Source organism: Musa acuminata, chromosome BXJ2-2 (genome assembly GCF_036884655.1).
Source record: "Musa acuminata AAA Group cultivar baxijiao chromosome BXJ2-2, Cavendish_Baxijiao_AAA, whole genome shotgun sequence".
Lineage (NCBI taxonomy): Eukaryota > Viridiplantae > Streptophyta > Magnoliopsida > Zingiberales > Musaceae > Musa > Musa acuminata.
Genome location: NC_088339.1, coordinates 14,616,970 through 14,689,058, shown reverse-complemented (window position 1 = coordinate 14,689,058; position 72,089 = coordinate 14,616,970). Strand labels below are relative to the sequence as shown.

Below are 72,089 nucleotides of genomic sequence, written 5' to 3'. Positions count from 1 at the left end.
ATAATTTCTAGCATTTGCAATAAAGAAAAGATTTTTCTTCATACCTGAAATATAGTACACGCTCTTCAATATAATGGGATCATTATTTTTTTTTTCTGAGATTATGATAGTGCCTTCCTTTTTCACTTAGTAAATAATATTATCTTTCATGATAATTATATCATTACTTTCATATTGACGAAGATCGGTGAATTTGTTACCATCACTAATGAGATTATGATAACATTATGAATCAATAATTTAATCATTTTCAAAATTGACAGATGTCATAGCTTTAGTAGCATTAAAACAATCTTCTTTATTTATAATATTTTCACCTTTAATCTTCACATGATAATTTTTCTTGATATGGCCTAACTTGCCACACTTATAACACTTGATCTTCTTTCGAATTGCACCATTATTCGAAGAAGGCTCTTGCTTGTTGTTAGCATCATCTTTCTTCTTTTTATCATTATCATTATCTTTTTTCTTATTTATAAAAAAGGCATCTTCATCTCCTCTTAAAATAGAAACTCTAGCCATTTGATGAGCTAGGGATTCTTGAGAAGTAAGAAGATTGTTCAACCCTACTAAGAATGGTTGTTGAAACCATCCCTGAATAGACGTAACATGAGAAATATATTATTTTCGAAGATCACGAATAATATAATATTTCATTCGTGCATAAGAAATAGGCTTATTTGGATCTAAGAGTGATATATCTAAATATAAATTTTTAATCATAAAAATACTAGAAATTAAAGGATCACCTTATATAGTACTTGCTAAATCATTCTCCAAATATCGAAGCCGAGCCATATTCTTTTTGTTGAGCAATGCATAAAGAGTGATTTAAATCTTTGAAGTTAATTTATAACGAATAATGTATTCAAAGAGATCATGAGAAATAGACATCTTTAATGCAAATTCAACATTTACATTTAAAGCCTTAATCTCTTCATGACGTCTCAATCCGTAGCATTTAGTGTTATTGTACATTGCTACTAACTACATTCCGTAGATTTTCTCCTATGAGATAAGACTCTAAACAAGTTATTTAGATCTTATAGTTAGACTGATTGAGAAGTTTAATATTAAATCCACAAACTCGACTATAATTTTTCATAATTAAAAAAGGTTATTTTCTTCTCCAAAGATATTTTGAAACACAGATTACTACTCTTATGGCTTTGATATCATGTGAAGAAAAGGAGGATCACATGCAAGTACAACCCTTTCTCAAATAGTAGTAACAAAGTACTAGTAGCTCAAGATCAAATCAAATAGAAGAAGAACAAACTAAGGTAAAAAAAAATATTTATTGAACTTCTAAAAAAGAAAAATACTTGTATGAATGACTCTTAAACTTGATTTGAATACTTGAGGCTCGAATTTATCTACACATATAGATATTATTTATTTATAGATGTGAAATATAAGAGCTTCTAATCTCAACAACTCTATCTAATCTTATTTAAAACATAAGACATCAATTTGAAATATTTCAAAATATATTTTAAACTAAGAATTCTTTATCTATAAAATTCTATCCAATCTTATTTAAAAGATAAAATATTAATTTATAATATTCTAAAATATACATTAACTTCTTAACAATTTCAGGACCCTTCGAAGATAATGGAAGACAATAGTTGTTAAATCCTCACCAACGGTGATCAGTGTTACTGAGAGTAGATTGTCCACTTCATTTCCCAATGAAATGCCAATCGAAATCGGAAGTGATGCGAACCTACTTGGATGTGACAACTAAGTGAAAGAAGAGTCAATGAGCAAATTTTGTGGAGGAAGGACCCAAAACTTCAGAAGTTTACGAGACGATGCTCGTTAAAGCTCCAACAAACATCCACCCAATTCAAGCAGCATAAGGCATTTGAGAGACTAGCGCAATAAGGATGGTCTTTTCCTTCATCTGGAGGATCCATAGGAAATAATAGGGATCAACACAACTCAGCCAACCCCTCACTAGAGTCAGAGTCATTGTCGAGTTGAAGCAGCATGGCGGATCAAAGGTTCGACGACTCAAAAACAGCAACGAAGAGCAGTTGGGAGCCAAGAGGCGTATTGTAGCTGGAGCAGAAGATTGATGACTCAGCAAAGGCGAGGAGTTGCAGTGTTGACAAAGGCTTCGACGAGGACGTCGAAGGAATAAGTGGGGGAGAATATCACGGACAAACTTCTAAACAGGATGTTTGATGTAATGCTTATGTATGTCCATGTCTTTTGGTATGTTTATGCTCTCCACAGCATGTAGAGGGACAACCGAAGGCTTAATAGTCCTATTTTAGTTAGGTTGGTGGCCGCTTTAGGCTTATAAATAAAGGTTGTGTCATGTGGACACGTGCGAGAGATTTTCGATCTGTAATGGATAATTTTACCTTTTGTTGTGCAACTGCTCAGAGCTTGTAAAGTCTGTTTGTAATTTGCATTGTCTATGAAGTATTTTCGGAGATATTTGCTTGTGGATCCCGAGTGAAGCATTTTCTCTATCCCGTTCTCTCTTTTGTGGGTCCTAAGGGACCATGGGAGGCTTCGGGGAGGCTGACCTTTGCGGATGGACACGCAAGGGTGCCGTACGACTTAGGCAAAACCAGCTAAGTCCATGACATGTGGTTAAATCCAGTGGTCCAAGTATGGACCACTAGAGAGCTGCAAAGAAAGTGATGAGATATCTACAAGGAACCAGAGATTACATGCTTATGTATAGATATACAAACAATCTAGATGTGATTGGTTACTCAGATTCAGACTTCGCCGATTGTCTTGATTCTTGTAAATCAACATCAGGATATATTTTTATGATGACCGATGGAGCTATTTCTTGGAGAAGCACTAAGCAGATCTTGACTGCTACTTCTACCATGGAAATTGAGTTTGTCTTTTGTTTTAAGGCTACTTCACATGGTGTATGGCTTAAGAGTTTCATTTTTTAGCTTAGAATCATAGATTCTATTTCTAGGCCATTAAGATTTTTTTATGATAATTCAGCTGATGTCTTTATGGCTAAAAATAATAAAAGTCGAAGTCGAAGTAAACATATTGACATTAAGTATTTAGCCATAAGAGAATGTGTAAAAGAAAAGAAAGTGGTCATTGAGCATATTAGCATTGAATTGATGATTGCTGATCCTTTGACTGAAGGCATGCCACCTCTGAAATTCAAGGATCATGTAGAGAAATGGGACTTGGTTCCACTTTGTAATGATATTGAAACTCTTATATATTGTGATATTTTCTCATTCATGTGCACATTATTTTGAGAAAATATATTATTATTGGACCAAGAATAAACATAAGGTTTATTCATTAAGTAATATTACCACATTAAGATTAAGAAACTAAATATATCGTGATACATGGATGATAATACTCGCTCTTAGAGGAGTTATCGCTATGATTCATGTATTTATTTCTTAAGAAAGTTGTTCGATTAATTCAAATTATTAAGCTAAACGTATGGACCAAATGGGAGAATGTAACCGTTATTATTAAATATCTTATTTAATAATAATGTAATCGTTCTCATTAAGATTCATAATTCATCATGAATTTCTTCATTTATTATGGTTTAAATGATTTTAGTTTTTTATTCATTATACATAAAATCGTTATTATTAAATTTAATATTTAATATCATTAAAATTCTTTATTATGGTCCAAACGTTATAAATTTAAATTAATTCTTGAACGTTATGAGTTGGTGATAATAAATATTCTTGATGGGAGAATATCTATATATATATGAAGATTTTGGTCCCTAGGCTCAATCATCTCTTCGAAACAAAAAGGCTTTCCTACACCATCTAAAGCGAGAGCTCTGAGCCGAGAAGTGCCAAGGTTCAAGAATAAACCTCTGTAGAAATTCTTGACAACAATGACTAGAGGTACGCTATTTTATTTCCACATCAGTTTTTTTGTGTTTCTATTATAATGATTTAGAAACACAAGTTGGCTTCATTGATTTCTTACATGATCATCTCTAAAGGCTGACACTTATGACAATTGGACGTTAATAATGCCTTTATACAAGGGACTCTAACTGAAGATGTATTTCTGTAGCAACTCCCTGGCTTCGTTCATCATTAGTATCTGAGACATATCAAACTACAAAAAGTCATTTATGGACTCTGTCAAGCTCCAAGAGCTTAGTATACTAAACTTGGATCGTTTCTGATATCAATTGGCTTCATCAACTTCAAGTCTGATATCTCATTATTCCTATGACAACAAAATAGAAACACAATTTATCTTCTAGTATATGTGGATGATATTATTATCATAAGCAATGATCCCTTAGAGATTCAGGCATTTCTAAAGCAATTGGCTGATCGATTCTCCCTCAAAGATTTAGGACTCTTGAGTTACTTTTTGAGAGTGGAAGGAACATTTATACCCTCAGGTCTCCTCCTATCAGAAAGAAAGTATATTCAAGACTTATTATCAAAGACAAATATGTAGGATGCAAAAGAGGTTGCAATTCCCCTCTCTACTAGTGAATCACTTAAATTATGTAATGGCAGCCCTAATACGGACTCAACTTAATACCGACAACTACTTGGCTCCTTATAGTACTTAGCTCTCACCCCTATAGATATCTCATTTGTAGTCAATAAATTATCTCAATATATGCACCAGCCTTCTACTATATATTGGCCTACGGTTAAATGAATTTTATGGTATCTTAAAGGGACCCTCAATCATGGCCTCTTTCTCCGCAAACATACCTCACTTCATCTCCGTGCCTTTGCTAATGCTGATTAAGCGAAAAACTTTGATGATAGAATATCTATGTCAGAGTATATAGTCTTTTTTGGATCTAATCCAATCAGTTGGAGTTCTAAGAAGTAAAAGACAATCGCACGGTGAAGTTGAATATCGTGCCATCGCTACCACTACTGTTGAACTCAATTGGGTTATAAATTTCCTCGAGGAACTCAACTTCAGCTCTACCCTTACTCCTACAATATATTATGACAATGTTGGAGCTATCTACTTATGTGTCAATCTAGTGTTCTACTCATATATGAAACACATTGCCATCGACTATCACTTCGTGCGAGATTAAGTTGTCAAACATCAACTACGTGTCTCTCATGTACATACGGCTAATCAACTAGACTTACTCATGAAGCCTCTCACTTGTAAACTATTTTTGTTGCATCAATCCAAGATCGACATCCTTGATAAGAGCTCAATCTTGCGGGGGCATGATAACAGAGAGATTTCCCCAACTGCATAGCATATGAGATTTCTTCGATTGCCCGAGGAAATCTCGCTACCCAGTTAAAGAAAATTCTCTCTTTTAACATGTATAAATGTATAAATAGATACCGTATCAAATTAATTGACGTGTACTTTTTTTACCTTTACGACCTCATTCTATTGATCTTTTTCTATGATTCTTAGAGCTCAAAATTGTTGTAAAGGCCAAAAGTTCTTCTCCATCTGTTCTTCCAAGATCTGAGTTGTAAAGAGAGGAGAGAAATTTCTGTAAGGGTTGTCTCCTAAGCTCGTCAAAAGGAGTGAAACTGTAAAAGGGTGGTTGGCCTTCGCCTATTGAAGGAAGGCCTCTAGTTGACGTCGGTGACCTCGTCGGTGGAGGAAGCCAAAAGTAGAGTAGGTCAAGATTGACCGAACCACTCTAAATCTCGGTTTGCATTTACTTTGAGCATTTTATCTTTACTGCAAACCTCCTAAATAGCTACTGCCTTCTGTGCTTTTACGAACGAGTTTCTAAGTTCAGAGCTTTCCGAATCTGCGTTTAGACGTAAATCGGTTTTTTCGTACGATCATTACATTTCAGTTTACGTTTACGTTTTGATTTCAATCATAACTGCAAACTGCCTTCTGCGCATTTATAAAACATATCTCAAAGTTCAGTATCTTCAAAATTGGCATTTAGACGTAAACTGGTTTTATCGTACGAACGTCGCATTTCAGTTTGCGCTTGCATTCTGATTTTCATCATAAACTGCAAATTGCCTTCGTAGATTTACTTTAACGTCATCTCGCTTAATCTTAAGTTAAAGTAATCTTAGAATCAGCTTTTACATCGAAATCATTTTTATCAAACGAACGCAGCTTTCGATTTTAATAGTGAAAGATATCCGCTGCACTAATTCAACCCCCCCCCCTCTTAGTGCTCTCGATCCTAACAAAATATACATGTTATTTATTTTTATTACATCTTAATTTTTAGAAATATGTCCCAGTCAAATCCCTTACGTGACATACTTGGTGTCAACTGTCTCATTGGTCCAAATTACACTGATTGGCTCCATAACCTAAGAATCGTACTCATGGTGGAGAAATCATGTATGTCCTTAATATAAAGATGTCTATGCTCGAGGGAGGGGTAAGTGAGGATGAGATTGCTCGCTACTTGAAGTACATATATGACTCCACTCTTACTCAATATTACATGTTGGGCTCTATGACTCCTGAGTTATAGAGACAGCTTGAAAACATGGATGTCAAATCCATTCTCATGCATCTTCGAAAATTGTTTAAGGAACATGGTAGGACTCAGCGATATAAGATATCCAAGAGTATCTTCCGTGTTAGGATGACTAAGGGGACATCGGTTCAGAACCATGTCCTTAAGATGATTGAGTGGATCGAGAAACTCATAGGTCTAGGAATGGTTCTAGAGGATGACTTGTGTGTAGACCTTGTACTTCTGTCCCTACCAGATTTCTTTTCTTAGTTCATAATGAATTTTAATATGAACAAAATTGAGGTGACTCTCCCTAAGCTCCTCAATATATTAAGGGAGGTAGAGAACACTATTAAGAAAGAGAAGCCAGTTCTCTATGCTGGTGAGACTAGAAAGAAAAGGAAGGCAAAAAAATCCCTTAAAAATGACAAGGGCAGATCGGGTAAAGCAAAGTTTGCTAAGAAAGATCCAACAAAGGACAAAGGCCAGTGCTTCCATTATAGTAAAAATGAGCATTGGAAGAGGAATTACAAAAAGTATCTTGTAGAGAGAGCCAAACAGAAGCTTGAAGAAGCTTCAAGTACATTCATGATCAGTCTCTAGTTGTCAGATTTTTGTGATAGTGCATGGTATTGGATACATTTATGCAATTTATTGCTAATTCTGGCAAAGCTTAGGAGATTGGCATAAGGATCTTTGCATAATGGTTTGTTTATGCTAGACATTACTCTATATATAATGAATATAAGTGTGTCCAAGAGGAAACGAGATGAGGTGAACAGTGCATACCTGTGGCATTGTAGACTATGTCATATCCATTAGGGAAGGATTCAAAAGTTACTAAAGGATGAATATCTAGATCCATTCGACTATGAGTCATATGTAACTTGTGAGTCTTGCCTTCGTGAAAAAATGACCAACTCTCCATTTAGTGGAATTGGAGAGAGAGTCACTGAGTTGCTGAAACTTATACAAAGTGATGTATGTGGTCCCATGTCAACATATGTCATAAGTGGTTATTCTTACTTCATTATTTTTATTGATGATTTCTCAAGGTATGGACATGTGTACTTGATGAAGTATAAGTCTAAGGCCTTTGAGAAATTCAGGGAATATAAGAATGTAGTAGAGAATCATATTAGGAAGAGTATCAAGACTCTTCGATCAGATAGAAGAGGTGAGTACTTGAGTATTGAGTTCACCAAGTTCCTTAAGGACCATGGAATTCTGTCATAGTGGACACCTCCTTATACACCCCAGCTCAATGGTATATCCAAAAGGAGGAATCACACATTGTTAGACATGGTGTGGTCCATGATAAGTTTCGCCAACCTCCCTACCTCATTTTGGGGATACACCATAGAGACCATAGCTTACCTTCTAAACATAATTTCAACTAAGTCAGTGGTATCTACTCCATATGAGATATGGAAAGGGAAGAAGCTCAATCTTAAGGTTAAGATTTGGGGTTTCCCTACCCACGTTAAAAGACAAAGCCCCGACAAATTAGAATCGAGGACGGAATGATGCATATTCGTGGGATGCCCCAAGGAAACTAATGGGTATTATTTATATTATCCCGATGATCAAAAGGTCTTTGTAGCCAAGAGAGCGTTCCTTGAGAAGGAACATATTCTTGGCAAAGATAGTGGGAGCATGATAGAGTTGAGCGAGATTGGAGAACCTAGCTTAAGCATCATTCCACAGCCCGAGTCTGTTCAGGTACCTAATACACAAGTTTCGACTTTACATAGTTTTGGCAGAGTATCTCATCCTCCTAAGAGATATGTGAGACATATTAGAGGAGAGGATGTTGAGGATATTGATCCTCAGACCTAAGAGGAGTCTATTATGAGTATAGACTTCGGGAAGTAATAAGAAGTCATGAATTTAGAGATGGATTCCATGTACTCCAACAAGGTTTGGAACCTAGTTGATGCACCCGAAGGTATTGTTGTTGAATCTCGGATTTTGATGTTGAAATCAATTGATGGCTTAATTGATCTAATCCATATTATTAAAGTTAAGTGTACAGGATTAAGTACGATAGCCTGAAAATATAAAGCAAGGATACCGGAGTAAAGTTCGATGGACGTTTGAGAGTCCGAAGATTCGTCGGAGATGCTGTCGAAACCAACCAAGAAGAAATCGGAGACGTGTTGGAACTTTCGGAAGTCCGCTGAAGAGATCGTCAGAGGTTCGCGGAGATCATCGAGAAGGCTCGGCTACTCGTTGAATTCGTCACAAGATCAGGGGCCTGCTGGGAGTCCGCCAGAAGAAATATGAGGGCGTATCGGAAGTCCGCTTGAAGATCGTCGGAAAGCTCGTCGGAATAAAACTCGACATTTGTCGGTTAAAAACTTGCTTAGGATTATATTTTTAGTATGTAATTAGGGTTAGGATTAAGGGATAATCCTATATCCTGGTTAGGGGCCAATTGGGCTCAACATCGGACTGGTTAGGGGCCAACCAGTGAGCTAGAACAGTCCAGGCGGTGGCACCGCCAGACTGGGCGGTGGCACCACCCAGAACCCGAGGATCGGGCGGTGGTACTGTCGGACTGGGCAGTAGCACCGCTAGTACATTGTTAGTGTTAAACACTGACAGGCGGTGGCACCGCCAGCCTCGGAAACCCAAGAGAATTCAAAATTTGGAGCCCAAATTTGAATCCTCTTGGGGCCTATAAATACCCCTCAATTCTCAGCTGAGATTACAACCTTTTTGAAAGCAATAGATTGAGATAAAGGTCTTAGAAAAGTCTTTAGCAAGTGTTGTCTTAAGTTGCTTGAGTGTTCACCTCCGTCTTTCTCTTTAAAAATTGTAAGAGTGTGAACCACTTGTAAAAGGTTGTAAGAGGGGTATTTGTCCTTCCCCTTCAAAGAGATTTGTTAGTGGAAGTTGGGAGCCTCATTGAAGAAGGCTTTGCAAGTGGATGTAGGTCATTTAACCGAACCACTTTAAATTGGCATGTTCATTGAATGTGTGAGTATTTACTTTTCTGCAATCGTTATCTACATAGCAGCAAATTTCCTGTTTTTACTTTACTCAAGTTACAATCAAAGCGAAATCTCCTTGCATTTTACGGAATCATTTTCGAACTTACAAGTTTTAATCTACTACACTAATTCACCCCCCCTCTTAGTGCTGCTCCGATCCTAACAATTGGTATCAGAGCAAGGCTCACTCTCATATTTGGTTTAATACCCAAGAGAGATGGCTTACTCCGGCATGCATGAGGGTCATTCTATCACACGTCCACCTATGTTTAATGGGTCAGATTACACGTATTGGAAGACTCGTATGAGGATCTTCCTCATTTCCATAGATTTTGATCTTTGGACTATTGTCGAAAACAGATTTCAAAAATCTTCTCTTCCGATGAGCGAATGGAATGAATCGGAGAAGAAGGTTTTTGCTTTAAACGCAAGGGCTATGAATGCCTTATTTTGTGCACTAGACAAAAATGAGTTTAATCATGTTTCAATTTGTGATTCGGCTTTTGATATTTGGAGAACTCTTGAGGTCACTCATGAAGGCACTAGCCGAGTGAAAGAGTCCAAAATCAACATCCTTGTGCACTCTTATAAACTTTTTCGAATGAAACCAAGTAAGTCCATCGGAGACATATACACCCGTTTCACGGATGTCATCAATGGACTCAAAGCTCTTGGTAAAGATTTTTCTAACTTTGAACTAGTAAATAAAATCTTAAGATCCCTTCCTAAAAGTTGGGATCCAAAAGTTACGACCATTCAAGAGGCCAAGGATCTTAAAACATTCCCTCTTGAAGAACTTATTGGGTCTCTAATGACCTACGAAATGACGTGTCAAGATCATGACGAGCTTGAGAACCCCCTTCTAAAGAACAGGAAGAATATAACACTCACATCACAAGAAGATCACTTGAAAGGAACATCAAGTGATGAGGACAGTGAAAATGATATTGCACTTTTGACTCAAAAATTTAAAATTTTTTTAAGAAAGCTCTAAAAGCAACTTGGGACAATTCAAGTGATTCCGAAAGTGAAGAAGCTAGCAACAAAGAGGAGGCAAACTTCGCGCTAATGGCTTTAGGAGAAGAGGTATGTGATTTAATTAATGAAGATTTATCTTTTGAATAACTCTCTATCGCTTTTCATGAATTATTTGATGAATGTAGAACTATTAGTAAGAAGTTAAATATCTTAAAGAAAGAGCATGTCTTACTACAAAATAAGTTTGATAGTCTTCAAAATCCTCCATGCTCTAAATGTGAGTATTTAGAAGCAATAAAAAATAAAAATTTGCTACTTAAAGAAACCTTAAACAAGTTTAAGGTCGGTAGCAAAGGATTAGACATGATCCTTGCAAACAAGGGTCACGTCGTAAATAGAAGTGGAATTGGATTTGTAAAAGGATCACATTAAAATCCTACCACTTTCATAAAAGGACCTACATTGCATGTTTCATCTTATATGAAATGTAACTTTTGTTGCAAATCCGGACATATTGCCTACAAATGTCCGTTTAGGAAAATTAGTCCACATAAATTAATATGGGTTCCTAAAGGAACTATAAATAATTCAATAATGAATAACAAAATTAGTGGATCAATTTTTGAGGCACCCAAAATCAAATGGGTACCTAAAAATCATCCTATTTTGTAGACAAACCCATAAGCTAGGAGCAAGAGATGGTATCTCGATAGTGGATGCTTAAGACATATGACTGGAGATCCATCTCATTTCTCTATGCTCACTAGCAAAGAAGAAGGGTACGTCACCTTCGGAGACAACAACAAAGGCAAAATCATTGGCAAGGGAACAATAGGTAACAAATTAAGTTTTTCTATTGATGATGTATTACTAGTTGATGGATTGAAACATAATCTCTTGAGTATTAGTCAATTATGCGATAAAGGTTATATCGTTAGATTTGAATCAAATATGTGTATTAATGAAAACCAAATAATAACATAACTATGATTGTATTAAAACAAAATAATGTCTACACCATCAATCTTGATGAACTAAGTAATGAAATGTGCTTCTCTGCTCTAAATGATGATGCTCGGCTTTGACATAGGAGATTAAGCCATGCAAGCATGAAACTAATATCTAAAATCTCATCTAGAGAATTAGTACGAGGGATTCCAAATATGAAGTTTATTAAGGACAAAGTATGCGATGCATGTCAACTAGGTAAACAAAACTAGTTTCAAACCAAAAAATCAAATTAGCACCACTAGACCATTACAATTGATCCATTTGGACTTATTTGGACCAATTGACACGACAAGTCTAGGAGGAAGCAAATATGCTTTTGTAATTATGGATGACTATACTAGGTACACTTGGACCTATTTCTTAGTTCACAAAAGTGATTATTTCAAGTGTTTCTCTAAATTTTGTAAACTCACTCAAAACGAAAAAGGATTCATGATTTCATCAATTCAGAGTGATCACGGTGGCGAATTTCAAAACCGTGATTTCCAAAATCTTTGTGAAGTTAATGGATATAATCACAACATCTCCACTTCAAGAAATCCTCAACAAAATGGAGTAGTTTGAAAGAAAAAATAGAAACCTACAAGAAATGGCAAGAACCATGTTAAATGAACATAGTCTACCTAAGTATTTTTAGGCCGAAGCTGTGAATACGGCGTGCTACATCATGAATAGGGTTCTAATAAGACCGTCTTTATCAAAAACTCCCTATGAATTATGGAATGACAAAAAATCAAATGTTTTTTATTTTAAAGTTTTCGGTTGCAAATGCTTTATTTTGAATGAAAAGGATGTCTTAGGAAAATTTGATGCTAAATCTGATGAATGCATCTTTCTTGGTTACTCTTTCGTTTCTAAGGTTTTTCGTGTTTTTAACAAGAGAACCTTAGTTATAGAAGAGTCTATTAATGTGGTTTTTAATGAAAATTTTGATTTAAAGAAAAATAATTTTGATGATGATCTTGGTTTTGATAATTCGAATTTAAATGAACCCTCTCCTCAAAATAGCAACTTGGATACATCTTCTTCCGAAATTTTCTTACCGAAGGAATGAAAGTATATAGATGCTCATCCAAAGGAGCTAATTATAGGAGATACATCAAAAGAGATTCAAACTCGTTCTTCTTTCAAGAATCTTTGTGCTAACGCCGCCTTCTTTTCTCAAATCGAACCTAAATGCATTGACGAGGCCTTAAAAGATGATTTTTGGGTCATTGCAATGCAAGAGGAATTGAACCAATTTGAGAGGAATGAGGTATGGAAGCTTGTTCCTAGACCTAATGACCATTTAGTCATTGGTACTAAATGAGTCTTTAGAAACAAGCAAGACGAATGCGGTATCGTGGTTAGAATCAAGGCTAGATTAGTGGCCAAAGGTTTCAACCAAAAAGAAGGTATCGACTACGAAAAAACCTTTGCTCCTGTGGCAAGATTAGAAGCCATTAGGATGCTCCTTGCCTATGCTAGTAGTAATAATTTTGAACTATTTCAAATGGATGTCAAAAGTGCCTTCTTGAATGGTTTTATTTCCGAAGAAGTGTATGTCGAACAACCTCCCGGATTTGAAAACTCTCTTCTTCCTAATCATGTATTCAAATTGACTAAGGCTCTCTATGGCTTGAAACAAGCTCCTAGAGCTTGGTATGAAAAGCTTAGTTCCTTTCTTATTTTAAATAATTTTACCAAAGACAAGGTTGATACTACATTGTTTATCAAACACTTTGAAAACAATTTTCTTATTGTGTAAATTTATGTTGACGATATTATTTTTTGTTCTTCGGATGAATCACTATGTGAATCATTTGCCAAATGTACGAGTCATGAATTTGAAATGAGTTTAATGGGTGAATTAACCTTTTTTTAGGATTACAAATCAAACAACTTAGTGATGGTATATTTCTTAACCAATCTAAATATACATTAGAATTGTTAAAACGATTTAACATGAATAATTCAAAAGTGATAAACACCCCTATGAGTACTTCAACTAAGTTAGATATGGATGAAAATAATGAAAATTTCGATAAAAAAATATTTAGGGGAATGATAGGTAGTCTACTTTACCTCATCGCGACTAGACCGGATATTATGTTTAGTGTAGGACTTTGCGCTAGATTTTAATCTAATCCTAAATTACATCATCTTAAGATTGTTAAAAGAATATTTAGATATCTTAAAGGAACTCCAAATTTAGGATTGTGGTATCCAAAATCTGATAAATTCGATTTAATAGCTTATGCAAATGTCGATTTTGGCGAATGCAGGATAGATAGAAAAAGTAATTCCGGAACATGCCAATTTTTAGGACATGCACTTGTTTCTTGGACTTCCAAGAAACAAAATTCAGTTGCACTATCTACGGTGGAAGCCGAATACATTGCTGCAAGTGCATGCTGTGCATAAGTTGTTTGGATAAAAAATACATTAGAAGACTATGGAATTCACTTGAAAAACATTCCCATAAAATGTGATAATACAAGTGCCATATGTCTTACCAAAAATCCAATTCAGCACTCTAGAACTAAACATATCGATATTAGGCATCATTTCATACGCGATCATGTCCTTAACAATAATGTCGTTCTAGAATTTATTGACACAAAGCATCAATTAGCAGACATTTTTACAAAAGCCTTAAATGAAGATCAATTTGAATTCATTAGAAGGGAACTAGGCATGTTAAATTGTCCCTGAAAATAAACTTGTTTGAATGTATTTTTTCGAAAAATGTCTCATCCTTGTTCTGTTCTTTTGTGGATTTGATTTCATCCTTCTCTTTTGATTCCCAATGATGGTACAACCTAATATCTTAACCTATCTTAAGTCAAACATCTTTGAAAAACAAAAGGGGAGAAGAAAGATTTTTTTTTCTTCTCTTCCGCGGCATGCCAGTGGTGGCACCGCTAGAACCGGCGATAGCACCGCCTGAGCGCTCGGGGGCCAGGCAGTGGCGTCGTCGTTTTGGCGGTGGCACCGCCCGAGAGTCCCTTTATAAGCCGAAGGGTTAGGGCCGACGGTGACACCGCCCCCAACCCGTGAGAAATTGGCTCAAGCTCTCCCACAACCTCTCTAAACCCTCATTCCAACCTTTAGAAGCCTTGGAGAGGGATTCTTGTTGGTCCAAGCTCTCCATCTTCCAAGAAATTCTCCATAAGATAAAATCTTCCCTCTCTTCTCATTATTTTGTCTACTCTTTACAGTTTCATCTATCATCTTGTCTAGATAATGGCTCCTAAGAGATCAAAAGGGAAAATGGTTGAAGGAGATTCATATGACCAAGATCTTTTTATATCCAAAGAAGTAGCTCTTAAGTTTTCACATTTCGAAACAAGATGTATCCATAAGGGTAAACACGTTGATCTCAATGAATTAGGAAACCTAGAACCCATTAGGTGGTTTGCACATCTAGATGCCCTACCTCTCCTACAAATAAATGAATCAATTTATCCTAGGTTAGTTAGGCTATTTTATGCAAACTTATATGTGGATAACGATAACCTAAGTACTTACCTACTAGGAACACAAATTAGAATTTTTGATAGTACTATTTGTGAATTAATTGGAATCACTGAAAAAGATAGGGGCTGTTATTTTAGAGGTAAATGGGATGTCAATATAATCGGAGTAACTTACTCCGAAGCCGTCGAAACTATTTTTGCAAATCCGGACCTCGGCATATTACCTAAGAGTTGCTAGCACTTACTGCCCTTTAACTCTAAAATTCTTCATCATATCATAACAAGCATACTATTCCCTAAGCAATTTCATCTTGATGAAATGAGTCAAATAGAGATAAGCACCATGTATTGGATTATGACTAGTCAACATAACTATTTTGGATACTCAATCCGGCAACACATGCAGGATATTATAGCTAAAGACACTATGTTACCATATGGAGGGTTAATCACTCGATTCCTACTTGCCCATGACATTTGTATCCCACCCGATGAAGAAACAATTCAAAGTGATCGATATAACATCATCAATAGAAATCTACTGAAAAGACTTAGGTACACATTTAGCAATGGTATATGGGTTAGGCAACCTAGAAGGACTGATCCAATTCCCCCACCAGTAGAACACCCTGAAACACCAATTCTTAGGGGAAATGAATCTCCTCCTCCTAGTCCCTTTGGCGCAGCACCTTCAGTTCCTGTTTCATCCTCCGAAGAACTCATTACGGCAGAATTGTATCTGATTAAATCACAGCAAGACCAACTCAAATCGCAGCAAGAACAAATTCAAATTCAACAAATTAAAATTTTGAAGGAACTACGACAAATGAATCAAAAAATAGATGTCATGTATCAACACTATGGATTACCTCCTAAGGATTAATCGATGTACCTTCTTATTATGTTCTGATTACTCTTAATGTCAAGTTAGAAGTTTGTCATCTTCTTTTGAACGAAAACTGAACCTTCTTTTGTGATGTATTTTTAAATTCTGGATAAATGCTGATTTGTTCTGGATGAATGCTGAATTTCTTTTAAGATAAATTCTGGATAAATATTTTTAGTAAGATTAATTTTGAATGATGAATTTTGTATGATTAATCTTAATGTTGGATTCTTTTTATTTTATGATCATAGTTTGTGTGCTTCAAGTCTCATCTCCTTTTTGTTGATGGCAAAGGGGGAGAAGTGATGACTTGTACCATTTGGATAGCATGACTTAAAGAAAATGTCTTATGCGCATCGATAGCATGACTTATATGAATTGCAAAAGCTTGTGTAATACAAATGTCTTATATGCCTTGCAAAATCTTTGAGTATATCGCAAGTTCTTAGATTGGTTGATCATATGAAATCATGCCTCACATTTATATCATGAAATTCATGTTGAAAATTTTTATCTCTCGTCATAGTGAAAATTGTCCCTTATCATTTGACTTGAAAATGATTTTCATAGCTGGAAATTATGAGAAATACGAAGTTTTGTATTTGCTCATGCTTAATGAGAATAACGATAAGTTCAACAGTTAGAACTTATCAGTTTGTGCTTGAATTCAAGGATGGGATTCAAGTGTTTTTATCTTCTCATAATATGGCATATAGATAGGGGGAGTTATATTTAACTCCGTCATCAATTGATTGTCATGATCAAAAAGGGGGAGAATGTTGAATCTCGGATTTTGATGTTAAAATCAAATGATGGTTTAATTGATCTAATCCATATTATTGAAGTTAAGTGTGCAGGATTAACTACGATAGCCTGAAAACATAAAGCAAGGATACCGGAGTCAAGTTCGATGGACGTTTGAGAGTCCGAAGATTCATCGGAGATGCTGCCAGAACTAACCAAGAAGAAATCGGAGATGTGTCGAAACTTTCGGAAGTCCGCCGAAGAGATCGTCAGAGGTTCGCGGAGATCACCGAGAAGGCTCAGCTACTCGTTGAATTCGTCACAAGATCGGGAGCCTGTTGGGAGTCCGCCAGAAGAAATCAGAGGGCGTATCGGAAGTCCGCCTGAAGATCATTGGAAAGATCGTCGGAAAGCTCGCCGGAACAAGACTCGACATTTGTCGGTTAAAAACTTGCTTAGGATTATGTTTTTAGTATGTAATTAGGGTTAGGATTAAGGGATAATCCTATATCCTGGTTAGGGGCCAATTGGGCCCAACATTGGACTGGTTTGGGCCAAGTTTGGAGCCTAACCAGTGAGTTGGAACAGTCCAGGCGGTGGCACCGCTAGACTAGGCGGTGGCACCGCCCAGAACCCGAGGATCGGGCGGTGGTACCACCGGACTGGGCGGTGGCACCGCTAGTACAATGTCAGTGTCAGACACTAACAGGCGGTGGTACCGCCATCGACAGGTGATAGTACCGCCATCGACAGGTGATAGTACCGTCAGCCTCGGAAACCCAAGAGAATTCAAAATTTAGAGCCCAAATTTAAATCCTCTTGGGGCCTATAAATACCCCTCAATTCTCAGTTGAGATTACAACCTTTTTGAAAGCAATAGATCGAGATAAAGGTCTTAGAAAAGTCTTTAGCAAGTGTTTGTCTTAAGTTGCTTGAGTGTTCACCTCCGTCTTTCTCTTAAAAAATTGTAAGAGTGTGAACCACATGTAAAAGGTTGTAAGAGGGGTATTTGTCCTTCTCCTTCAAAGAGATTTGCTTGTGGAAGTTGGGAGCCTCATTGAAGAATGCTTCGCAAGTGGATGTAGGTCATTTGACCAAACCACTTAAATTGGCGTGTTCATTGAATGTGTGAGTATTTACTTTTCTGCAATCGTTATCTACACAACAGCAAGTTTCCAGTTTTTACTTTACTCAAGTTACAATCAAAGCGAAATCTCCTTGCATTTTACGTAATCATTTTCGAACTTACAAGTTTTAATCCGCTGCACTAATTCACCCCCCCCTCTTAGTGCTGCTCGATCCTAACAATTGTACCCATTGGTTGCAAGTGAATATTCAAGAAGAAGATCGGAGTAGATGGAAAAGTAGAGACCTATAAAGCAAGGCTAGTGGCTAAGGGGTATCGTCAAAGGTAATGTGTTGACTATGACGAAACGTTATCACTTATAGCTATGCTAAAATCCATCTGAATTCTATTAGTTATTGCAGGACACTATGATTATGAGATCCGACAGATGTACGTGAAAACTACGTTCCTCCATGGCAACTTCAAGGAGGAGGTGTATATGATACAACTTGAGAGATTCGTGTCCAAGAATTGTCTAAATAAAGTGTGTAGGTTGCTTAGGTCCACTTATGGACTGAAGCAAGCTTTCCGAAGTTGGAACATGAAATTTGATGAGGCGATCAGATCTTATGACTTTGTTAAACACGAAGATGAGCCTTGTGTATACATGAAGGTAAGTGAGAGCACTCTCATCTTCTTGGTGTTATATGTGGATGACATCCTGATTATTGGGAATGATGTTGGAATGCTATCCACGGTAAAGGCTTGGTTATCTAGACACTTCTCCATGAAGGACTTAGGGGAAGCATCCTATATCTTGGGGATTCATATATATAGAGATAGATCCAAGAGGATGCTTGGCTTGTCCTAGTCCATATCCTAGATACAATTGTCAAAAGGTTTGACATAGAAAATTTCAAGAGAGGTCTCATACCGATGAGACATTGGATATCGCTTTCTAGAAGTATGTCCCCAAAAACTCTTGAAGAAAGGACGAACAAGGATAGGATACCCTATGCCTCAGCGATAGGATCTATCATGTATGCCATACTATATACCAGGCTTGATATAACGCATGCTTTGAGTGTCATGAGTAGGTATCAAGCAGATCCAGGCTTGGAGCACTAGAAAGCAGTAAAATGTATCCTTAAGTACTTGAGAAAGACTAAGGATCTTTTATTGGTATATGGAGGTAATAACCTTAAGGTTGAGGGCTATACGGACTTGAGATTTCAGTCTGATGTCGATGATAGCAAGTCTAATTCAAGGTATGTGTTCGCCTTGAATAGAGGAGTAGTGTGCTGGAAGAGTTCCAAGCAAGATACTACTGTTGACTTGACCTTAAAGGCAGAGTACATTGTTGTAGTAGAGAAAGAAAAATAGGGAGTCTGGATGAAAAAGTTCATTATAGATTTTGGGAGACATGCCGGATAACGAGGAGCCGATTCCCTTATATTGCGACAACTATAGGGTGATTGCTCAAATGAGGGAACTTGAGTCTCATCAGAAGTATTCTGAAGAGGTTCCAACTTATTAGAGAGATTATGGCCCGAGGAGATGTAGCGGTGGAAAGAGTTCCATCTGAAGATAATATTATAGATGCATTGACAAAACTGTTATCTCATATTGTGTCACAAGGGTCTGATGGGGATCAGACACATAGGTGATTGACTTTAGGTCAAGTGAGATATTGCTAGTCATAGGTGCCCTACAAGCCAATCATATGAGTGATGACATATGTGACATGACACACATTCTTTTTTCTTATTATATTTTGATATTTTATTACTTTATATTACTTATTGCGCATGCGCGCGCGCGCGCACACACACACACACACATATATATATATATATATATATATATATATATATATATATATATATATATATATATATATATATATATATATATATATATATATATATATATATATATATTGTGATGTCCATAGATATGTGCAATAAGAATTGGATCATGATGAGATCACGATAATAAGATCGATTCACCTTTAAACACAAATCATAAATAATCCTGGTCATAGGTTACTCAAAAGGGACATCAAGATAATCGGATAGACTGGTGTGCTGTATATTCATCCATATGATGGAGACAGTTGGTCTCATATTTGCTCATGTGGGGACACTAAGGATACAGTGTAGGTGCTCATTGGAGAATGAGTTAACTGATTGATACGCTCACGGAATACTAGATGGTTGATGATGTCTTATTGTCAGATAGTGATTTTGTAGTCCTAGTAGTGTATCTGGTCCTTAGACTTGAGACATCAAGGATGTCCTATATGAGTACTCCACTCTTTGATACTGGACTTACAGGTTTAGAAGTTCAAAATCTAGTATAAACGGTTATTGGGAGTGACAACCAACCTTACGAGGGCTATTGAGTGTCGATAGAGGATCATCCACTCTCGGTATCATGAGAAGAATATCCAATGTGTTTTTGCTCAAACAAATCCTTGGCCAAAGTCATTCGGATTGAGAGAAAAAGTGTTCTCCGGGAGAATCCGATTAGAGCGAGACTCGAGGAGAAATCATATGAGCTTGACAGCACCATGCCCAATATATGGTCTCTAGGATATTAGATGAACGAGGGACCATAGGTACACAATAATTGAGGACATATAGGTTCAAATGATTGGATTCCCTTGTATCATCTAGGTACTGCGGCATAGTGGCCTAGTACGTCCATAGTCGATGAGTCGAGTGAATTATTATAGAGATAATAATTCACTAAGTTAGAAGGAGTTCTGACATGTATGACTCACGGCCAGCTCGATATTGAGCCTAGAGGGTCACACATTGAAATTTCATAATGAGTTCAAGTTCATTGTCACTTGAGCTTATGCTCAAGTGGTCTTCAATTGTTCTGTGTCCCAAATCTTTCCTGTTCTTTGAAAGGTTATTCTTGAGTTCTTTATATGCATTGTACATCATTTCATAGGTTATCAAAGACCCTATAAGTTCTTCAATTGATAAATGGTTCAAGTTTTTTGATTCTTAAATAACCATTATTTTTTAATCCCAACTCTTATTAAGAGAACGTAAAATTTTGTTTACAAGTTCAAAATTGGAAAAACTTCTACCAAGTGCTTTTAAACCATTGGCGACATCCGTAAAATGGGTGTACATATAACGATCATAAATTTTACAAAAAGTCGAGGTTGGATTGATTTTTTGTGCACCATCTCAAAAATTAAAAAAATTGATCATTCTAAACATATTTGTCTAAGGGATTATTGGGAAATCTAGGGGTGACATCACATGCGCAGGGGAAGAACATAAAACAAAAACCATAAATTTCCCAATATGTGTTCGTCATCGTGCGTAGATTGGTGTGCAAAACCCGTGACACAAAAAATCATGTGTGAGACAATTGTGTTACCTAGGGAGATCGTATATCCCTGAATCCATATAGATCTGTTAGAGAGGATGAATGAGGTCAAGCGTCCTCCTCTCTAGCGATGATCCACATAACAGGGCTGCGACGATGCTCCTCAAATCTCCACGCCTTCTATTTGAGGAGGAGAAGGGGAGAGGAGAATAGGAGGTGGCTACCAAGAAGCCCTAGCCTTTGGGTCTTTAGTCCTATTTATAGAGGCCCCTAGTTAACCCTAATGGATCCTACCTTATTGGGTACTAGATCTTCATCCAATTACCCAAGCCTCTTATATTAGAGAGTCTCTACCCAATAATATCTTATTAGCTCTTATTGGATCTCATTCATGGGATCCAATAATTTATAGGCTTATTGGATATCCAATAAGATAGGAACTCCAACGGATATCTTATATCCGAACATCTACTCGTCGTAACACTTACCATATTTCACTTAGCTTCATTCGAAAAAGTTCAAAATCATGCATTAAAAAATTAATTTTCGAATCTTTAACTTTGCTAGTGTCTTCATGTGTGATTTTGAGAGTATGCCAAATTTTGAAAGTCGTTTTGCACATAGAAATTCGATTAAACTCGTTTTTGTCTAAGGCGCAAAATAAGGCATTCAAAGTCTTTACATTTAAAGAAAATATCGTCTTCTCCAAATCATTCCAATGGTTCATTGGAAGAGAAGACCTTCGAAAATCATTTTCAATAATATTCCATAAGTTCAAATCCAAAGAAAGCAAGAAAACTCTCATTCGAGTTTTCCAATATGTGTAGTCCATCCCATTGAAAAAGAGAGGTCGAATGAGAGAGTGACCCTCTTGAAAGCCAAAAAGAGCCATTTCTCTTGGGTGTTAAACCAAATGAGAAATCACGAGGCTCTGATACCAACTATTAGGAAAAGAGTTGGCACTAAGAGGGGGGGGGGGTTGAATTAGTGCAGTGGTAAAAATTATGTCAGTTCAAAACTTCATTGCGATTAAATCCATTTCCGATGAAAAATCATTTCATAAAGGTATTAACTTTGAAAGCGAACGAAAGAGCATAGTGGATGTAAAGTAAGTAAAGTGGTTTGCAGTAAAGTAAATTATACAAGAGAAATGCAAACTATATTTTAATAGTGATTCGGTCGTCGTTGTTGGGCTGACAGCCTATATTCAGCCCAACGTGGGCTTTATCAGCCCACATCTCACCCCCTCTTAACCTAACCCTAATTAACATTAGGGGGTGTGGTGGCTGCGTTTTGTGAGGGAGGTGGCTACCTTTTTTGGGCAGAAACGGGTAGCAACGTGGTGATCTTCGCAACAGCAAAGAGGAGAAGAAAAAGATAGAAAAATAAGAGAAAGAAATGGAAGAAAACAAGGACAATGCAAAGAGACTGTTCTTAATCATCTAGCAGTGTTCTCATCTCAAGTTAGATCAAATCTACAGTAGAATCTTGCTGTGATTACTTGGGGAGGTTTTAGATATCATGGACAGTGACATGATCCTTATATCTCAGTTGTTCTCTTGTGATTGTTGCTAGGGTTTAGGGCAAGAGATTGAGATTTGTATATTCATTATTCTCAGAGTGGATTATTCCTAGTTTGCCCCGTGGCTTTTACCCTTCACATTGGAGGGGTTTTCCACATATATCTTGGTGTTCTATTTGATTGTGATTTTATTTAATTCCACTGCATATCATGACCTACTAGTATTTGTTCATATACAAAGGTTATTTCGCTTTATATCCCCATCAACTAATATCAGAGCAAGGGTTTTGGTGTTTTAATTTTTGTATTTGAATATGGAGGCTAGTAATGTTTCTCGCATGATTTGTTTAAATGGAAACAATTGGATGATATGGAAATCAAGAATGGAAGATCTCTTGTATTACAAAGATTTGTATGGACCTTTGTAGGGGGATAATGCAAAACACATAACTATGACAGATGATGAGCGGAAGAGGTTAGATCTAAAAACAATTGGGTTTATTCGATAAGGGCTTGATGATATTGTCTTTCACCATGTTTCTACTGAAATTTCTATATATTCTCTTTGGAAAAAGTTGGAAAGTCTCTATGAAAGAAAAACAGTTGGCAATAAAGCTTTTTTGATCAGAAAACTTGTAAATCTAAAATTTAGAGAGGGTGCTTCTATTGCTGAGCATTTGAATGAAATGCAGAGTATTACTAACCAGTTATCCTCTATGAAAATGTCTCTTGATGATGAGTTGCAGGCATTGTTACTTCTTAGTTCATTATTAGAAAGTTGGGAGACACTAGTGGTTTCCCTCAGTAATTCTTTGCTAGATGGTGTTGTCACTATGAGTCAAGTAACAAGTAGTTTGTTGAATGAAGAGTTGAGAAAAAAGAGTTCAGCAACATCTTAGAATGATTCACATGCACTTATCTCAGAGAACAGAGGAATGTCAAAGCCTAGAAGTAGTTCACACATGGGTAGAAGCAAGTCAAGATCAAGAAAATATATTGTTTGCTATAACTATCGTGAGAAAGGGCATTACAAGAACCAATATAAGCAAGCAAGAAAAAGGGAAAAGAAGTGGAGCCTATAGAGTCAAAAGATAATATCACAACTATAGTGCAGGGTGATGATTATTTGATTTTATCTCCTTCTGATGATATTTTTTCTTGTGTGTGTTAGGATCTTAAATGGGTGATTGACACAGGTGCTTCTTATCATGCTATACCATGGAGGGAGTTTTTTGCTACATATAGGTCTGAAAATTTTAGTGTCATCAAGATGGGCAACTATGGCATAGTAGACATCATAGGCATGGGTGATATCCATTTAAAGATCAACCTTGGTTGCAAGTTGGTGCTTAAGGATGTGAGGCATGTGATTGATTTGAGGCTGAATTTAATTTCAGTTGGAAGGCTAGATGATGAAGACTATGATAGCAAATTTCATAGAGGACAATGGAAGCTCAGTAAGGGTTCTCTTGTTATAGCTAATGGAAAAAAATGTCATACTTTATACAAGTTGCAGGCTAAAGCTTATGGTGAGCAGTTAAATACTATCGAAAAAGACTTCAGCATAGAGTTGTGACATAGGCGACTAGGACATATGAGCGAGAAGGGGCTGCAAGCTCTTTCCAAGAAAGAGGTATTGTCATACCTCAGAGGTATACATCTAAACCCTTGTATTGATTATTTGGCTGGTAAACAACATAGAGTTTCATTTGCTAGTTCTGCTTTATCTAGAAAAATACAAGCCTTAGACCGTGTTTATACAAATGTATGTGGTCCTTTGAGGACAAAAACTCATAGTGGATCTGTTGATGCTCTTGGTATAAGTGGTGCACTTTATTTTGTCACTTTTATGGATGATTTTTCCAGGAAAGTTTGGGCCTATGCTTTGAAGACCAAAGATCAGATTATTAATGTCTTCAAAGATTTTCATGCCAGGGTTGAAAGAGAGACAAAAAGGCAACTGAAATGCAAAAGATCAGATAATGGTGGTGAGTATACATGATTATTTAATGAATATTATAGGTCACATGGGATCCAACATGAGATGACAGTTCCTAATACATCTCAGCATAATGCAATTGCAGAGAGGATGAACCGCACCATCATAGAAAAGATCAGATGTATGCTTTCACAGGCCAAGCTACCCAAAAGGTTTTGGGATGAGGCTTTGAGGACTGTAGTTGATGTGATCAACTTGTCACCATGCACAACCCTAGATGGTGATGTTGCAGAGTATGTATGGTTAGGGAAAGATGTTTCCTACAGGCATTTGAGAGTATTTGGTTGTCGTGCATTTGCACATATTTCAGACAATGAGAGATCCAAGCTGGATGGTAAGACTAAAGAATGTATTTTTCTTGGTGACTCACATGATCATTTTGGTTATAGGCTTTGGGATCCAGAAAAGCAGAAGGTGTTTAGAAGTAGAGACGTAGTCTTCTTTGAGGATCAAACTTTTGAAGATTTGAAGAAGAAGGCACCAGCCAATACTTTTGCAGAAGGATTAGCAGATTGTGACCCAATTACTCCTCCAATATATCAAGGTGATGGGGGAGATGTGCAAGAAGATAGTGTAGAGCCTGATGTTGATCTATCTGCAGGACATGTTGAGCAAGAAGAAGTTGGAGAGCAACTTCCAGCAGAATCTCAGTTGAGAAGATCTTCTAGACAACGTCAACCTTCCAGAAGATACTCTACAGATAAGTATGTAATGCTTACTGATGCAGGTGAACTAGAGAGTTACCAGGAAGCAATTAAAAGTGAGCAGAAAGAGAAGTGCTTGTCAATTCTTAGGTCATGTACTTGTCTCTTAGTCTTCTAAGAAATAAAACTCGGTTGCACTATCTACAACCAAAGCTGAATACATAGTTGCTAGTGCATGTTGTGCACAAGTTATATGAATGAAAAACACATTAGAAGATTATAGAATTTATCTTAAGAATATTCTCATAAAATGTTATAACACAAGTGCTATATGTTTAACGAAAAATCCTATTTAACACTGTAGAACTAAACATATTGACATTATGCATCATTTCATACGAGTTCATATCAATAATCATGATATACTCCTAGAGTTTATTGATACAAAATATCAATTAGTTGACATCTTTACAAAACCTTTAAGTGAAGAACAAATTGATTTTATTAGAAGGGAGTTAGGAATGCTAAATTGTCCGAATGCATGAGTTTGTTGTATTTTTTTTCTGGACTATCCTTCTCTTAATGTATTTCATAAATGAGGTTGTCATGAATCTATTTCATTTTTATCTTCCTTAGTATCAAGTTTACTTCGTACCCTTCCTCTATCACTTAATGATTTTTGATACACTTAATCATTTAATGGATTTCATTGACAAATACATCTTTCATGGGTTTATCTCTTGTGAATTTTTAATGAGAAATGAATTTAACTTATGAATTTCTTTTTCATATGGCGTTCCTCTCCTTATTCTTCTCATGAAAGATGAATTTTATAAATTTCAATGGATATCTTAATCTTTGAAAGATAAATTTTAGTACGTGATAATCACTCGCAAGAATGGGGATTTGATTTCGTATGATCCTTTTCATGAATCCCTTCTCTTTGATTAAAGCATGTTTTAACAAAAACTTATTTAGTGTTTTTGAGTTCACAAATTTGGTTCTCAATGGATTTCCTCCTTACTTTCCTTCCTCTTCTTTGTGCAAAGTTTTTTATCACAAAAGGGAAGAAGTTGATAAAATCTATCACTTTAATGTTGATAAATTTTGATGTTGAGAATTTGTGAATGTTACCATGCAATGATGCAATATCGATTGGATAAATTAGTTTGATACTTGAATTTTTTTTACCACACTTGCTCTCCTTTTTGTTGATGACAAAGAGGGAGAAATATAGCAAATTGATGACAACTTGACATATTAAACAATGTGTAAAATGTATTGTATTGTAGATACTTGATAAATGTCTTTCATTATGTTAAGATATCATAAGCTTAACTTGCTATTTACAATTGATATCTTTCCATGGATTAATGTATTGTTATCTTTTATCAAGAATTATCATCTTGTTAAAATTCATATTCTAATTTTGTAAATAATGATGGTTATTATTGGATTTGAAAATGGAGGTTATGCCTTGACATCATTTTGACAAATACGTGGTATCATATTTAGAATTAGTAAATCTTAATAAGTTTCATGATGTGCATATTGATAAGTATAAATGAATTTAACTTATCAGTTTGATACTTGAATTCAAAGGCCTTGAATTCAAGAATGTCTTTTCTCAAGTATAGCATATAGATAGGGGGAGTTAAGGTAAACTCTGCCATCAATTGATTATCATCATCAAAAAGGGGGAGATTATTGAATCTCGGAGTTTTTGATGAAATCAATTATAAATTATTTGATATAATCTATATGTTGAGAAAAATATGCAGGATTAACTACGACAGTAGTAAGAAATAAAGCATGTGTTATGCTGGAGTCAAGATCGAGACTTCATTGGGAGTTCAAGAGTTTGTCGGATGTCCGGACATTCGTCAGAAGTTCTGCCGGAACCAACCGAGAAGTCCAAGAGCTTGCCAAAGAAGCTCGTCAAAACTTGCCAAGAAGTTCATTGTAAAGTTTGGGAGCTTGCCGAGAGTTCATCGGAACATTGTCGAGAGTACGTCAGAAGAGCGCCGAAAGAGCAATTGACGTACCAGAACAAGAGTTCTTTAATTATGTCTTAGTTAATATAGTTAGATAGTAGATTGAGTTAGAATTAGGAGGTAATCCTACTAACTTAATTAGGGGCCAATTGGGCCCTTAATAGGGCTAAATTGGGTTGGACTGAACAGCCTATTCAGCCCTTGAAAAAATGGCCTATGGTGGCACCGCTTGGTGACCCAATCTCCCAGGTGGTCTGGGCGGTGGTACCACCAGCAGTTAATACCGCTAGCGATGGTACTGCCCCTGTCAGGTGGTGGTACCACTAGAGCTCGGTCTTCGAGCTCTATCAGGTGGTGGTACCACCTAGTGTCAGACAGTACCCCGAAATCCGGGGATGTGACATTTTTTAGCTCCAATTTTGAAGCCATTGAGGCCTATAAAAATCTCATCCTTTTCTGTATGAAAGGGCACAAAAGTATTGGCATAATCTGGAGTCTTTGAAGTGTCAAAAAGTTGTAAAAGTGCTAGAGTCCTCCTCCCTTTCTAAGTATTGAGATCATTCAAGAAAGGTGTGAGACTTGTAAGGGTTTTATCCTAAACCCGTGAAAAGGAGAAAGCACTATAAAGAGGTGGTTGGTCTTCGCCTATTGAAGGAAGGCCATTAGTGGACGCCAATGACCTCAACGGAGGAGGAATCCGAAAGTGGATGTAGGTCACAACGACCAAACCACTCTAAATTCTGTTTTACTTTTCATTTGTGCAATTTGCATTACTGCAAACTTTTTTAATCTTCTCTTTGCACTTTTACGAAAGCTTTCAAGTTCAATTTCTCTCCGAAAAGGATTGAATCGAAACAAATATTTTTTAGAATTAATGCTTTTCTTCGCTGCACTAATTTACTCCCCCCCCCTCTCTTAGTGTCGCTCTTGATCCTAACAGTTCAGATATGAGATATCCGTCAGAGCCCCCTATCTTATTGGATATCCAATAAGCCCTTGAATTATTGGATCCTATAGATGAGATCCAATAAGAACCTATGAGAGATTATTGGATAGAGATTCACTAATCTAAGAGGTTTGGGTAGTTGGATGGAGATCGAACACCCAATAAGGGGAGGATCCATTAGGGTTAAGTTGACAAGGGACCTCTATAAATAAAGGAGATTCAATAGTTCATAAGCTAGAGCTTTTTGCTTCCTCTACTATTCTCCTCCCCATCTCCACCTCAAAGCAGGCCTGGAGTTTTGAGGAGTGTCATCACAGCCCTACTACGTGGATCACCGCTAGAGAGGAGGGCGCTTGACCTCTTTCACCCTTTCCTAGAGATCTATAAGAATTTAGGGATATACAATCTCCCTAGGCAACACAATCTATCTCACATGTGGTTTTTAATTTTGTGGATTTTGTTCACCAATCTTCATATGAAGACGAACATATCTTTGGGAATTGGGGATTTTGTTTTCTGTTCTTCTGCTATACATGTGATGACGCTCCCTAGATTTTCTAACAGTAGTATTAGAGCTAGATTGTTCGTGCAAAAGATTGGTTATGAACTGCATGTGTTATGTTATGGAGAAGCTTTTGACGTCAAAATCATTGACGTAAAAGCGAGAAAGGGCAGCAACTATTGCTACTTGTACTGACATCATAGATGGCAGCGCTGACATTTACGTACAGGTAGGCCACCTGCAGCGGCAGCCGCAAAGTCGGCCGCATGTAGGTGGGCCCCTTGTAGCGGCGCCCGCAGGTAGGGCCGTAGTGTTATGGACAAAGTTCTAAACAGGATGTCTAATGTAATACTTATATATGTCTGTGTCTTTTGGTTTGTTCATGCTTTGCACAGCATGTAGAGGGACGATCGAAGGCTTAACAACCCCATTTTAGTTAGGTTTGGTAGCTTTCTTAGGCTTATAAATATAGGTTGTATCATGTGGACACTTTGTGAGAGATATTCGGTCTATAGTAGACCATTTTGACCCTTATTTATGCAACCGTTCAGAGCTTGTAAAGTTTGTTTGTAATTTGCATAGTCTATGAAGTGTTTTCAGAAATGTTTGCTTGTGGATCTTGAGTGAGGTACTTTCTCTAACCTGTTTTCTCTTTTGTAGGTCCTAAGGGACCATGGGAGGTTTTGGGGAGGCTGACCTTTATGGATGAACACGCAAGGGTACCACATGACTTAGGCAAAATTAGCTAAGTCTGTGACAGACTTAGCTAATTTTGCCAGAGTAGGACAAGTACTCATAGAAACACTTGACGTGCAAACGTGGGGGACCTAGTAGGACAGCATTGAGGGCAGTCAGCACAAGCGACCGTTTGGGGGAAAGCGGGCATGGAGATGTAGGGAAAAGGAGTCACTCGGAGGAGCGGGTATCTGAGATTGGCATTCAGAGAAATGGCCAACCCTTCGTGCAAGAGACACCACAAGAACAAGCAAGTTTGGAAGAATGCATAGCGCACAAAGGTTGGGATGGCTGAGTTTGAGCTATGGCTTGAGGTTGACTACAACACTTGATGGTGCTCAAGGCGAGCGAGATGCTTGGTAAAGGATGAGAGCATACAAGTTGGGATGAGTTGCTCAGTTACCGAAAGAGTTGTACAAATCTCACATAGGTGAGGGGAATTACTAACTCAAAGAATTCAGTACACATGCAAGGACTTGTATGCGGATGATAGAATGTTCACGGCCATCCCAAGGCGACCAGAACTGGCACCATGAAGTATTGGAACTTTCTCTTCAGCATGATAAGGTTACATCTGTAGGAGGCTAAAGTGTGCAGCGAGTTCAACATGTTGCTAGGCCTTGAGTGGTGTAGCGGGGGCTGTATTTACGTGGAGTCACAATCTAATAAGTGCGTTTGCAGGAGGCAGAACAAGGCACAGTTTGTTCAGCAAATTGGAGTAGTCCAAGGGGATGGTGGTCTCCGAAACGATGAGAGATTTTGCTCCAATGGGATAGATATCTAGGAGGGATAAGTCCCAGTTTTCTAGAGGGAGAATCATGTGTAACAGACCACACATTTTGAGGAGTACCTCAAAAAATAACAACTCCATGAAGCTCAATGGACCGAGCGAGTGACTAGGAGTCGTCGCATGATCTTGCTTGAGAGAATGCATTAGTGGATGCATTGCGAGATCAAGTAGGGGAGCGACCCAAAGCAATACAAATGAAGGCACACTTGGAGTCGATATGGAGATCAAACTCAAGATAGGGCTGACCCATGGAATGGTGGGTGTGAGGGCCATCGTTAACTAAATGCAAAACAGGAGCGAAGCAACTTGGGTATAACTTGGCGAAGTACCCAAGCCGTATTAAGAGAGCCGACATAGAAGATGGAACATGGAGCGGGGGCACAAAACTTTCCTTGGACAGAGGTCAAGGACATGAACTCTTATAGAGGTAAGAGCAGGATCATGTTGTTCCATGGGTCCTTCATTCTAATGAATCAAACTCATCTTGCATGGTGCCAAAGATGAAGGGAGCTTCTAGGCACATGCATCTTATCTCGAAGAAGCATTTGAGGGAGGAACTAAGGCGATTCAACATGCGGAGACGAAGTTGGGTTCAAAAGGTATTGGCATAGGGCAAGAGGATGCGAAGGTGGGTACTCTTGAAGAATATGCCATAGTGTTGCCATTCAAGTTGTCATGAAGGAAGTAGTGCATAGTGGAGATTGTGCTGGTAGGGGTAGAGGCCCAGGATCCAGACAACACATTCATGCATAATGTTTTAAGTTTTGCAGCTTTGTCAGCCATATTGAGGATATGATCCTGAATTCCTCGAGTGCCATCATACTGAGCTGTAGTCAGTTCTTTCATTAATGTGTCAGCCAATGAGTTATCAGCAGATTTAAATCTGTCTTCAATAACCTTTAAATATTCCTTTGCGCCTACAATCAAATGTTGGATTGAAACGTAGTTTCAATAATGAAAGATCTTCTATATTGCGGCATAGACGATTGGGGCATATCTCCAAGGAAAGAATTGAAAGATTAGTGAAGGATAATATTTTGGAACATTTAGACTTCACTGATTTTGATGTTTGTATATATTGCATTAAGGGAAAGCAAACTAAACATATAAAGAAAAATGCCACAAGAAGTAAAGAACTCCTTGAGATTATTCATACTGATATCTACGGACCACTCCATATTCCTTATTTTAGTGGAGAAAAATATTTCATCACATTTATAAATGATCTGTCCAGATATGACTATGTTTATCTAATACATGAAAAGTCTCAAGTCATTGATACTCTTGAAGTATATATAAATGAGGTTGAGAGACAATTAGATAAAAAAGTTAAAATTATCATATCTGACAGAGGTGGTGAATTTTATAGCAGATATGATGGATCTAGTCAGAATATTGACCATTTTGCTAGATTCCTAGAACAACGGGGTATTTGTGCTCAATATGCATTACTAGGTGTGCCACAGTAGAACGATGTTGCTGAAAGGCGAAATCATACTCTAATGGATATGGTTAGGAGCATGATGAGTTATTCCTCTATACTTGAGTCGATGTGGGGTGAAGCTCTTAGGACAGCTATGTACATCTTGAACAGGATTCCTAGTAAGTTAGTTTCATCGACTCCATTTGAGTTATGGACTGGTAGGAAGCCCAGTCTAAGACATTTACATATTTGGGGGTGTCCTACAGAGATAAGAGTATTTAATCCACATGAAAAGAAATTAGATCCAAGAACTATTTCATGATATTTTATTGGTTATCCAGAAAAATCCAAGGGATACAGATTTTATTGCCCTAATCATAGTATGAGAATAGTAGAATCTGGTAATGCAAAATTCTTAGAAAATGACGAAATCAATGGGAGTGAAAAATCTCGAAAGTTTAATTCTGATATCGAGGAGATTCAGGTTAATTCTCCCTTATCATCTCTTATTCGAGAGATTGTTGTTCCTCAAATCAATGAGAGTATTGATGAGGGTGAACAACAAAATAACATCGAAGAACTCTCACATGATGTTGATATCGCCACTGATGATCTTGTAGAACAATCACAATTGGCAGATTTGAGAAGATCTTAAAGGAAAAGAAAACATGTCATTTCTGATGATTATGTGGTATATCTACAAGAATCAGATTATGATATAGGAATAAAAAGAGACCCCTTATCATTTTCACAAGCCATAGAAAGTAACGATTCTGAAAAATGGTATGATGCAATGAAAGAAGAGTTAAAATCAATGGTCCATAATGGTGTTAGGGATCTTGTTGAATTGCTCAATGATTGTAAAAGAGTTGGTTGTAAATGGGTCTTTAAGACAAAACGTGACTCAACGGGCAATATCGAACGATATAAAGCCAGACTTGTAGCCAAAGGTTTTTCTCAGAAGGAAGGCATAGACTATAATGAGACTTTTTCTCCAATTTCAAGAAAGGACTCATTAAGAATCATCATGGCATTGGTAGCTCATTATGATCTTGAGTTACATCAGATGGATGTGAAAACAACATTTTTGAATGGGGATCTAGATGAGGAAATATATATGGAACAACCTGAAGGATTCATTAAAAAGGGAAAAGAAAATTGGGCTTGTAAACTTAAGAAATTCATTTATGACCTTAAACAAGCTTCCAGACAATGGTATATAAAATTTCATAATACCATTATTTCCTTCGGATTTAAGAAAAACACTATTGTTCAGTGTATATATATCTGAAGGTAAGTGGGAGCAAGTTTACTATATTGGTCTTATATGTGGATGATATTTTATTTGCCAGTAGTGATCTTGGTTTATTGCATGAAACTAAGATATTTCTCAACAAGAACTTTAAGATGGTTGATATGAATGAGGTAGCCTATGTTATTGGCATTGAGATATTCAGACATAGATCTCAAGGATTATTAGGATTGTCTCAGAAAGGATATATTGATCGTATCTTGGAAAGATTTAATATGCAGCTTTGCTCAGCCAATGATGTACCTATTACTAGAGGTGAAAAATTCAGTCAAAACCAGTGCCCAAGAAATGACTTAGAAAAGAATCAAATGAAGAATATTCCTTATGAGTGCATAGTTAGAGGTCTGTTATATGCTCAAACCTATACATGACCATATATCAGTTTTGTAGTTGTAATGTTGGGAAGATACCAAAGCAACCCAAGAATGGAACATTGGAAAGCTGCAAAGAAAGTAATGAGATATCTGTAAGGGACAAAAGATTATATGCTCACATACAGGAGATCAGATCAGCTTGAAGTGATGGGATATTCAGATGCTGATTTTGTAAATTGCCTCGATAGTAGGAAGTCCACTTCAGGATTTGTATTTATGTTAGCTGGTGGGGTAATTTCTTGGAAAAGTGTAAAACAATCGCTTATTGCATCATCAACAATGGAAGCTGAATTTGTGGCATGCTTTGAGGCCACAAATCAAGCTTTATGGCTATAAAATTTCATCTCGGGACTTGGTATGGTCGACTCAATTGCCAGGCTGCTGAAGATATTTTGTGATAACACTGCAGCAATTTTCTTCTCTAAGAATGGCAAGTACTCTAGTGGTTCCAAGCACATTGAGATAAATTACTTGGTAGTTAGAGAAAGAGTCCAGAAACAGCAAGTGTCAATTGAGAACTTGAGCACCACTATGATGATTGCTGATCCACTGACAAAAGCCTTACAATGTAAAATATTCAAAGAACATGTTCTTAGAATGAGACTTGTGAGCAAGTCATAAAGGATATGGTGATGCATGTTTATGTGGATGCTATTATTGACATTCTTCTTGCTTAATTAAAGTTATTTGTTTCTGCTATCCTGTTTACATTTATGTTTATGCATATTATGGTTGAATGTAATAACAGGATTATCTTGACAAGACAAATTACAAGGGTCATTATGAACTATATTAGGAAAGATTAACAATGTTGTGGTACATAGAAGGGAGTATGACATTGATGAAATACAATCGCTATGACTCGCATTGATAGTTGGACTTAGTATAGTATTATTGTATTTATTGGACTTATTAACTTATTTTAAAACATGGTCATGTATAAAATACTTTTCAAAAAAAATTTTTTGGAATCCAATTAGGTAAAATTATTTTTAAACAAATTTTATTTTATTTATTTTGGATCTATTCCTTGCGGTGCCTGCAGCAATCTTGGATCGGTGCCTACAACAATTTTGGATCAAAGACGTTGCTTAGCAGATCAAACAAGATATCTAAAGAGATGGCATCAGAAGGTACGCATCGTAATAATTAGATCTATATACTTGATTTCAATCCTGGTATATAAGTTATTTTTGTATTTCAGATATAACATAATTATAGATTTTATGCTTACACTTCCTGCATATAATCTTCGTCTTTAAGGTTGGAAGGTCGTTATTCTGGCGAAGGCCCACATGATACTTCGAAAACTCTTGATGATGATAAAACTGACTCTATCCAATATTTATATCAAATTTAATTTTTTTCATCTTACATATTTTGTATATTTTGTTAAAGACTCCAACAAATATCTTTGGTTCTTAAACGCTTTTCTTTGCGATCATATATATATATATAAAAGTATAATTAATTTTTATTGACATTCTTAGTTTATCGAACGGTATATATAATACACTGGTTATAACATAAGTTTCTTTTTACCGATGAACAGTTTGTAACTCAATTTAGATTCAGCACATTTTCATTTTCAGAAAAAATAACGCTCGCCAATGATTAGATTGTTGGTATTTATTTATTTTAAACTTTATAAAATTTGTCTATTAATTAAACACTATTTATCTCTTTGTCTACCATTTCCGGTTGGTGGTCAGCTTGGGTTCCGATTGTATCCTTCTTTTTATTTTTTATTTTTAGTTTTTTAAGACGGAGTTCACAAAGTTATGATGAAACTTGACCACCTTGTCCGGAGGTCAAAGTTTGTGGCTACGTTTCCGGTCAACAAAACACACCGCAGCACGTGACGAACGGAAGCTTTATCCACCCTTATCTCGTTTCCACAGAAGAATTCTGATATTTATTTATTTATTTATTTATTATATTATTATTATTATTATTATTTCTTATGGCAAGCAGCGTTTCGGGTCACGAAATCAACGGAGTGCCTCGAGGATGCGTCCGGGACTCGGGAACCTTCGTCCACCTTCGGCGTCGGCAATTGCGTATATCCAACGCAAACGTCTACCCAACACCGACCGTTCCACGGACCCATCCTTGTCGGCCACAACTAAGAAGGATCCATCTCAGCCGTTGCTTCTTTCTTTTATTCTCTGATCTAGATCGTTGGCTGCCTCACCGCAACCCGATAAAGGACGGTCTCCCTGCCCCCTACTTTTGCGATCGTTGTTTTGGTTGTTGGCATGCGTGGTTACGCGTCTGCGGTGTCCTTTAAGTGGATCCTCAGCCATCCGTAATCGATTTTCGGATTGGACGATCCATCGATCGTTGATTTCGTTTTCGGATTGGATGATCTGTTTCCGATAGGTGGTGCATCCAAATCCTCAGCCATCCCTTAATCGTTGATTTCGTTTTCGGATTGGATAATCTGTTTCCGATAGGTGGTGCATCCAAATCCTCAGCCATCCCTTAATCGTTGATTTCGTTTACGAATTGGATGTTCTGTTCTCGGCACTTGGAACTGATCTACTTTCCATGCGGGGTGTATCAAAAGCCTTTTGTTCATGTGGCTTTCGTTTTCGGGGACTTGGACATTGGTCTTGAACGAATCGGGTGATCTATTTTCAATCGCTGCGGATCGGAAGCGTTTGATATATGTTGTTTTCGTTTTCTGAACGAATTGGATGATCTATTTTTTTCCCATAGGAATATTGAGAGGCTAGGAGTTCCGATTATTGGAATCCGACTAGTGGATTATTCATTAACCGCTCTTTTTTTTTTTCTTGCGATCTATCAGAGGGCTTCACAATTTTGCCGGATTAAGGCTATTTGCGACAGATTTTATATGTACTTTCGAAGCGGTAGGTGAGGCTGTGGTGTTTATGTGGGTATTATCTTAATGGAACCCTCGCGGAGTCTGTGAGGCAATTTGTGAAGGTTGCTCTGGTATGCGTTGCACGATTAAATATTTTTTCCATTAGATAGTGTTCTATTTAAGGGGTTTCCTTACTGTAATGAACGCTGCTTATTATCATGGATGCAGGTTTTCCGAAATGATCTAAACAAGGGATGTGTCTTTTTTGTTCTGGTTTAGTTGGCCTTCGTTACTTTCAACTTTTATTTGTTGCATTTATGTCCACCAGTTGGTTATGTTTGTTTGTTTTTATTTTTTGTGTGCAAGGGAAAGCTTCTGGATATGATATTTGTAAGAGAGATGTATGTGTTTTGGTACCATGCTATGATATTTGGTTTGAGATATACGCTAACGGTATCAGCATCAATGCTGTGTCTTTTGGATACTCTAGTTGGATTTAGACGAGTATCAGGGAAGAGTTCCATCAACTTCTCATTTTTTGAGGTTGCCTGTTAAATTGTTGATTATTTTTCCTGTCCTCCTTCTGTCAGCATTTTATATATATTGAAGTTAAATCTATCTCTTTGTTTTCTGAATGTTCTATTCCTAATGTTTTTGTAGGCAGTTGCCTAAGCATCATCGTTAGGCATGATTCTATTAAATAGAGATGGTAACTCACCTTTGTTGGATTGTTTTTGGTATGAGACCTAGGATTTTACATTTTTGATAAGGCTAGTTTCTGTGGCAGATTCTATATGTGTCATCGAAGCTGTTGGTGGGGCTCTGGTGTTTTTGTGGTTATTATCTGTATGGAGCCACACGTAGCTGTGATGCAGTTTGTAAAGGATGCTCCAATTAAGGATGCTCTGGTTTTTGTTGAATGATTTAAATAGGTTTTCCATTAGATAGTGTTATATTTAAGGGGTTTAATTGTTGTGACATACCTTATTACGATGGATCCAGGGCTTCTGAAATTATCTGAACAGTGGATATGTCCGGTTTGTGCTGGTTTAGTCAGCCCTTGTTACTTTCAAACATTAATTGTTGCCCTTGCGTGCACAAGTTGGTCATTTGATACGGTTCTCATCAAAGTATGGTTGTTTGTTTTTATTTGTTGTCTGCTAGGGGAAGCTGATGGACATCTAGTTTTGCATGGGCATGGGACATTTTTTTGAAAGTGAGATGTGAGTGTTCTGCTACCTTCCTATGGTATTTGGTTTCGATATGTTCTACTCTATCATCATTCATGGAAGAGGTTCCTTTCACTTTTCATTGGCTATCTGTCTGTCTACTTATTCCATTGTGATACCAGAAAGTCGACGGAAGCGGGAAGCAGGATCCAAGTAAGAAATGATAAGCACAAAGAACTATAGAAAGCTTAAGATTCTTACAATAGATTTGGTATGAACAAAGCTTGAAATGCTTACAAAGGATAGAGGATAATCTTCTTCTCAAATGAGAGTCCGTCACGTGTTTTGGTTCTGAGCTTGTCCATTTCCTGTTGGTATTGCAAGAGGAGGTCGCCTGGTTTATTAGTTGATTCAGGTGTGTGGCAGCCTTGATGTTTGGTTTGGCTTGAACTTCCTGGGTGGCTTCCAGGATTAGGAGTAATAATTCGCTTGGCCATCCTGCAACCAAAATATTTATTAGTCTTGATAAAGAGTCGGCTAGAATGTTACTTTCCCCTTCGATGTGCTCAAACTTCACTTCCACGCCGCTTCCAGTGATATAGTCTACAAAGGCCATCCATCTGATTCTAGATGGTTTGTTCTGAGCTGACTTGTTGAAGAAGCTTATTATTGCTTGGCAATCTGTTCTAATAATGATTTCCCTTTTGTCAAGAAAATAGATCTTCAATGCCTCTAGGGTTTTCATAACTGCATGCATTTCAGCATCTATAGTCGATTTGATGGGATTGTACTTTCCACTGGCGTAAGCACATACCTTTTCAGTATTTCTGGGGTTATATCTTTGTTTTTTCCATTTACAAATTCCTCCCCATCCTTCCATGCATCCGTCTGTTTCTAGTATTATGAAACAGTCTTCAGGAGGTACTTCCAGGTCAGGAAGATTCTGTACTAAGCTCTTGATTTTCTTGATTAGTTCCCAATCTTGATTGTTCATCCTTTTCTCGCCTGTTGGGCTTGTTTTTGAATATAATGGGCCTAAGAGTCTGCCCAGGTTGGGTATGTAGCTTCTTGCATAGTTTAGGATCCCCAGCCATGACCTGAGGCCTTTCTTAGTAGTAAGGTCTTCCTCCTGATAGTCAGTAATTTTTTTGATGATATGGGGTTGTAGTTTGATCTTGGAATTCCCCAGGACTGCTCCAAGAAACTCAATTTCCTTTACTGCAATTTTCATCTTTGTTGGGCTTAAAACAAGGCCATTCTCTTGGCATATTTTTAACATCTTGGTGAGGTGCTGCTCATGCTCCTTTTCGTTTTCTGAGAAAACAAGGATATCATCAATGTAGACTGCAATGAATTGTTCCGTACCTCTGAAGCAATTATCCATTTTCCTTTGGAAAACCGCAGAGGCATTTTTAAGACCAAATGGCATTGCAAGCCATTCATACAACCCTTCCGGTACCCAGAATGCAGTCCATTCAATGGAATCGGGGTGCATAGCGACTTGATGAAAGCCAGATTTTAGATCAAACTTTGAGTAAATTTTACTATTGCTAACCTTTTTGAGGATGGTGTTAATTCCAGGGAGGCTATATTGATCCTTCTCCGTGATGTCATTGAGCCTTTTGTAGTTAAAAACCATCCTTTCCTTTCCTTTTCTTTCTGCTCCTGTTATGGGGTCCACCGTGGTTCCAGAATTAACAATTATAGCAGTGGTACGGTGCTTGCTTTTGCTTGGTCTGATAACCCCTATTTCCAGTAATGCTCTTACATGCTTTGAAAAGGCTTCCTTTGCTTGTGGTGTCAAATGTCTGAGAGGCTTGTCTTCTACCACAAAATCTTGATTTTTGATTTCCAACTTGCATGTTATTTCATTCTTTCTCCAATGCTTGAGAGGGTCCTCCCCAATATAACCTTGGGCCTTTAGCTGATCTAGTAGGCTTCCGAACTTGGCTCTTATTTTTTCATTGCTCTGCTGGGCTTCTGCAGAGTAACATACTGACTCCTGGATTTGAATATAGTCATCCTCTTCTAGGTCTAGTTCTTCTATTGCTGCGGCTGTCGAGATATAGGGCAGAGTATTAATAGTTGTCAAATTTTTGTAGAATGTAACCGTGTTACCTTCGATCCTGACCCCTCCTTGCATTGCCCTTATAAAATTGCATCCTATTATCATCTGAATATCATCCCCTAGCTTCATTGAGAATGCATAAGTGTAGGGAATTCTGAAACTGTTGGTTCCAATAGTCATTTTGCCTCCCCTTAATTTTTTATTTGCTGTTGTTTTGGAGGTAATCCCGCTAAAATGTACAACATAAGGGTTTTCCTCCATTGCCGCTTTTGGTACAACCTTTTCATCTATGCAACAAGTAGTCGCACCTGTATCTAATATAGCATTAACCTCAAAAGGGGGAATATTTAGAATCTCCATATGTACCTTTAGGTTGAAGAGCATATTCTTAGATTTTCTTGATCCTCCCGTTTCCTTTGTTTCCATAGAAAGGATCTTCTGGGTTTCTTCTAAGAGAACGAGAGCTCCTTCACTTTCTTCTTCTTCGCTCTCTTCCATCTTTCTTTTTCCCAACCTTTGTATCTCCCTTAGTATGCTTTCCTTCGTCAGGAATATGCTTTCCTTCGTCAGGAAGTTAGAGAAATATCTGATGAAAGGATAAGGATGCGATGGGGCCCAATGAGCACCCGGTTCTATCCTCTTCCTCTATATATTCTCTAGCTTAGTCTCTTGCAAGGCATCGGTCGAAAAACCAGAGCCTTACTTGAGAAGAAGATTATCCTCTATCCTTTGTAAGCATTTCAAGCTTTGTTCATACCAAATCTATTGTAAGAATCTTAAGCTTTCTATAGTTCTTTGTGCTTATCATTTCTTACTTGGATCCTGCTTCCCGCTTCCGTCGACTTTCTGGTATCAGAGCCGGTTGTATTCTGTTCTGATATAGTTTCTAACTAAATTGCTATGATGTTTATGCTAAGTTTGCTTTGTAAAACATCACTTACGGTTTAAAACTTGTAAGGAGCCCGAGGAAGGCAGCCAGGTCAGGGAACCGCAGTAAGACCTTTGACGCAAGCTCTCTAAAGTTGAGAACGTAAGTAGATTAAAACAATGCATATTTAGCATATGTCTAAGCTTTGGGAAGAAGCTATTCAAAAATGGTATACAGACTCCCATACCTCCCATCTGGACTACCTAAATCTAGCGGAGACTCCAAAACCCACTAAAAAGGAACTAGCTCACAACATCTCTGTCATTTACGATCGAACTTGTCTTTCAAGTAGAGTAAATCTGAGAAACTTCAAACTTTTGCTTGAAGAAAACCGCAACCTTGAGCATAGGGTTAAGAACCTCGAAGCCTCAATAACAACGCTGTCTTCCTTACTCATCAAGAACAAGCCCCTTACTCAAGTTGATGTTCAAAAATTGGTTTTAAAGATAACTAAGCAACCCAAACTCATTGAGGAAGAAGCCTTACGACTTTCACAGAGCCTGGACCAAAAACTCCAAAGGATTGAAATTCTATTATCCAAAATAGAAAAACAAATCTTTGGATGAGTCATATATCCTCCAGGAGTACCGAATCTTACAAAGAAGCTCTTAAAGCTACTGAATCTATTGAACCCCCATCACTTGGATTTCTCAAGACAAGTGATTTTCAGGGAACTCTTAGCCATCAGGTAGCCGTAATCAAGCAGCATAACGTACAAATTCAACTTCTGGTACAAATTGCTGAAAACATAAAAGGAATACGAACGGAGCTACAGACAATACGGGAATTGCAACAATCAAAGGCGACGCAATCCCAAGTGGTACCAGACGAACTCATCACCAAACTAGCAAACCTCAACCTAGGCCCCTCTGAAAGGCCTAAGGAGACAAAAGGAAGAATATTAGTCTTTAAAGACCCTATAAAAATCTTCCAAGAAAACAGAAGATGACTTCCAGAACACAGACCCAAGAGGTATCTACGTCAACTCCTCTTGTAGAAGACCAAATCAGGAACTACAGAAGAAACCAGAGGAGAATATTCAACGCTTGAAGACGACTTGGGCAACTCATCTTCAGAAATACAGACTTAAACGCACAGATTCTGGAACAACAAATAGACCCTCAAGCGCAGCTGCAATTATCCATGAGGGAAAGAGCTGCAATAGCACCTGCTGAAGTATTGTACCACTCAAGGAGAGATGATGTGCATCACAGGGTCTATACGCATCGATCTGAAGAGGCTATGTTGGTCACCAACAATCAAGAAGACAGGGCTTTCATTCAGGAGCCAAGCTTTGACCAACTGACCAGGAGCGGGATGAGGTATATTCATCTCGGGATCCTACAAACAAGGGTCCAGACACTCCACAGACAGGAAGAGGGAACACTGGCACTATTAGTGTTCCGAGACAACAGATGGGCTGATGACAGGTCCATCATTGCCACAATGGAAGTAGACCTGACTAGAGGAAGTCAACTGGTCTACGTAGTACCAGAAGGCAGATACCATGATGACAATAGGAGATTTTTACCGTAATATACAACTTTCTATACTAACCCGTGGATATGACACATGGCAGAATGGAGAAGCAAATCTGCTAATCACCAGGGGAATGGTAGGGCGACTTTCAAATACCCCGAATGTCGCCTTTGCATATGAAATTTCAGGGGTGGTGGATTACTTGACAAGCCATGGCGTAAGGGCTCTGCCAGGAAGGAGGTATTCCACAGCAGAAATCAGAGGAAGAGACTGGATGATCAGACCCACACAGGTTTCAATTCCCATACAACCTGCTGAACTCAGGAGCCGAAATCTAATTGACGGAAGAATTTCAATTAGCTTTGACAATTATAAAGCAGCATCAACATCCAGCAGAATCCGTTACAACAACACGGATGACGAAACATTCAGTGATGAAGAGGAAATCCGAAGCCACACAATAGCTGTCAACGTTCAATTAACCGACAACGAGGACGAGGCTGAGGAGCTAAAGGAAAACCTTAATTCCTACTTCCAAGGCACCCACATCACAGAAGAGGATAGAACCGGGTGCTCATTGGGCCCCATCGCATCCTTATCCTTTCATCAGATATTTCTCTAACTTCCTGACGAAGGAAAGCATATTCCTTCGCACAATTATTGGTGATACTATGAGCGGCTCCCCGAGGCTCAGCTCATTTTCCTTAGTGACTAAGAAAAGCAAAATATTTTGTCCCACACCATTTGTCTTTGCTTGACGGCTAAGCAAAGTATTTATGCCAGCTGTTATTTGTCTTTGCCTGGCGGCTAAGTAAAGTATTTATGCCAGCTGTCTAAAGGCTGAAGCTGGTTGTCCTTTGTGAGACATCTTTTACCAGAGATAGGGCCTCCTTTAGTTGTTGTTGCTGTTGAAGGACGACTGGTAGCCAGTCCCTGTACCAGTTGTCCTTTCCACCGCTCCTTCTCTGATATTCTTTGGTCTTGATTAAGTGGATGTCGAAGAATTGCTGTAATGCTTCAAGTGCTTGTCGGGAGGCTTCCTTTTGAATTGATCCAAGTCTTCTTTCAGATAATCCTTCTTCATTAAATGAGAGTCCGTCACGTGTTTTGGTTCTGAGCTTGTCCATTTCCTGTTGGTATTGCAAGAGGTCGCCTGGTTTATTAGTTGATTCAGGTGTGTGGCAGCCTTGATGTTTGGTTTGGCTTGAACTTCCTGGGTGGCTTCCAGGATTAGGAGTAATGATTCGCTTGGCCATCCTGCAACCAAAATATTTATTAGTCTTGATAAAGAGTCGGCTAGAATGTTACTTTCCCCTTCGATGTGCTCAAACTTCACTTCCACGCCGCTTCCAGTGATATAGTCTACAAAGGCCATCCATCTGACTCTAGATGGTTTGTTCTGAGCTGACTTGTTGAAGAAGCTTATTATTGCTTGGCAATCTGTTCTAATAATGATTTCCCTTTTGTCAAGAAAATAGATCTTCAATGCCTCTAGGGTTTTCATAACTGCATGCATTTCAGCATCTATAGTCGATTTGATGGGATTGTACTTTCCACTGGCGTAAGCACATACCTTTTCAGTATTTCTGGGGTTATATCTTTGTTTTTTCCATTTACAAATTCCTCCCCATCCTTCCATGCATCCGTCTGTTTCTAGTATTATGAAACAGTCTTCAGGAGGTACTTCCAGGTCAGGAAGATTCTGTACTAAGCTCTTGATTTTCTTGATTAGTTCCCAATCTTGATTGTTCATCCTTTTCTCGCCTGTTGGGCTTGTTTTTGAATATAATGGGCCTAAGAGTCTGCCCAGGTTGGGTATGTAGCTTCTTGCATAGTTTAGGATCCCCAGCCATGACTTGAGGCCTTTCTTAGTAGTAAGGTCTTCCTCCTGATAGTCAGTAATTTTTTTGATGATATGGGGTTGTAGTTTGATCTTGGAATTCCCCAGGACTGCTCCAAGAAACTCAATTTCCTTTACTGCAATTTTCATCTTTGTTGGGCTTAAAACAAGGCCATTCTCTTGGCATATTTTTAACATCTTGGTGAGGTGCTGCTCATGCTCCTTTTCGTTTTCTGAGAAAACAAGGATATCATCAATGTAGACTGCAATGAATTGTTCCGTACCTCTGAAGCAATTATCCATTTTCCTTTGGAAAACCGCAGGGGCATTTTTAAGACCAAATGGCATTGCAAGCCATTCATACAACCCTTCCGGTACCCAGAATGCAGTCCATTCAATGGAATCGGGGTGCATAGCGACTTGATGAAAGCCAGATTTTAGATCAAACTTTGAGTAAATTTTACTATTGCTAACCTTTTTGAGGATGGTGTTAATTCCAGGGAGGCTATATTGATCCTTCTCCGTGATGTCATTGAGCCTTTTGTAGTTAAAAACCATCCTTTCCTTTCCTTTTCTTTCTGCTCCTGTTATGGGGTCCACCGTGGTTCCAGAATTAACAATTATAGCAGTGGTACGGTGCTTGCTTTTGCTTGGTCTGATAACCCCTATTTCCAGTAATGCTCTTACATGCTTTGAAAAGGCTTCCTTTGCTTGTGGTGTCAAATGTCTGAGAGGCTTGTCTTCTACCACAAAATCTTGATTTTTGATTTCCAACTTGCATGTTATTTCATTCTTTCTCCAATGCTTGAGAGGGTCCTCCCCAATATAACCTTGGGCCTTTAGCTGATCTAGTAGGCTTCCGAACTTGGCTCTTATTTTTTCATTGCTCTGCTGGGCTTCTGCAGAGTAACATACTGACTCCTGGATTTGAATATAGTCATCCTCTTCTAGGTCTAGTTCTTCTATTGCTGCGGCTGTCGAGATATAGGGCAGAGTATTAATAGTTGTCAAATTTTTGTAGAATGTAACCGTGTTACCTTCGATCCTGACCCCTCCTTGCATTGCCCTTATAAAATTGCATCCTATTATCATCTGAATATCATCCCCTAGCTTCATTGAGAATGCATAAGTGTAGGGAATTCTGAAACTGTTGGTTCCAATAGTCATTTTGCCTCCCCTTAATTTTTTATTTGCTGTTGTTTTGGAGGTAATCCCGCTAAAATGTACAACATAAGGGTTTTCCTCCATTGCCGCTTTTGGTACAACCTTTTCATCTATGCAACAAGTAGTCGCACCTGTATCTAATATAGCATTAACCTCAAAAGGGGGAATATTTAGAATCTCCATATGTACCTTTAGGTTGAAGAGCATATTCTTAGATTTTCTTGATCCTCCCGTTTCCTTTGTTTCCATAGAAAGGATCTTCTGGGTTTCTTCTAAGAGAACGAGAGCTCCTTCACTTTCTTCTTCTTCGCTCTCTTCCATCTTTCTTTTTCCCAACCTTTGTATCTCCCTTAGTATGCTTTCCTTCGTCAGGAATATGCTTTCCTTCGTCAGGAAGTTAGAGAAATATCTGATGAAAGGATAAGGATGCGATGGGGCCCAATGAGCACCCGGTTCTATCCTCTTCCTCTATATATTCTCTAGCTTAGTCTCTTGCAAGGCATCGGTCGAAAAACCAGAGCCTTACTTGAGAAGAAGATTATCCTCTATCCTTTGTAAGCATTTCAAGCTTTGTTCATACCAAATCTATTGTAAGAATCTTAAGCTTTCTATAGTTCTTTGTGCTTATCATTTCTTACTTGGATCCTGCTTCCCGCTTCCGTCGACTTTCTGGTATCAGAGCCGGTTGTATTCTGTTCTGATATAGTTTCTAACTAAATTGCTATGATGTTTATGCTAAGTTTGCTTTGTAAAACATCACTTACGGTTTAAAACTTGTAAGGAGCCCGAGGAAGGCAGCCAGGTCAGGGAACCGCAGTAAGACCTTTGACGCAAGCTCTCTAAAGTTGAGAACGTAAGTAGATTAAAACAATGCATATTTAGCATATGTCTAAGCTTTGGGAAGAAGCTATTCAAAAATGGTATACAGACTCCCATACCTCCCATCTGGACTACCTAAATCTAGCGGAGACTCCAAAACCCACTAAAAAGGAACTAGCTCACAACATCTCTGTCATTTACGACCGAACTTGTCTTTCAAGTAGAGTAAATCTGAGAAACTTCAAACTTTTGCTTGAAGAAAACCGCAACCTTGAGCATAGGGTTAAGAACCTCGAAGCCTCAATAACAACGCTGTCTTCCTTACTCATCAAGAACAAGCCCCTTACTCAAGTTGATGTTCAAAAATTGGTTTTAAAGATAACTAAGCAACCCAAACTCATTGAGGAAGAAGCCTTACGACTTTCACAGAGCCTGGACCAAAAACTCCAAAGGATTGAAATTCTATTATCCAAAATAGAAAAACAAATCTTTGGATGAGTCATATATCCTCCAGGAGTACCGAATCTTACAAAGAAGCTCTTAAAGCTACTGAATCTATTGAACCCCCATCACTTGGATTTCTCAAGACAAGTGATTTTCAGGGAACTCTTAGCCATCAGGTAGCCGTAATCAAGCAGCATAACGTACAAATTCAACTTCTGGTACAAATTGCTGAAAACATAAAAGGAATACGAACGGAGCTACAGACAATACGGGAATTGCAACAATCAAAGGCGACGCAATCCCAAGTGGTACCAGACGAACTCATCACCAAACTAGCAAACCTCAACCTAGGCCCCTCTGAAAGGCCTAAGGAGACAAAAGGAAGAATATTAGTCTTTAAAGACCCTATAAAAATCTTCCAAGAAAACAGAAGATGACTTCCAGAACACAGACCCAAGAGGTATCTACGTCAACTCCTCTTGTAGAAGACCAAATCAGGAACTACAGAAGAAACCAGAGGAGAATATTCAACGCTTGAAGACGACTTGGGCAACTCATCTTCAGAAATACAGACTTAAACGCACAGATTCTGGAACAACAAATAGACCCTCAAGCGCAGCTGCAATTATCCATGAGGGAAAGAGCTGCAATAGCACCTGCTGAAGTATTGTACCACTCAAGGAGAGATGATGTGCATCACAGGGTCTATACGCATCGATCTGAAGAGGCTATGTTGGTCACCAACAATCAAGAAGACAGGGCTTTCATTCAGGAGCCAAGCTTTGACCAACTGACCAGGAGCGGGATGAGGTATATTCATCTCGGGATCCTACAAACAAGGGTCCAGACACTCCACAGACAGGAAGAGGGAACACTGGCACTATTAGTGTTCCGAGACAACAGATGGGCTGATGACAGGTCCATCATTGCCACAATGGAAGTAGACCTGACTAGAGGAAGTCAACTGGTCTACGTAGTACCAGAAGGCAGATACCATGATGACAATAGGAGATTTTTACCGTAATATACAACTTTCTATACTAACCCGTGGATATGACACATGGCAGAATGGAGAAGCAAATCTGCTAATCACCAGGGGAATGGTAGGGCGACTTTCAAATACCCCGAATGTCGCCTTTGCATATGAAATTTCAGGGGTGGTGGATTACTTGACAAGCCATGGCGTAAGGGCTCTGCCAGGAAGGAGGTATTCCACAGCAGAAATCAGAGGAAGAGACTGGATGATCAGACCCACACAGGTTTCAATTCCCATACAACCTGCTGAACTCAGGAGCCGAAATCTAATTGACGGAAGAATTTCAATTAGCTTTGACAATTATAAAGCAGCATCAACATCCAGCAGAATCCGTTACAACAACACGGATGACGAAACATTCAGTGATGAAGAGGAAATCCGAAGCCACACAATAGCTGTCAACGTTCAATTAACCGACAACGAGGACGAGGCTGAGGAGCTAAAGGAAAACCTTAATTCCTACTTCCAAGGCACCCACATCACAGAAGAGGATAGAACCGGGTGCTCATTGGGCCCCATCGCATCCTTATCCTTTCATCAGATATTTCTCTAACTTCCTGACGAAGGAAAGCATATTCCTTCGCACAATTATTGGTGATACTATGAGCGGCTCCCCGAGGCTCAGCTCATTTTCCTTAGTGACTAAGAAAAGCAAAATATTTTGTCCCACACCATTTGTCTTTGCTTGACGGCTAAGCAAAGTATTTATGCCAGCTGTTATTTGTCTTTGCCTGGCGGCTAAGTAAAGTATTTATGCCAGCTGTCTAAAGGCTGAAGCTGGTTGTCCTTTGTGAGACATCTTTTACCAGAGATAGGGCCTCCTTTAGTTGTTGTTGCTGTTGAAGGACGACTGGTAGCCAGTCCCTGTACCAGTTGTCCTTTCCACCGCTCCTTCTCTGATATTCTTTGGTCTTGATTAAGTGGATGTCGAAGAATTGCTGTAATGCTTCAAGTGCTTGTCGGGAGGCTTCCTTTTGAATTGATCCAAGTCTTCTTTCAGATAATCCTTCTTCATTAAATGAGAGTCCGTCACGTGTTTTGGTTCTGAGCTTGTCCATTTCCTGTTGGTATTGCAAGAGGTCGCCTGGTTTATTAGTTGATTCAGGTGTGTGGCAGCCTTGATGTTTGGTTTGGCTTGAACTTCCTGGGTGGCTTCCAGGATTAGGAGTAATGATTCGCTTGGCCATCCTGCAACCAAAATATTTATTAGTCTTGATAAAGAGTCGGCTAGAATGTTACTTTCCCCTTCGATGTGCTCAAACTTCACTTCCACGCCGCTTCCAGTGATATAGTCTACAAAGGCCATCCATCTGACTCTAGATGGTTTGTTCTGAGCTGACTTGTTGAAGAAGCTTATTATTGCTTGGCAATCTGTTCTAATAATGATTTCCCTTTTGTCAAGAAAATAGATCTTCAATGCCTCTAGGGTTTTCATAACTGCATGCATTTCAGCATCTATAGTCGATTTGATGGGATTGTACTTTCCACTGGCGTAAGCACATACCTTTTCAGTATTTCTGGGGTTATATCTTTGTTTTTTCCATTTACAAATTCCTCCCCATCCTTCCATGCATCCGTCTGTTTCTAGTATTATGAAACAGTCTTCAGGAGGTACTTCCAGGTCAGGAAGATTCTGTACTAAGCTCTTGATTTTCTTGATTAGTTCCCAATCTTGATTGTTCATCCTTTTCTCGCCTGTTGGGCTTGTTTTTGAATATAATGGGCCTAAGAGTCTGCCCAGGTTGGGTATGTAGCTTCTTGCATAGTTTAGGATCCCCAGCCATGACTTGAGGCCTTTCTTAGTAGTAAGGTCTTCCTCCTGATAGTCAGTAATTTTTTTGATGATATGGGGTTGTAGTTTGATCTTGGAATTCCCCAGGACTGCTCCAAGAAACTCAATTTCCTTTACTGCAATTTTCATCTTTGTTGGGCTTAAAACAAGGCCATTCTCTTGGCATATTTTTAACATCTTGGTGAGGTGCTGCTCATGCTCCTTTTCGTTTTCTGAGAAAACAAGGATATCATCAATGTAGACTGCAATGAATTGTTCCGTACCTCTGAAGCAATTATCCATTTTCCTTTGGAAAACCGCAGGGGCATTTTTAAGACCAAATGGCATTGCAAGCCATTCATACAACCCTTCCGGTACCCAGAATGCAGTCCATTCAATGGAATCGGGGTGCATAGCGACTTGATGAAAGCCAGATTTTAGATCAAACTTTGAGTAAATTTTACTATTGCTAACCTTTTTGAGGATGGTGTTAATTCCAGGGAGGCTATATTGATCCTTCTCCGTGATGTCATTGAGCCTTTTGTAGTTAAAAACCATCCTTTCCTTTCCTTTTCTTTCTGCTCCTGTTATGGGGTCCACCGTGGTTCCAGAATTAACAATTATAGCAGTGGTACGGTGCTTGCTTTTGCTTGGTCTGATAACCCCTATTTCCAGTAATGCTCTTACATGCTTTGAAAAGGCTTCCTTTGCTTGTGGTGTCAAATGTCTGAGAGGCTTGTCTTCTACCACAAAATCTTGATTTTTGATTTCCAACTTGCATGTTATTTCATTCTTTCTCCAATGCTTGAGAGGGTCCTCCCCAATATAACCTTGGGCCTTTAGCTGATCTAGTAGGCTTCCGAACTTGGCTCTTATTTTTTCATTGCTCTGCTGGGCTTCTGCAGAGTAACATACTGACTCCTGGATTTGAATATAGTCATCCTCTTCTAGGTCTAGTTCTTCTATTGCTGCGGCTGTCGAGATATAGGGCAGAGTATTAATAGTTGTCAAATTTTTGTAGAATGTAACCGTGTTACCTTCGATCCTGACCCCTCCTTGCATTGCCCTTATAAAATTGCATCCTATTATCATCTGAATATCATCCCCTAGCTTCATTGAGAATGCATAAGTGTAGGGAATTCTGAAACTGTTGGTTCCAATAGTCATTTTGCCTCCCCTTAATTTTTTATTTGCTGTTGTTTTGGAGGTAATCCCGCTAAAATGTACAACATAAGGGTTTTCCTCCATTGCCGCTTTTGGTACAACCTTTTCATCTATGCAACAAGTAGTCGCACCTGTATCTAATATAGCATTAACCTCAAAAGGGGGAATATTTAGAATCTCCATATGTACCTTTAGGTTGAAGAGCATATTCTTAGATTTTCTTGATCCTCCCGTTTCCTTTGTTTCCATAGAAAGGATCTTCTGGGTTTCTTCTAAGAGAACGAGAGCTCCTTCACTTTCTTCTTCTTCGCTCTCTTCCATCTTTCTTTTTCCCAACCTTTGTATCTCCCTTAGTATGCTTTCCTTCGTCAGGAATATGCTTTCCTTCGTCAGGAAGTTAGAGAAATATCTGATGAAAGGATAAGGATGCGATGGGGCCCAATGAGCACCCGGTTCTATCCTCTTCCTCTATATATTCTCTAGCTTAGTCTCTTGCAAGGCATCGGTCGAAAAACCAGAGCCTTACTTGAGAAGAAGATTATCCTCTATCCTTTGTAAGCATTTCAAGCTTTGTTCATACCAAATCTATTGTAAGAATCTTAAGCTTTCTATAGTTCTTTGTGCTTATCATTTCTTACTTGGATCCTGCTTCCCGCTTCCGTCGACTTTCTGGTATCAGAGCCGGTTGTATTCTGTTCTGATATAGTTTCTAACTAAATTGCTATGATGTTTATGCTAAGTTTGCTTTGTAAAACATCACTTACGGTTTAAAACTTGTAAGGAGCCCGAGGAAGGCAGCCAGGTCAGGGAACCGCAGTAAGACCTTTGACGCAAGCTCTCTAAAGTTGAGAACGTAAGTAGATTAAAACAATGCATATTTAGCATATGTCTAAGCTTTGGGAAGAAGCTATTCAAAAATGGTATACAGACTCCCATACCTCCCATCTGGACTACCTAAATCTAGCGGAGACTCCAAAACCCACTAAAAAGGAACTAGCTCACAACATCTCTGTCATTTACGACCGAACTTGTCTTTCAAGTAGAGTAAATCTGAGAAACTTCAAACTTTTGCTTGAAGAAAACCGCAACCTTGAGCATAGGGTTAAGAACCTCGAAGCCTCAATAACAACGCTGTCTTCCTTACTCATCAAGAACAAGCCCCTTACTCAAGTTGATGTTCAAAAATTGGTTTTAAAGATAACTAAGCAACCCAAACTCATTGAGGAAGAAGCCTTACGACTTTCACAGAGCCTGGACCAAAAACTCCAAAGGATTGAAATTCTATTATCCAAAATAGAAAAACAAATCTTTGGATGAGTCATATATCCTCCAGGAGTACCGAATCTTACAAAGAAGCTCTTAAAGCTACTGAATCTATTGAACCCCCATCACTTGGATTTCTCAAGACAAGTGATTTTCAGGGAACTCTTAGCCATCAGGTAGCCGTAATCAAGCAGCATAACGTACAAATTCAACTTCTGGTACAAATTGCTGAAAACATAAAAGGAATACGAACGGAGCTACAGACAATACGGGAATTGCAACAATCAAAGGCGACGCAATCCCAAGTGGTACCAGACGAACTCATCACCAAACTAGCAAACCTCAACCTAGGCCCCTCTGAAAGGCCTAAGGAGACAAAAGGAAGAATATTAGTCTTTAAAGACCCTATAAAAATCTTCCAAGAAAACAGAAGATGACTTCCAGAACACAGACCCAAGAGGTATCTACGTCAACTCCTCTTGTAGAAGACCAAATCAGGAACTACAGAAGAAACCAGAGGAGAATATTCAACGCTTGAAGACGACTTGGGCAACTCATCTTCAAAAATACAGACTTAAACGCACAGATTCTGGAACAACAAATAGACCCTCAAGCGCAGCTGCAATTATCCATGAGGGAAAGAGCTGCAATAGCACCTGCTGAAGTATTGTACCACTCAAGGAGAGATGATGTGCATCACAGGGTCTATACGCATCGATCTGAAGAGGCTATGTTGGTCACCAACAATCAAGAAGACAGGGCTTTCATTCAGGAGCCAAGCTTTGACCAACTGACCAGGAGCGGGATGAGGTATATTCATCTCGGGATCCTACAAACAAGGGTCCAGACACTCCACAGACAGGAAGAGGGAACACTAGCACTATTAGTGTTCCGAGACAACAGATGGGCTGATGACAGGTCCATCATTGCCACAATGGAAGTAGACCTGACTAGAGGAAGTCAACTGGTCTACGTAGTACCAGATACCATGATGACAATAGGAGATTTTTACCGTAATATACAACTTTCTATACTAACCCGTGGATATGACACATGGCAGAATGGAGAAGCAAATCTGCTAATCACCAGGGGAATGGTAGGGCGACTTTCAAATACCCCGAATGTCGCCTTTGCATATGAAATTTCAGGGGTGGTGGATTACTTGACAAGCCATGGCGTAAGGGCTCTGCCAGGAAGGAGGTATTCCACAGCAGAAATCAGAGGAAGAGACTGGATGATCAGACCCACACAGGTTTCAATTCCCATACAACCTGCTGAACTCAGGAGCCGAAATCTAATTGACGGAAGAATTTCAATTAGCTTTGACAATTATAAAGCAGCATCAACATCCAGCAGAATCCGTTACAACAACACGGATGACGAAACATTCAGTGATGAAGAGGAAATCCGAAGCCACACAATAGCTGTCAACGTTCAATTAACCGACAGCGAGGACGAGGCTGAGGAGCTAAAGGAAAACCTTAATTCCTACTTCCAAGGCACCCACATCACAGAAGAGGATAGAACCGGGTGCTCATTGGGCCCCATCGCATCCTTATCCTTTCATCAGATATTTCTCTAACTTCCTGACGAAGGAAAGCATATTCCTTCGCACAATTATTGGTGATACTATGAGCGGCTCCCCGAGGCTCAGCTCATTTTCCTTAGTGACTAAGAAAAGCAAAATATTTTGTCCCACACCATTTGTCTTTGCTTGACGGCTAAGCAAAGTATTTATGCCAGCTGTTATTTGTCTTTGCCTGGCGGCTAAGTAAAGTATTTATGCCAGCTGTCTAAAGGCTGAAGCTGGTTGTCCTTTGTGAGACATCTTTTACCAGAGATAGGGCCTCCTTTAGTTGTTGTTGCTGTTGAAGGACGACTGGTAGCCAGTCCCTGTACCAGTTGTCCTTTCCACCGCTCCTTCTCTGATATTCTTTGGTCTTGATTAAGTGGATGTCGAAGAATTGCTGTAATGCTTCAAGTGCTTGTCGGGAGGCTTCCTTTTGAATTGATCCAAGTCTTCTTTCAGATAATCCTTCTTCATTAAATGAGAGTCCGTCACGTGTTTTGGTTCTGAGCTTGTCCATTTCCTGTTGGTATTGCAAGAGGTCGCCTGGTTTATTAGTTGATTCAGGTGTGTGGCAGCCTTGATGTTTGGTTTGGCTTGAACTTCCTGGGTGGCTTCCAGGATTAGGAGTAATGATTCGCTTGGCCATCCTGCAACCAAAATATTTATTAGTCTTGATAAAGAGTCGGCTAGAATGTTACTTTCCCCTTCGATGTGCTCAAACTTCACTTCCACGCCGCTTCCAGTGATATAGTCTACAAAGGCCATCCATCTGACTCTAGATGGTTTGTTCTGAGCTGACTTGTTGAAGAAGCTTATTATTGCTTGGCAATCTGTTCTAATAATGATTTCCCTTTTGTCAAGAAAATAGATCTTCAATGCCTCTAGGGTTTTCATAACTGCATGCATTTCAGCATCTATAGTCGATTTGATGGGATTGTACTTTCCACTGGCGTAAGCACATACCTTTTCAGTATTTCTGGGGTCATATTTTTGTTTTTTCCATTTACAAATTCCTCCCCATCCTTCCATGCATCCGTCTGTTTCTAGTATTATGAAACAGTCTTCAGGAGGTACTTCCAGGTCAGGAAGATTCTGTACTAAGCTCTTGATTTTCTTGATTAGTTCCCAATCTTGATTGTTCATCCTTTTCTCGCCTGTTGGGCTTGTTTTTGAATATAATGGGCCTAAGAGTCTGCCCAGGTTGGGTATGTAGCTTCTTGCATAGTTTAGGATCCCCAGCCATGACCTGAGGCCTTTCTTAGTAGTAAGGTCTTCCTCCTGATAGTCAGTAATTTTTTTGATGATATGGGGTTGTAGTTTGATCTTGGAATTCCCCAGGACTGCTCCAAGAAACTCAATTTCCTTTACTGCAATTTTCATCTTTGTTGGGCTTAAAACAAGGCCATTCTCTTGGCATATTTTTAACATCTTGGTGAGGTGCTGCTCATGCTCCTTTTCGTTTTCTGAGAAAACAAGGATATCATCAATGTAGACTGCAATGAATTGTTCCGTACCTCTGAAGCAATTATCCATTTTCCTTTGGAAAACCGCAGGGGCATTTTTAAGACCAAATGGCATTGCAAGCCATTCATACAACCCTTCCGGTACCCAGAATGCAGTCCATTCAATGGAATCGGGGTGCATAGCGACTTGATGAAAGCCAGATTTTAGATCAAACTTTGATTAAATTTTACTATTGCTAACCTTTTTGAGGATGGTGTTAATTCCAGGGAGGCTATATTGATCCTTCTCCGTGATGTCATTGAGCCTTTTGTAGTTAAAAACCATCCTTTCCTTTCCTTTTCTTTCTGCTCCTGTTATGGGGTCCACCGTGGTTCCAGAATTAACAATTATAGCAGTGGTACGGTGCTTGCTTTTGCTTGGTCTGATAACCCCTATTTCCAGTAATGCTCTTACATGCTTTGAAAAGGCTTCCTTTGCTTGTGGTGTCAAATGTCTGAGAGGCTTGTCTTCTACCACAAAATCTTGATTTTTGATTTCCAACTTGCATGTTATTTCATTCTTTCTCCAATGCTTGAGAGGGTCCTCCCCAATATAACCTTGGGCCTTTAGCTGATCTAGTAGGCTTCCGAACTTGGCTCTTATTTTTTCATTGCTCTGCTGGGCTTCTGCAGAGTAACATACTGACTCCTGGATTTGAATATAGTCATCCTCTTCTAGGTCTAGTTCTTCTATTGCTGCGGCTGTCGAGATATAGGGCAGAGTATTAATAGTTGTCAAATTTTTGTAGAATGTAACCGTGTTACCTTCGATCCTGACCCCTCCTTGCATTGCCCTTATAAAATTGCATCCTATTATCATCTGAATATCATCCCCTAGCTTCATTGAGAATGCATAAGTGTAGGGAATTCTGAAACTGTTGGTTCCAATAGTCATTTTGCCTCCCCTTAATTTTTTATTTGCTGTTGTTTTGGAGGTAATCCCGCTAAAATGTACAACATAAGGGTTTTCCTCCATTGCCGCTTTTGGTACAACCTTTTCATCTATGCAACAAGTAGTCGCACCTGTATCTAATATAGCATTAACCTCAAAAGGGGGAATATTTAGAATCTCCATATGTACCTTTAGGTTGAAGAGCATATTCTTAGATTTTCTTGATCCTCCCGTTTCCTTTGTTTCCATAGAAAGGATCTTCTGGGTTTCTTCTAAGAGAACGAGAGCTCCTTCACTTTCTTCTTCTTCGCTCTCTTCCATCTTTCTTTTTCCCAACCTTTGTATCTCCCTTAGTATGCTTTCCTTCGTCAGGAATATGCTTTCCTTCGTCAGGAAGTTAGAGAAATATCTGATGAAAGGATAAGGATGCGATGGGGCCCAATGAGCACCCGGTTCTATCCTCTTCCTCTATATATTCTCTAGCTTAGTCTCTTGCAAGGCATCGGTCGAAAAACCAGAGCCTTACTTGAGAAGAAGATTATCCTCTATCCTTTGTAAGCATTTCAAGCTTTGTTCATACCAAATCTATTGTAAGAATCTTAAGCTTTCTATAGTTCTTTGTGCTTATCATTTCTTACTTGGATCCTGCTTCCCGCTTCCGTCGACTTTCTGGTATCAGAGCCGGTTGTATTCTGTTCTGATATAGTTTCTAACTAAATTGCTATGATGTTTATGCTAAGTTTGCTTTGTAAAACATCACTTACGGTTTAAAACTTGTAAGGAGCCCGAGGAAGGCAGCCAGGTCAGGGAACCGCAGTAAGACCTTTGACGCAAGCTCTCTAAAGTTGAGAACGTAAGTAGATTAAAACAATGCATATTTAGCATATGTCTAAGCTTTGGGAAGAAGCTATTCAAAAATGGTATACAGACTCCCATACCTCCCATCTGGACTACCTAAATCTAGCGGAGACTCCAAAACCCACTAAAAAGGAACTAGCTCACAACATCTCTGTCATTTACGACCGAACTTGTCTTTCAAGTAGAGTAAATCTGAGAAACTTCAAACTTTTGCTTGAAGAAAACCGCAACCTTGAGCATAGGGTTAAGAACCTCGAAGCCTCAATAACAACGCTGTCTTCCTTACTCATCAAGAACAAGCCCCTTACTCAAGTTGATGTTCAAAAATTGGTTTTAAAGATAACTAAGCAACCCAAACTCATTGAGGAAGAAGCCTTACGACTTTCACAGAGCCTGGACCAAAAACTCCAAAGGATTGAAATTCTATTATCCAAAATAGAAAAACAAATCTTTGGATGAGTCATATATCCTCCAGGAGTACCGAATCTTACAAAGAAGCTCTTAAAGCTACTGAATCTATTGAACCCCCATCACTTGGATTTCTCAAGACAAGTGATTTTCAGGGAACTCTTAGCCATCAGGTAGCCGTAATCAAGCAGCATAACGTACAAATTCAACTTCTGGTACAAATTGCTGAAAACATAAAAGGAATACGAACGGAGCTACAGACAATACGGGAATTGCAACAATCAAAGGCGACGCAATCCCAAGTGGTACCAGACGAACTCATCACCAAACTAGCAAACCTCAACCTAGGCCCCTCTGAAAGGCCTAAGGAGACAAAAGGAAGAATATTAGTCTTTAAAGACCCTATAAAAATCTTCCAAGAAAACAGAAGATGACTTCCAGAACACAGACCCAAGAGGTATCTACGTCAACTCCTCTTGTAGAAGACCAAATCAGGAACTACAGAAGAAACCAGAGGAGAATATTCAACGCTTGAAGACGACTTGGGCAACTCATCTTCAGAAATACAGACTTAAACGCACAGATTCTGGAACAACAAATAGACCCTCAAGCGCAGCTGCAATTATCCATGAGGGAAAGAGCTGCAATAGCACCTGCTGAAGTATTGTACCACTCAAGGAGAGATGATGTGCATCACAGGGTCTATACGCATCGATCTGAAGAGGCTATGTTGGTCACCAACAATCAAGAAGACAGGGCTTTCATTCAGGAGCCAAGCTTTGACCAACTGACCAGGAGCGGGATGAGGTATATTCATCTCGGGATCCTACAAACAAGGGTCCAGACACTCCACAGACAGGAAGAGGGAACACTGGCACTATTAGTGTTCCGAGACAACAGATGGGCTGATGACAGGTCCATCATTGCCACAATGGAAGTAGACCTGACTAGAGGAAGTCAACTGGTCTACGTAGTACCAGATACCATGATGACAATAGGAGATTTTTACCGTAATATACAACTTTCTATACTAACCCGTGGATATGACACATGGCAGAATGGAGAAGCAAATCTGCTAATCACCAGGGGAATGGTAGGGCGACTTTCAAATACCCCGAATGTCGCCTTTGCATATGAAATTTCAGGGGTGGTGGATTACTTGACAAGCCATGGCGTAAGGGCTCTGCCAGGAAGGAGGTATTCCACAGCAGAAATCAGAGGAAGAGACTGGATGATCAGACCCACACAGGTTTCAATTCCCATACAACCTGCTGAACTCAGGAGCCGAAATCTAATTGACGGAAGAATTTCAATTAGCTTTGACAATTATAAAGCAGCATCAACATCCAGCAGAATCCGTTACAACAACACGGATGACGAAACATTCAGTGATGAAGAGGAAATCCGAAGCCACACAATAGCTGTCAACGTTCAATTAACCGACAGCGAGGACGAGGCTGAGGAGCTAAAGGAAAACCTTAATTCCTACTTCCAAGGCACCCACATCACAGAAGAGGAAGTAGAGATGCCGTACTCTCGGAAGCATCAAAAGGAATTAATCGCAGCAGGACTAGAGGAGGAACTGATAATGGAATACCCACAGTTAGCAAAGCTATCTCAACAGGTATATTCATCATCTGCTATATCAAATTACAGGCCACCGACGGACTCAACCATGGGACCTGTAAACTATCCCCCGGCTGTAAACATAGAATCCACAAGCCGGAAACCAGAATACGAAGGACACTCAAGACAGCCAAGGTTCAAGGCGAAGAACTTCTCGGAAGCTTGGAACCTCCCTTCGGCCTTCCAACAGCAAGGAGCGATGTTCATAATCCCATCCCAACTGGGAATGTTCGATGAAGTGTTTATGAGGTGGGAATCAATAACAAAGAATTTAGTATCTTTACAAGGATTCACAGATCCTCTAGCAAAAATGGAATTTATTGAAAATCTGCTCGGAGAAGCAGAAAAACTAGCATGGATCCAATGGCGGATGGCCTACCCCGAAGAATACCAACTACTACTAGCTAATGCGGATGGAATGGGAGGAACACAAAATATTCTCTCACAACTGAGGACGATTTTTATACTTGAAGACCCGTTTCAAGGATCTACAACAACACAAGAAGAGGCTTACAGAGATCTTGAAAGGTTATCTTGCACTAACCTCAACCATATTATTCAGTTCTTAAATGATTATATGAGGTTGGCATCCAAAACAGGTAGGATGTTTTTAGGACCAGAATTATCCGAAAAGTTATGGTCCAAAATGCCAGGGGAGCTAGGAAAAAGGATCAAAGAGGCATTTGAAGCAAAATACAAGGGAAACACCATAGGGGTAATCCCAAGGATTCTTTTTTCCTACAAATATTTAGAAGCAGAGTGCAAGGATGCTGCATTCAGAAGAGCATTAAAAGACCTATCCTTTTGCAGTAAGATTCCTATCCCAGGATATTACAACAAACCCGAAAGAAAATATGGGGTAAGAAGATCGACTACCTACAAGGGTAAACCCCACTCATCTCATGCAAGAATTGAAAAGAGGAAGCATTTGATAAGAAATAAGAAATGCAAGTGCTACCTTTGTGGAGAAGAAGGACATTTTGCAAGAGAATGCCCTAATGACAGGAAAAATATTAAAAGAGTAGCAATATTTGAACAATTGGATATTCCGGAAGAATACGAAATACTATCAGTACAAGAAGGAGAGAACCAAAGCGACGCAATATATTCAATATCTGAAGGAGAGAATACAGAAGACCTGCAGCATGGTATTCACTCCTTCACTCATAAAATCTTTGCTCTAATAGAAGATAGTAGAACTTGGTGGATAGGACCTGAGACAGGGTACCGAGCAAGAGTACAAGTTTCCCAAGAACAAGCTGAGTGCAGACATATATGGGAAATCAACACGGAGCTACAACCAGAACTTGAAAGATGCAAGTGCTGCAAGAGAAAGTCACAAAGAAGGCATAGGAGACACTGTCCCTTATGCAAGATCACTTCGTGCGGGATGTGCAGTATATATTACTTTGACAAGAGAACCCCCGTAATGATGGAGGAACCACCAAGGTATGAACCTAAAAACCTGCTTCAAACACAACAAGATTTCATTAATCATTGTGAAGCAGAAATAAGGAGGCTCAAAATGGCGGTTTTGAAGTCAATCTTCCATTTTATAAATTTGCACTTTATTAATCATATATAAATGTGCAGTATATATCACTTTCTTTTTCCATCTTTCTGCTTGGTACATTTTATAAATTTGCACTTTTGAAGTCAATCTTTCTCTTTGTTTTCTGAATGTTCTAATTGTAGGGTTTTTGTGTGCAGTTGCAGAAGCATCAGTATCAGCATTAGCCATAAGCCTGGTTTTAGGATTATGACCTTTCTTGAATAGAATTTTTGGTATGAGACATACGTTTTGCCTGTTTTAAAAGGATAGTTTAGATTTAGGTGTTTAATTTATGCATGTTTGTGATATTAAGTTTTTGTCCAATTGTTAATTGTTCTTGTTGTTGTGAATTTTTAGCTGTTACTTGCTTGGCAAGTCTTTTTGGTCATACTAATGTCTCATTTGTCTCTTCTTGGATTCTTTGTTAGATTTCTATTTTGCAGCTTAATTATCTTTTTGTTTTAACCTGCCTCTGGTCATCTGATGTTTGGTTTCAGTTAGCTTGTAGATGTATTTTTAGTATGACATTTAATCATTTTTTGCTTTGAGTAAATAACTTTGATTGGTCTTTACTTTGATTGGCTCGTGTTCTATTGTTTTTTATTCTACTTTATCTCTTATTTGTTGGCATTTTTTAAGTTCTCTGTACAATTTATAGTTTTTTGTTCCATGTAAACTTTTTGTCCTTGTGTGTTTCTAGTGTATGACTGGTGTCTTTTATGTTGCCCTATAATGCTGATGTGGCCTCATATGAGAGATTATTTTACCTTAAACAATTCATCATGTTGTTTGTTTGCAGGATTTAAATTGGGTATATGGAAGGTTATTTTGTTTGCCTATTTGGTTTATTACATCCAGTTGTATTCTTGGCTGCTCTTTCCAGATGAAATTTGGATTTTCTGTCCTGGTTTTCTACAATTAGTTATGACGTTTGGTAGCAGGATTTTATTTTGGAGTTAATACATTTCTAAATTGGGTTCATTACATCCTTTGGTGTTCTTGGCTGGTTGTATTAGAGGAAGTCAGATAATTTTGTTGAATAACTTGAATTCTGTGGTCATTGTTTCCATTGGCATCATTGCTGTTCATTTATTGCCAAAATGCGGTCCAACAGTGCAAAGTTGTTACATTTGAAAGGTCATTATTTTCACCGCCTTTTTGATCCTTTGGCTTATAAAAGTTCTCTGCTGCATTTCTCTTCCTTTTAATTAACTTCCATTTCTCTTTTGAATCATGTTTCCTTTATCTTGTGTGGAAGCTAGGACGTGGTACTGATTTTATGTACAGGTACTTGTGCTATTAAGGTGTCTTTGTTGGTGATCTTGGGTTATGATAATTGTACTTGATTGTTATATTGATTTTTGAATCAATTCAATAGCACAATTGATGGCTTCAAAAACAAGTGGGTTTTAAGATGCATTGTTACTTTTTTCTTGTATCAAGTTGGAGGGAGGTACAGACATGCTGTGTTCTCTTGTTTTTCCTTGAAATTCATTTTATATTGCTGATTTTTATGAGAAGTAAGTTATCTTCTCAGGCTGATGTACTTTTTGCTGCTCATTTTATGTGTTGTTTGTCTACTTGAAGCTTGTTTTGGGAGCTGGGTTTCATGTTAAGAAAGATGGGTTTCTCTTCAGCATGGAGCCTTCATATTGTAAACAAAGGAGTCCAATTTTCATCAAGGAATATTCTTGTGGGGACCCAATTGCTAATTGAATATATTTCCTTTATGAAGATTCTTCAACCATAGCTGATACAAACAAGTTTACAAGATTGTTGTTTTGGTTTGCATGATGAAGAGAATAGAAGTTCTACTTGTACTCTTGGTAATTTTTGTCATCATGTTGGACGGAGATATCTTCTGGAATGGGCCCAAAAAAATTCATTATTTGCATGTTGTTTTTGATAGTATGTGTAGACAATATACTTAGTTCTATTGTGATCAACATTAGGTCTTTGGGAGTTTATGATATCACAATGTCACAGACTTAGCTAGAATTGCCTAAGTCGTGAGGCACCATTGCAGCAATTGTCAAGGACTTAGCTGGAGTTGCCTAAGTCGTGAAGCACCCTTACGTCAACTTCTCAAACTTAGTTGGGATTTCCTAAGTCATGAGGCTCCATTACGATATATGCATCCGTAAAGGGTCAGCCTAGTTGTAACCTTGTGCAGGTCTCGAAAGACCTGTAAAATAGTAAGTTAATTAGTTTAAAATCGAGCTGCGGACAAGTCTCTTTGTTTCGCGAAGAGGGAAGCTTTACAAGCAATTCAGTGAGCACCTTGAGTGCAAGAGAGAAAAGAGAGGAAAGAGGAAACAAGGACTTTAGAAGTTTGATTGAACAAATGCAAGTCCGCAAACAATTGCCCACTAGGTATCGGGCGCGAAGGCAAGTTCCTATCAAGTTATAATGATTATAACTGAGATTCTTTATTATGAGAGCTTAAGAATTTTGTTGCCAATTACCTTCAAAGATGGATAAGCTACGACTTGCAGCTCCACCTTTTCACTTCAATCATTGATGTTCTAGCTTTGTTTTTATATTAGTTGCTGGTCATTGCATGTTGGCATGTTGGTGGATATTTTCTTCTGATGGATTTTGACTTGTCATTTGATTAATCCAGTGATGGGGTTGGATGTCTCTTTAGTTCTCTCGGTGTACTTTCTTTTGTTTGGGTAGTTAAAAAAATTTGCTTACTCCTATTTTGGTGTATATTTTGGTTTTAATAACCATATAATGTCAAGAACTATTGTTTCCTGTGTTTGATGCATTATGGGCTTATATGGCTTTGAATGTGTTTGGGAAAAACAAGATTTTTGAGGGCGAGGTGCATCTTTTCTCTTATATCAACAGAATAAACAATTTTTGTTGGTTCTTTTATTCCAGTATTTTGAATTTAGAGACTTGAATGAGTTCTATGATGAAGCAAAGATATACAATGCCAGGAACCAAGATTGCAAAATGTTTGTAAGCTAACTATTGATTTCTTCATTGTACAATAGTCATTGTTTTCTTCATTGGATTGTAGACATGAAAAGATCGACTTCCTTTTGCAAAGCTAATTATTGTTTGAAAGTTAATTATTAATTTCTTCACTATAGTTGGAACCAAGGTAGGCAATACCGAATGATATCGTCCGGTACGGGCGGTACGTACCGGTCTGACGGCATACTGGTACGCGGACCGTTCGCTACCGGGTGGAACGAAAAATAATAATAAAATAATATATATATTTATATTTATATTTATATATAAATATTTTAGAAAAAGGTGAGGGGAAGGAAAAGGCGACCTCGTCGAGGCGAGGCGACGTCGCCTTTTAATATATATATATATATATATATATATAAACAAGGTGACGTCGTCGAAGCGACGTTGCCCCGCTTGGGAGAAGAGAGGCGACGTCGCTTCGATGACGTCGTCGAGTTATATATATATATATATATATATCGTTCGGTATACCGTTTCGTACTGTACCGAGCGAATGTCGAAATGTCGGTACGATACAATATTGTGAACCTTGGTTGGAACATCTACATAAAGCTTAGCATAATCAATGTTAATGGAAATTCATAGGAAAGAATCATGATTAAGTAGATTGAAAAGCTTGGAACTGACTTTTGAGTTGATCCGCTAGGCCCCATTGTTGTTGCCCATGTTGTTGGCAAGTTTTGATTTTGTAGTAATTTCCTGTTTGTACATGTTTATATGATTCAAAGAAATGTGGAAGGTTCGATTAGGACACTGAAAAGGTTGGTAAATGACTTTTGAGTTGATTCGCTTGTGTCTGTTGCTGTTGCCTGTGATGTTTTGCAATTCATTGTTGGATTTTGTTTTATTTTCCTGTGCCCACATTGAATGATTTGCTTATGTTTTGTTACAGGTGATGTGAACAATGTAGTTCGAACATCTACGGAAAGCCTAGCATGATTAAACAGAAATTCATGGGAAAGACTTTATTGGCTTTAACTGGTTTTCCCAGGATTAACATTAGATTGAAAAGCTTGGAACTGACATTTGAATTGATCCACTAGTACCTGTTGCTATTGCCCATGATGTTTGCAAGTTTTGGTTCGATTTTGTTCTTTTCCTGTGTGTACATGTTTATATGGTTCAAAGAACTCTGGAAGGTTGTGTTTGGTTGAAAGGGGGCGGTGCATTTGGATTGAGATTAGCAAATTGAAAAGATTGGAAGATGACTTTTGATTGAGATGGGCATTGAGAAGGTTGGAAAATGATTCTTTAGTTGATTCGCAAGTCTCAGTAGCTATTACCGGTGATGTTCTGCAATTTATGGATGGATTTTGTTTTATTTTCCTGTGCCTACATATTTGTATGTTCCACTGAACTTTGGAAGTTCTGTTTTTGGTTGAAAACATGGTGCAATGGGATGTTGTATCTATTATGCAAATTGGTTGTACCAAAAATTATTGTGGACTAGTACTCAGATTTTGTCATAAGTTATCAGATCAAGGTTTTTGATATGGTTGTGTATGAATCATGTAGGTGGCAAGTTGCATGTTTTGAGCTTCCAATGGTGATGGTGTCTGGTGTTGGTAAGCTGGCCAGATACATTGTTCTTTCAAGTTGGTTCATCCATGAATTGACATTGTATCCATTGATTTAATTCATGATTGTTTGTAAGAAAAAATTTAATGTTCGATGTGTTGGTAATTATACTTCTACTAAGAAGTTTATATAATATTATTTGGTAGCTTACAAGCTTTATTTTTTGTCTGATTCTGGTAGTGTTTTGTCAGTTATTGGGTAGCATGATGTTGGTTGGGGGTGACTCTATTTTGTGTCTCAGATTTTTATGTCTTGGGTTTTCTCTTGAACAGGAGTCTTTGACAAGGCATATCTTTGATGAGGCATATCTGCCATGTTCATGTAGTTTTGTTTGCTCAAAACTTACATTAATGTTTTTTAGTTGGCATCTGTGTATTCTTGGATTTTTCATGACTAAATGACTGTTCATCACCAATTTTTTAGTGTTCGTCATGAGGGGAATTTGTCCTCAGTTTTCTTCGTTGGTGAGATGTTTATGAATCTTAATTTTGTTTATTAGGAATTTTGGAGTATCTAATTTTGGTTGTATCTATTTATTGAATTGTGAATTTTTGTATTACATTATTGTTTCATGATTATCTTCTATATTGTTTGTTGATATTTCAAAACTATTCCAGTAGTCTATATTTTTTTAGTAATTTGCTAGGTTTAGATAGTAAGCTGAGTTGGAAAATGATAAGTGGAAGGTGTTCATAATTGTCTTCAGGTAACAATAAAATATTATTTAGTAAAAAATATAACTATTGGGAAATAAGCATATGATTGTTTGCAAGCATGTTTGGAAACATGTGAAGACAAAATTTGAAGCTTGAAGAATATGAGAAAAGGGTTATATAGCTATCTTGAAATTAAAGGTCATGTGTTTATTTATCCCTTGTGAATTTGCTTGGACTGTTTATGAGGATGTTATGATACTTGTGAGACTTTTTACTTGGTGTTGCATCTTTGAATTATTTTAGAGCTTATTCAGTATGGTGACAATTCCTGTTCAATTATGTTTGTTTTTTTTAATTATTACATTTTCCATGCTTTTACGACTAATTTACTGTGTTGAATGTATTTCCTGTTCAATCATGTTTGGTATTTTCTTTGACTACATTTTCCAAGCTACTATGATTATTAGATTACATTTTCTTTGACTACATTTTCTTTGTCGATATATTTAGCTACTATGCAATTTGGTTATTAGAAATTTGATTTTGTTGTTCATATAGGTTGTAGCATATTTTGCAATTAGTATGAGATTTGCATTGATTATCGTTTATCAAACAGATGGGTTTGCTGTTTAGAATTTAAAATTAAATACAAAAACGAACAAGAATAGAAGTAAGACTGGTAAATTGGACATTGCAATAACCACTTTACTATCATTGTTGTTTTCCAAGCTTAGCTAAGAAGACTATAAAGTTGGATATTATGTGATTTGTAGTTGCATGGGATGTTTTTTATGTTCAGAAGTTCATTGCTGGATAGGTATTCTCCATGGAGGTTGATCAACTTCTCCTTTTGTCAACATTTGGTGATTGCATTGGACTTCTACTTTACTGCTTGATTGTTTTATCTAATTCTATTTATGTATTCACAATTTTCTTCTCTTTTTTCCCTAATTGTCTTTATTTTTTCTGGTGGTTGGTAAATTTTCTATTGTTAATCTTAATATCTATAATGGTATTCAACTGGCAAATATGTTGGGCATATGATAGCTGTTGGCTTGAGAATTATGGGCATTATCTTTTTCCATGTGATAGCTGTTGGCTTTGTAGTTATCTATTGGTTCATTTTGTGAGAAGTCTGCTTCTTGTTTTGCTGTTCTGTTGTGACATTCCAGAAGCATTGTTCCATCACCAGGTGCAGTCTGGTTTTGCATATATAAGAGATATGATGACATCTATCTTGACTCTCTCCAGATAGATTATAAAGCCTGGTGACTGATACATCTGCTTATTTTCTACATAATACACCTGGTCTCTTTATGTATTCATTTGTTGTCTTTCAGATCTTCTGAACATTGATCTCCTCCTTGATTTTTTGTTGTGTGGCATCCAATAGCTTTTTTATTTCTGAAATTTTGGGGTGTCTTAGCTTCTGAACCTTAATTTTGGGTTTTTAATGTGATCTTTCATGATCATGGGGTTATCAAAATGTCTGTTTTTGTTGGAACTTTCTGTGATATACTGATAATGAAAATGGTACATTCTCTGTTCTAATGAGTTCATTACATCCATTGTTATTTTTCACTTGGCTATTGAAGAGCCTATGGTTTTTATGTCCTGGTTTTGGTGTTTTAGTTTTGGTTAATTTTTCAGAATTTCCTTTTTTTTTTCCTCTTGACATTGTATTGGGTGGTACAAATTATTTTGTGCTTCATCTTTGTGAACCATTGGTATCAGAATTTCTGTGGTCTCTTTCCCTTTATTCAGCTTTTGCTTTTCTTTTCTTTGAGACACATGCCTGTTTCTCTTATTCTATGCTTCATTTATTGTTCAAGAAGCTAGGATGGGGCTAACAGTGAATGCAGTGAACCTTTGGTTGGTGATCTCGAGCAATAATGGTATGTAATTTTGACAGTCTGTTAAATATTCACCAATAGGGTCACTCGGCGAACTGGGTTTTCAATTCTATTATATTTTGTAGTTGCAACAATCTGTAAGTCATTATATTTTGGTTTCTGAAATTTTGGGATGTCTTAGTTTCTGAACCTTGATTATGGGGTTTAATGCCGTCCATCTTGATGAGCATGGGCATTTTTATATACTAACTAGGTCATTAAAATGTCTGATTGTAGGAATAGATCATAAAAGTGTCAAAGAACCTATAGATTAATTTTCACAATATCTTTTTTTTTTCTTTGAAATAGATTTTAGTTGTACATTGCCTTCAATTCTATATCACAATTTTTGTTGTTTCTTTATGGACATTGTATTGGGTGGTACAAATTATGTTGCACTTCATCATTGTGAACCATTGGTACTAAATCTCTCTGCTGCTCTCTTTCCACTTATTCAGCTTTTGCTCCTCTCTTTTTCTAAACATGTGCTCGATTCTCTTCTATGCTTTATCTATTGTTCAGAAGTTAGGACGAGGCTAACAGTGAATGTGGTAAACCTTTGGTTGGTGATCTTGACTAATAATGGTATGTAATTTTCACTTGTTTGGATGGTCTGTTAAATATTCATTAATTGGGTCATTTGGCAAACAGGTTTTTGATTTCTGTAATATTTTGCAGTGGCAGCATTCTGTTAGTCATGTTCGAGTCTAGGGATGTTTAGATGTACTCTATATATGAAGTTTTTTCTTTTGCATTATTTCTGAATTTTTTTTTAATTTCTATATGCATCTATCTCATGTTACTTCTTTTGGTTTTGTATCATGATCAAAGTTTGTAATTTCGTACCGTATCGGAGTTTGGACGTTTACTCGATATAGTTTGATATTGTATAACGAGCGATATATCGTTCGGTATATCGTTCGATATATATATATATATATATATATATATATATATATATATATATATATATATATATAATTCGGTGACGTCGTCGAAGCAACGTCGCCTATATATATATATATATATATATATATATATATATATATATATATATATATATATATATCGTTTCGTCCGGTAACGGGCGGTTCGTGTATTGGTTAGTTGATGGACCGGTATGTACTACTCGTACCGGACAGTATTATTCGAAATTGCATACCTTGATCTTGATTATGTTATAAACTATTTTAATATGGTTAAACAGATCTTACTGGTCCGTATCGGTATACTGACAGTTGTTGGTATTGTACGTATCGAGCTGTATTGAATGTATCGAAACATGGTACATTGGGACATATTGATATACTACTCATATCGGTCCCTTGTTGGACTGGTACGTACCGCTCATACCGGTATGCTATGGTACAACGAACCTTGAGTGTAAGAGTTATAAATAAGTTCAATATCTCCTATTGACATCCACACAGTTATAGTTGCCTTATTTTTTGTTTTGTGTTTTTTGTATGTTCTGTAAATTAATAATTTGTTTGTTTAATGTTTTTTGTTTGGCATTTATATTGTCACAAAAGCTGCTTCCTCTCAAGTATTTTCAAGAAAAAAGAAACCATGCCCATTGGTGAACATTTTGTTGGCAGCATTCTAATTAATGCATGTCAAGGTACATCATCATGATAATTATAAGCTTCTCTGAGAGCAGCTGTAGGAAAAACTTGGATTTTGTTCTTTACTGGCAGGGCTTATGAATGATACTGGTGTTTTGAGTTTGAGACTTAAATAAGCCCATTAACTTACTCTAGGGGCTGTTCTGGTTATGTAAGCCACACATTAATATGAGCAAATACATCAGAATTTCTAATTGGATACTGGTGAACCTACATGGTACATGGATACAGAATGGGGTATTCATAATTTCATATTATTGTCTATCTTATAGCTTGAGCTAATCAGCCGTAAGTGTTATTTTTTTGGTAATGTTGAAAAGAAGTTTCAGGAGTCCCCACAAAATTAAATGTTTCAGTGGCATCAATGTTATACAAACTCCCTATACAAAATTCTTGTAAAAACTTCAGTGGTGAAGAACCTCATCGGTTGTTTACATAGATTTATTCAAGGTTGTGGAAGGCATTAACAATTTTTTTGTAGTTGAAAGTTTTTTTGTGTTGCATCAAATATGTTGGTATCTGTTTTTTGTCTTCTTAGAACTCTGACATGTATATTCCTTTTATATTAGACATCAAAGAAATTTTTATTTTTTATCTGTTGTTAGTTGTAATTTTTTACTAGGATGTTTTTTGATTGTGATGTCAGAAGAGTGCTCTTAAGTGATTTAAAGGTAGCACAGTTGTGGTGTTAGAACACTGTTTTAGTGATCATTCAAGTATTTAGACATTTTAAGCACTATGTAGTCTTGTTTGGGTAACTACCTTTTTATGTCGTGTATTGTGTGTATGCCCTATGCTGTGTATATGTAATGTGTACTTGTTGTGAGTATCAAAACAATAGGACTTTCAAATTACAAGTCCTCTTCCCTTTCCTTTTATTTGCATCAGACTTTAGATGTTTAGTTGTTTTGTAATTATATGTGAATTTTTTGCATGTCTAGCGCAACTGATGTGTGTTCTGTCTTGCAATGTCTATAATTCCTTGTACAAGACCATACTGGAAAGATATGAGAATGTCTTCGTTGTTGCACTTGTGTATTTATGCTAGATTTATTTTCGACTACATAGATTAGCAATAACTTTATATGTTATATTTATGTCCCTGTTCATGTCTAGTGAATTCATCATGGAAATTTGATATTGCTTAGAAATTGTGATTGTTCTATTTTCTGAATATTTGTCATGTACTTTATATGTTATATTTATGCAACTTTTGATCCGTTTTCATCCTTTCTTTTTGACTTGTTATCCATTCCACGCTTAATTGACAGAAACTGTCACAATGTTGTATAGTGATGTCATTTTATTCCCCTTCGATAGTATAATTTTGAATTGCCTTGCCGTCCATTCCAACCAAAGAATTGTATCTCAGCCATCAGACATACACTAGTTTAGGTCTAAGAATAATATTGAGTATTAGACCTATATCTGTTTAGTCCCACATTGGTATAGGTATAAACCATATTGGCGGGGAAGGGTGTGGGCGAGGCATCACACATATATCCACAAGGCCTTGCAGTGGGAGCATAGGGCGAGGGCGACGGACGGGCTAAGGGTAGAATTACAACAATTAGGGGTACTATTTGGGTAAAACGAAAACAAGGGGTATCTTCTGGAAAAAAAAGGGCATCAACAATATGTTTACGAGCTCTTATGCAAGAGCCATGGGATAAAAGCACCACCTTGTTGTTTCAGCCGTTTTGTGTTTCCTGATATTACTAAACTACTTAGTTGATTTTTCTTCTTTCATGTTGTTAGGGTTCTCTGGTATCATTGACTGAGATGTGGTCTGTCATGAACTTAAGCATCCTTTAGTAGTTTTATTATTGTTATACAATTCTATTTTTTTATGAACCTAGAAGGTCGGGCAGAGAACTATGCCAATAATGATAGCTGCAAGAAAGAGTTTAGTGTTTGCTAATATTTAGATCTGGGCTGTTGGTTATCATTGTGTTTGAAACACTAATTATAGAAGGAAAGCGGAATTTGGGTTTCTTAGTTTCTTTAGTTGATTCTTGGTCTGCTCATGATGAGTTGTAGTTTCTTCAGTTGATTCTTAGTCTGCTCAGGATGAGTTATAGTTTCTTCTATTGGTTCTTATTCTGCACAAAAGTAGTATATGGTGTATAGTATGTCATCTTATTCTGCACAAGAGTAGTATATTATTAGGAGTCCTGACATTGATTGTCAGTTTCAATGAGTTCAGCTGGTTGGTTCATCGATTTCATACATGAAATGGTTCTGGATTTTGGATCCGCATTGTCAGTGTCATGAGCAAGCTCTGGTTATTCTAATTGATTAGGTTTTTAATGTGCTGATACTCTTCTCCAAGGGAACCATACTCTTGGCTAGAATATGAGCTTTTGCAATTGAAGAATGTAATTGTTGTGATTGGTCAAAAATGGTTTTAATGTTCTGATACTCTTCTGGAAGGGAACCATACTCAGCTAGAATATGGGCATTTGCAATTGCAGAATGTAATTTGTTGTAATTGGTCGAATAGGCTTTCTTATAATAACATGCAATTAGTAGGATCGGCTTCATGTGGGATGCTAATTAACAGTGCTTTTGAATTTGAAGAATGCAATGGTTGTGGCTGACTGAAGAGTTTTGTTATGCTCATGCAAGGTTTGTAAAATTTGTTTGTGTTTAGGAGGAAAGCCAATTATAATTCTTTTTGCAGCCTCAAAAAAAGTTTTTCATGTTCGGGCTTTTGAAGTTGATCTTGTGATTGCTTGACAACCATCAGTATCTTGCGGTATGGATTAGATGTTTGCAAGGTTCAGATAGATGGTGCAGGTTTTATTATGTAAAGAAATAGAACACTTCGCCTACAAGCCTTGGTTTCATTATTATTCTTTTTCCATTTCCTTGCTTGGTTGGCAACATAAGCATTGGTATTGGTAGCGGATCATGTAAATGTGAAGCTTGTTATATTGGGTTGAAGCTGCTAATAACTTGATTGATGGTTCTTTGTTTGGTTGATTGGTTGACTGATCATCCCAATGGCTCTGGAATGGTTGATTCAATTTGTTGGGACTGACCGATGGTTGTCTAATCATTGAGTTATTAGTTGGGACTGACTGTTGAATAATGCTGCAGCATGATGCCGATTATAGTTTATAGTTTTGACTGGCCATCATATAATGGCACTGGAACTGTTTGTTGGTGAAGTTGTGGAATAGTGGTGCAGGTTTTAGGTTGTTGTAGGGTTCAGTTTGATGGGGCTTTGCTAATCAACCACCCCTACCATGTGTATTTGTTCTTATTTCAATGTTTTTTTATGTTAAGTTTTGGTTTGACATCGTTTTGCTAATGGCAGATGTTGATTATAGTTTGTCTCAGGTAAGGTTCAGTTTGAGGGTTTTGCTAATCGACCACCCCTAGCATTTTATATTTCGCTGTTCTTATTTCAATGGTTTTCTACATTAGGTTTGGTTTGACAGATTGGAATGACTGAACAAATGTCATTGTATGTACCTTTGCACTTATATGCCTTGTACTTTTGTCTGTAGCCTTTTTGTGGGCTTGAAACTTTTTTACATTTATTTTATGGTTCAGCAGTGTTGGATGGTTTTGTTTGTTGCCTAATAATGTGTGATCATAGTTTTTTTTTTCATATAAATACAAATTTAGTGGAATTTGCTTGTTTCTTTCTTTTTGTTGAACATTAAGTCTTTGAATATTTTTTTGTCATTTTGTTGATTTTGTCGTATTTGGTGTATTTTAATATATTATTTTTATCTGGTTTCTGTATGCTTTTGTTGTAGATGCGGGATGACCCAAACTACGTCTTT

The 72,089-nt window shown here is 37.9% G+C and overlaps 1 protein-coding gene and 1 long non-coding RNA gene across 28 annotated transcripts in view; both read left to right on the top strand.

Annotated features, from left to right (window-relative positions):
- Positions 1–35,353: 35,353 nt before the first annotated feature.
- On the top strand, positions 35,354–64,032 carry LOC135605148 (uncharacterized). 27 transcript variants are annotated; one of them, XR_010484358.1, is made up of 7 exons: positions 35,356–35,623; positions 35,980–59,447; positions 59,709–59,783; positions 60,350–60,687; positions 60,813–60,837; positions 60,929–61,003; positions 61,138–61,373. XR_010484358.1 is itself a non-coding variant. In XM_065094896.1 (4 exons), the coding sequence occupies exons 2-3, from the start codon at positions 57,001–57,003 to the stop codon at positions 59,773–59,775; spliced, it is 2,514 nt and encodes an 837-aa protein (XP_064950968.1). In that variant the 5' UTR covers positions 35,356–35,623; positions 35,980–57,000; the 3' UTR covers positions 59,776–59,783; positions 63,434–64,032. The 27 variants fall into 27 exon arrangements, 3 of the variants coding, with proteins under 3 accessions (XP_064950968.1, XP_064950969.1, XP_064950970.1); XR_010484351.1 differs by lacking the exons at positions 59,709–59,783; positions 60,350–60,687; positions 60,813–60,837; positions 60,929–61,003 and adding an exon at positions 63,434–64,032 and having other exon boundaries at positions 35,355–35,623; positions 35,980–36,540; positions 36,658–36,706; positions 37,162–59,447; positions 61,138–61,376; XR_010484347.1 differs by lacking the exons at positions 59,709–59,783; positions 60,350–60,687; positions 60,813–60,837; positions 60,929–61,003 and adding an exon at positions 63,434–64,032 and having other exon boundaries at positions 35,980–36,540; positions 36,658–36,706; positions 36,785–59,447; positions 61,138–61,376.
- A 3,694-nt stretch (positions 64,033–67,726) lies between these two features.
- LOC135605147 (uncharacterized) overlaps positions 67,727–72,089 on the top strand; it is a 4,880-nt gene continuing 517 nt past the window's right edge. Inside the window, exon 1 of the long non-coding RNA XR_010484342.1 lies at positions 67,727–72,089. This exon is cut by the window's right edge and continues 298 nt beyond it. This is a non-coding gene — a long non-coding RNA (uncharacterized LOC135605147).

Excerpts from the sequence above, each read along its gene's own strand:
- LOC135605148 (XM_065094896.1), top strand. The coding sequence starts at position 57,001 with ATGAGGGAAAGAGCTGCAATAGCACCTGCTGAAGTATTGTACCACTCA. Across the intron at positions 59,448-59,708 it reads ATGATGGAGGAACCACCAAG|TTGCAGAAGCATCAGTATCA; the intron begins GTATGAACCTAA and ends TTTTGTGTGCAG.